The sequence below is a fragment of the Balaenoptera musculus genome, chromosome 6, assembly GCF_009873245.2.
Source record: "Balaenoptera musculus isolate JJ_BM4_2016_0621 chromosome 6, mBalMus1.pri.v3, whole genome shotgun sequence".
Classification (NCBI taxonomy): Eukaryota; Metazoa; Chordata; class Mammalia; order Artiodactyla; family Balaenopteridae; genus Balaenoptera; species Balaenoptera musculus.
In genome coordinates, this window is record NC_045790.1 from 36,203,403 (window position 1) to 36,265,771 (window position 62,369).

The 62,369-nt window shown below is 39.2% G+C and overlaps 3 protein-coding genes across 6 annotated transcripts; 2 read left to right on the forward strand and 1 right to left on the reverse strand.

The window, feature by feature from the left end:
* The first annotated feature begins 32,651 nt into the window (after positions 1-32,651).
* On the forward strand, positions 32,652-43,860 carry NDUFB6 (NADH:ubiquinone oxidoreductase subunit B6). 2 transcript variants are annotated; one of them, XM_036855017.1, is made up of 4 exons: positions 32,654-32,966; positions 34,907-34,999; positions 40,226-40,270; positions 43,682-43,860. In XM_036855017.1, exons 1-4 carry the CDS (start codon positions 32,787-32,789, stop codon positions 43,748-43,750), a joined length of 387 nt encoding a protein of 128 aa, XP_036710912.1. In that variant the 5' UTR covers positions 32,654-32,786; the 3' UTR covers positions 43,751-43,860. The 2 variants fall into 2 exon arrangements, with proteins under 2 accessions (XP_036710913.1, XP_036710912.1); XM_036855018.1 differs by lacking the exon at positions 34,907-34,999 and having other exon boundaries at positions 32,652-32,966.
* A 437-nt stretch (positions 43,861-44,297) lies between these two features.
* Positions 44,298-45,013, reverse strand: SMIM27 (small integral membrane protein 27). Its single transcript, XM_036855019.1, has 2 exons — positions 44,832-45,013; positions 44,298-44,517 (listed from the first exon to the last, which is right to left on the reverse strand). The coding sequence occupies exons 1-2, from the start codon at positions 44,874-44,876 to the stop codon at positions 44,413-44,415; spliced, it is 150 nt and encodes a 49-aa protein (XP_036710914.1). The 5' UTR covers positions 44,877-45,013; the 3' UTR covers positions 44,298-44,412.
* Positions 44,688-55,236, forward strand: TOPORS (TOP1 binding arginine/serine rich protein, E3 ubiquitin ligase). Of its 3 annotated transcripts, none has more exons than XM_036855014.1 (3): positions 44,688-44,877; positions 46,382-46,576; positions 51,617-55,236. In XM_036855014.1, exons 1-3 carry the CDS (start codon positions 44,875-44,877, stop codon positions 54,551-54,553), a joined length of 3,135 nt encoding a protein of 1,044 aa, XP_036710909.1. In that variant the 5' UTR covers positions 44,688-44,874; the 3' UTR covers positions 54,554-55,236. The 3 variants fall into 3 exon arrangements, with proteins under 3 accessions (XP_036710909.1, XP_036710911.1, XP_036710910.1); XM_036855016.1 differs by lacking the exon at positions 44,688-44,877 and adding an exon at positions 45,090-45,326 and having other exon boundaries at positions 51,617-55,235; XM_036855015.1 differs by lacking the exons at positions 44,688-44,877; positions 46,382-46,576 and adding an exon at positions 49,906-50,122 and having other exon boundaries at positions 51,617-55,235.
* The last annotated feature ends 7,133 nt before the right edge of the window (positions 55,237-62,369 follow it).

Genomic DNA, 62,369 nt, shown 5'->3' on the forward strand with positions numbered 1-62,369 from the left:
GAGGTGATATCTCATTGTGGTTTTGATTTGCATTTCCCTGATGATTAGCTATGTTGGGTGTCTTTTCATGTGCCTGTTGGCCATCTGCATGTCCTCTTTTTTTTTTTTTTTAATTTTTTAAAATTTATTATTTATTTATTATTTTTATTTTTGGCTGTGTTGGGTCTTCGTTTCTGTGTGAGGACTTTCTCCAGTTGTGGCGAGCAGGGGCCACTCCTCATCGCGGTGCGCGGGCCTCTCACTATCACAGCCTCTCTTGTTGCGGAACACAGGCTCCAGACGCTCAGGCTCAGCAGTTGTGGCTCACGGGCCCAGCTGCTCCGCAGCACGTGGGATCCTCCCAGACCAGGGCTCAAACCCGTGTCCCCTGCATCGGCAGGCAGACTCTCAACCACTGCGCCACCAGGGAAGCCCCTGCATGTCCTCTTTGAAAAAATGTCTATTCAGGTTTTCTGCCCATTTTTTAATCAAGTTGTTTGTTTGTTTGTTTGTTTACTTTTATTTATTTATTTATTTATTTATGGCTGTGTTGGATCTTCATTTCTGTGCGAGGGCTTTCTCTAGTTGTGGCAAGCAGGGGCCACTCTTCATCGCAGTGCACCGGCCTCTCACTATCACGGCCTCTCTTGTTGCGGAGCACAGGCTCCAGATGCGCAGGCTCAGTAATTGTGGCTCACGGGCCCATTTGCTCTGCGGCATGTGGGATCTTCCCAGACCAGGGCTCGAACCCGTGTCCCCTGCATTGGCAGGCAGATTCTCAACCACTGCGCCACCAGGGAAGCCCAAGTTGTTTGTTTTTTTGATGTTGAGTTTTATGAGCTGTTTATATATTTTGGATATTAATCCCTTATCAGTCATATCATTTGCAAATATTTTCTCCCATTAAGTAAATTGTCTTTTCATTTTGTTGATGGTTTCCTTTGCTGTGCAAAAGCTTTTAAGTTTAATTAGGTCCCATTTGTTTATTTTTGCTTTTATTTCTTTTGCTTTGGGAGACGTTTCCAAAAAATATTGCTATGATTTAGGTCAAAGAGTGTTCTGCCTATGTTTTCTTCTAGGAGTTTTATGGTTTCCAGTCTTACATTTAGGTCTTTAATCCATTTTGAGTTGATTTTTGTATATGGTGTTAGGTAATGTTCTAATTTCATTCCTTTATATAGCTGTCCAGTGTTACCAGCACCACCTATTGAAGAGACTGTCTTTTCTCCATTGTATATTCTTGACTCCTTTGTCATAGATTAATTGACTATAAGTGCATTGGTCTGTTTCTGGACTCTCCATTCTGTTCCATTGATCTGTGTGTGGCTGTTTTTTGTGCCATTACCATACTCTTTTGATGACTGTAGCTTTGTATTATAGTCTGAAGTCAGGGAGTGTGATTCCTCCAGCTCTGTTCCTCTTTCTCAAGATTGTTTTGGCTATCTGTGGTCTTTTGTGTTTCTGTACAAATTTTTAAATTATTTGCTCTAGTTTTGTGAAAAATGCCATTGATATTTTGACAGGGATTGCATTGTATCTATAGATTGCCTTGGGTAGTATGGTCCTTTTAACAATATTAATTCTTCCAATCCAAGAACACAGTATATCTTTCCATCTGTTTGTGCCATCTTCAATTTCTTTCACCAGAGTCTTATAGTTTTCCTAGTACAGGAAACAGTCTTATAGTTTTCCTAGTACAGGAAACAGTCTTATAGCTTTCCTAGTACAGGAAACAGGTCTGTTTAGGTAGGTTTATTCCTAGGTATTTTATTCTTTTTGATGCTATGGTAAATGGGATTGTTTCCTTAATCTCTCTTTCTGATAGTTTGTTGTAAGTGTTCAGAAATGCAACCAATTTCTGTATATTAATTTTATATCCTGCAAGTTTACTGAGTTCATTGATGAGCTCTAGTAGTTTTCTGGTGACATCTTTAGGATTTTTCATGTATATTATCATGTCATCTGCAAACAGTGACAGTTTTACTTCTTCCTTTCCAATTTGGATTCCTTTTATTTCTTTTTCTTGCCTGATTGCTGTGGCTAGGACTTGAATAAAAGTGGCAAGAGCAGCCATCCTTGTCTTGTCCCTGATCTTAGAGGAAATGCTTTCGGTTTTTCATCATTGAGTATGATGTTAGCTGTAGTTTTGTCATGAAAAGAAACCTACTTTAAATATAAATATAGATTAATGTAACCCTGCTCTGCCATCCTGCTCCCACACCCCCTCAACATTTAGACATTGCCAAATTTGTTTTGCTCATTGGTTCAACATCTCCAACAAAAAGTATTGGAATCCACTCTTTGAGTCCCCTGCCTACCAGTATTCTGGCTCAATTCTCCCAAGACAGGCACTGTTCTATTTTCCTAAACATCCATGTGTATGTTTCCTCCTCTGGTTGCTCCTGAAATCTTAATTACTCCCCATATCTCCTTTATTGGCAAAGTTCTTGTGCAGTGGCCACCAGCTCTTTGAGTTGCTAGCAGTCATATTCCCTGTTTCAGTTAATGGCTCCACCATCCACCTGATCATACAGGCTATAATCCAACATTGTTGCTTTCACCACCTGTGTTGTATCATCCAAGAACTTCAGGCAAAATGGACCTCACAGCACCACAGATTGTGACCTACTGATAGCCTAACTTCATAGGATGACCTCACCTAATTAGAGTTGATGGTTCTGCTATGATTCTCCTGGCAGCCTGTTAACAAATGATACTTATTGTTGGATGTATGCATTTCTTTTAACCTAACTTTCTAGGGGCCTGGATGCCCCTCTTAATGCCCCCCTCTCCTTCACACACAGTCCATTAGTAAGTCTTGTGGGTGCTACTTCCAAAACATCTCACACATATGTCACACATATGTCTCCTTACCTTAGAGGAACACTTACCTACTTGTTGGTGGATTGTTGTACTTGCCTCCTGACTGGTTCTTTTTGCTTCCAAGCTCTTCTTTCTCTTGGCTGGCCTCTGCATTTTTGGGTAAATTTTGTTTTTACAAACAAACCCTGTTACTCTGATCATAAAACTTCATGGATGGCTTACAGGAATGTCTAAACTCCTGGTATGCACAGTTACTCAGTGTCTACCATATCAGCCTCAGCACCCATCACTCTCTCATGTACGTTCCAGCCTCACTGAACATCTCTCCTTTTCCAGAATCCTCCATGTAGCTTTAGGCCTCTCTCCTCCTGTTCACACTTTGTCAAAATACCCTTTCCTTTCTTCTTCACCTAGATAATTGCTCATAATTTCAAACCTCATTAAGAAGTTTTCTACTCTGATAATGCCCAGGAAGTCTAATTCAGGAGTTCCACAATGCACAGTCCTGGGCCTTGCCCCTCATCTCTACTCTTTTCCTGGGTGATGTCATTCATAACAAGGCTTCAATTATTGGCATACATATGACCCACAAATTTATATCTCTCACACAGACTTTTCCTCTGAGTTCCAGGCTCATATATCCAACCACCTACCTGACATTGCCTTTTTTATATTCAAGAACACTTTTAATCTTCATAAAAATTATGACATAAGCATTATTATTATTCTCATTTTGAAAACTAGAAAACTGAGGCTCAGAAAAGTGAAATATATTGTGTAGGTTTGCATAACTGATTAATGTTTGATGGAACTGGAACCCAGAACTCTCTGCCCTCAAACTTTTCTTTTTTGGCCGTGCTGCATGGCATGCGGGATCTTAGTTCTCTGACCAGGGATGGAACCCATGCTCCCTGCAGTGGAAGTGTGGAGCCCTAACCACTGGGCTGCCAGGGAATTCCCTCTGCCCTCAAACTTTATGCTTTTATCTAACATATCATTATTGCCTCTTAAAATTTACATCAGGGAAATGGAGGTAGCTTGCTTGAAATAATAATAATTATAATAGTAATAGTAATAATAAAACTATTACTGTTAAAAAATGGAACCAACTTGTTTGAATAGGAATAAATCAACACTCTAGACAATTCAAAACTTAGACAATATAATAGAACCTTAGGGCTGGATGGCATTTTGAAGGTCATTCAGTCCATCCATCTTTCTTTCTTACTTGATTCTGGGACTTTTTTGAGGTCATAGTTTTTTTTTTTTAAGAAATATTTTTCGTTTGAATGGATTAATATTACTTTTTCTGAGCAATGAGGAGAGAAAATGAATCACCTTAATATTATTTCAACTTCTGACTCCAGTTGTGTCTGATGACCTACCTCTGTGATTTTTTTTTACCTTGCAATTTGTGCATTACTAACCCTCCATTATCCTTTCTTTTTTTTTTTTTTTTAACTCGTTTGGGTTGAGATTCTCTCATTTACTTGATATTGCCTTTTGGGTATCTGAAGCCATTTCATGGTAAACAGGTTGAATACTAAAACAAATTATTTCCTCTGCCAAACAGGTCCTCTCACTGTGTTCTCTTTCCCAATGGTTGGTACCACCATTAGTCCAGTTATGCCAGTCAGAAACCTAGGAGTCATCCTAGATCCACTTCTCTCTCTCTTCCCACATCTGGCTACCATCACAGCCTGTCCTATATACCTTCTACAGAGCTCTTGACTATGCTTGTCTCTCCACTTCTACTGCCACCACTTGAGTCAACCTCTAGCCTGGATCATTGGAGTAGCCAAGTAACTGATCACTCTACTTCCTTTTCTTGTTCCTTCCATTTTTTTCTCCAGAGTGCAAGTAATCTTTTAGACACACAAATTCAATTATCTCATTCCTTGCTTAACATCCCACAATGGTTTCTCATTGCACTTGGAAAAGTCAAAACCTTCAAACATGGCCCTCAAGGTGCTGAATGGTCCACCTTACTTTTAGTGCCTGATATACATCATGCTCCCTCCTACTGTGGGACCTCAGAACATGCAGTTTCCTCTGCTTGGAACACTGGTGAATGAAAAATGTTACCTGTCGCATCAGTAAACAAAGAATGTTGCAGCCATCAGCCACTACCGCTGCCCCCAATGGTGAACCTGAGGGAACTCAGGGTGGAAACAAACAGGATGCCCACCATCAAGCCCTCAGCCACTACAGCCACCCCCAACGGTGCATCCTGAAGGGATTCAGGATGGGAAAGAAAAGGATACTGGCCCTAGATAGCTAAGGTGCATATCAAAGGAATTATTTCAATGAGCCCAGTCTCTTGCATGTTCCCATACATAGAAAAGTGCTAAATTCATTAACTTGAGATGTCTGGTTTTCTTTAATTAACAGTAATCTTTTGATGTTCCCACTACCTGGTCTTTGTTGCAAAACTCCTATAAATCCTGGCTCCTCCCTCACCTCTTCAGGGCCGTCCCTCAGGGCAATCTGAGAGGCTGCCTCTCGGGCCTGAAGTCCTCTGAAAGTCTGCCAAATAAAACACAATTCTCAACTTTTAGGTTGTGCTTTTTTTTGTTGTTGTTGTTGACGCACTCTTTTCTATCCTTTGCACCCATTAACTAAGACTCTGCCCCTTACAAAAAACCAAAGGGGGAGAAGACCATTTCTTCTCCCCACATCCAGGCAGGCACATGATCTAAGCCTGGACAAGCAAATAAATCTTGAGGGAAAGTTGCAGAAAGCACAGGGCTGATTAGAGGCCGGGCAGAGGGCGAGTTCAGTGTTGTGGTGGCAAGTATCCATGGGTGGCAGTCATTAGAGGCAGATGCTAGTTCCTGTAGCAGAGTCTTGACTATGCCTAGCCTCTCTTGGTTCCTGCCTTAGTCTGCCTCTTTAACATTTCTATCAATTCTGTGAGTCATCTGATACTCTTGCAGGAGGTTATTTTTCTGCTTAACTTAACCAGAGTCAGTGTCATTTTTATTATCAAGAATCCCAATGAGTAGTGCAGTGTGATTCCTTTATTAATGGCCGACTCATCTGTGGGAGAGGGAGTTCTGTGGCTATTTTGCCCATCATTGTATTCAAAGCTCTTCATACAGTGCCTGGAATATAATTAGGACTCAATAAATGTTTTTTAGATGAGTAGATAGATCCTTCTCGATATTTCAGCAGCACTTTGCACTGATGACTTTGTATTGTAATCCTGGTTTTGCCTTTAAAGACACATGCCTTGTCTTATTTATCTTTATGTTTTGCCAAGGGACTGACACTGCCGGACTCATAGTAGGTGCTCTAGGTGTATATGTTGATTAAATGGGAACCACAAATTAACTTGCTTTGTAGAGCTGGCTGGGAGATGCTTATCTTAGCATCGCGTTCCAAATTCACTTCTCTTTCTTCCCCAGCCCACCCCATCTCAAGCATCTGAAGTAGGTCGCATACTCGGGTACCCTTTGTACCTTAGTTAGTTAGTTCACTCTACACTTTCCTTTCCTACCAGCATAGGTCTGATTAAAGATTCCAATTGTCTAGGGAACTCAGCACTGGAATTCCAAAGAATGTATGTATATTTTTGTCACCATCCTTATGCAGTGGACTTTGTGGATTTTTCCCCTCTCTATATATTAAAAAAAAAAAAAATCAAAAATAAAACCCTTCATTGAGGTATAATTTATACACAATAAAATCCAGCAATTTAAAGTATATACTTTACTGAGTACTAACAGATACATACTGTTATGCAGTCGCTACCACAATCACAATACAGAACATTTCATCACGCCAAGACATTCCCTGTGTCTCTTTGCAGTCAGTCCTCACCTCCCAGCCCTTAGCCCCTGACAATCATTGATTTGCTTTCTATCCCTATAATTACACCTCTTCTAAAATTTCAGATAAGTGGACTTATACAGTATGTAGTCTTTGTGTCTGGTTTCTTTCACTCTGCATAATGCTTCTGAGATTCGTCCAGGTTGCTGATTGTATCACTAGGTTGTTCCTTTTATTGCTGAGTGGTATTCTGTTACCTGGACATAGCACCATTTGTTTATCCATTTACCAGCTGATTCATTAGGGTTGTTTGCAAGGTTTGACTATTATGAATATAGCTGCTATCCATATTTGTATAGACACACATTTTAATTTCTTTTGGGTAAATCTAGGAGTGGGATTGCCAGTTCATAAAGTAAATGTATGTTTAACTTTCTAAAAAACTGCCAAACTGTTTTCCAAAGTGGCTATGCCATTAGGCATTCCCACCCCCAACATATGAGGTTGTGATTGCTACACATCCTTGTAACATTTGGCATTATCATTCTTTTTAAATTGCATTGTGTTGTGGGTTTTTTGCTGTTGTTGTTGTTTTCATTTCTCTAATGCCTAATGATGTTGAGCATTTTATTATTTATAACTCTTCTTTGGTGAAGTGTCTGTTTCAGATCTTATACCCATTTTTAAAATCAGATTTTTTGTGTTCTTATTATTGAGTTGTAAAAGTTGCCCTGCCTATTAAAAATCTGCTGGTATTTGGGCTGGGGTTGTGTTGGCTCTATAGATCAAATTGAGAATTGTCATCTTAGCAATATTTAGTTTTCTGATCCATAAACATGCTGTATCTTTGCATTTATATAGGTCTTTAATTTCTCTCAGTAAAGTTTTGTAGTTTCTCAGTATGTAGCTCTTGCATTTATTTCATTAGATGTATGCCTAAGTATTTAAGATTTTGGTGTTATTATAAATCATGCTTTTAATTTAAATTTCTAATTGTTCATTCTGGTATATAGAAAAACAAGTGATAGGACCTTGTATCCTGCAATCTTGCTAAATTATTATTTCTAGTAGCTTTATTAGTCTGCAAATAAAGAGGGTTTTAGTTCTTCCTTTCTGATTTGTTTACCTTTTATCTCTTTTCTTAGCCATGGCACTGGCTAGGGCCTTTAGTACAATATAGTGCAATATTGAATAAAAATGATATGAGTGGGCATCTTTGCCTTATTCCCCATCTTAAGGGAAACCACTAAGTCCTTCTCCATTAAGTATGATGTTAGTCATAGATTTTTCACAGATGCTGTTTATATGGTTTAGGAAGTTCCCTTCTTCTAGTTTCCAGAGAGTATGTGTGTGCTTGTGTGTGTGTGTGTGTGTGTGTATTTGTGTTTTAAATCATGAATGGGTATTAAATCTTGTCAAATGTTTCTTCCTCGTCCAGTGAAGTGATTATGGATTTTCCCTTTTTTTTTAATAAATTTATTTTATTTTATTTTTGGCTGCGTTAGGTCTTCATTGCTGCGTGTGGGCTTTCTCTAGTTGCAGTGAGTGGGGGCTACTCTTTGTTGCAGTGCGCAGGCTTCTCATTGCGGTGGCTTCTCTTGTTGCGGAGCATGGGCTCTAGGCACGCAGGCTTCAGTAGTTGCAGCTCGGGGGCTCTAGAGCACAGGCTCAGTAGTTGTGGCGCACGGGCTTAGCTGCTCCATGGCATGTGGGATCTTCCCGGACCAGGGATTGAACCCGTGTCCCCTGCATTGACAGGCGAATTCTTAACCACTGCGCCACCAGGGAAGTCCCTGGATTTTCTCTTCTAGTCTGTTAATATGATGAATTCCTCTGACCAATTTTTAGAGAATAAACCAAAATTGTATTCTTGAGATAAGCCCTATATGGTCATGATGTTTTTATCATTTTATTGGTTTGGCCAAAAGTTCGTTCGGGTTTGTCCATAAGATGTTACAAAATCCCGAACGAACTTTTTGGCCAACCCAGTATATACTAGAGGAGGTGATTTGCTAAAATTTTCATCAAAATTTTTGTATCTATATTATAAGGGATGGTGGTCTATAATGGTGTTTTTTCTTAATGTCTTTGGTTTTGTTATCCCTCACAGAATGACTTCGGAAGTGTTCCCTCCTCTTCTATTTTCTCAAAGAGTTTGCGTAGAACTGGTGTTAGTTCTTCCTTAAATGTTTTATAGAATTCACCAGTGAAGCCATGTGAAGCTGAAATTTTCTTTGTGGGCGGTTTTTAAACTACAAATTCAATTTTCTTAATAGATATAGGGCTATTCATGTTATTTATTTGTTACTGTGTGAGTTTTGGGAGTATGTGTCTTGCAAAGTATTTGTCTATTTCATCCAAGTTGTTGAATTTATTGGCATGGCGTTGTTCATTACACTCTGTTATCTTTATTTTCATGTATGCAGGATCTGTAGTGACATCCTCGCTTTCATTCCTAATGTTGGTGAATTGTAACCTCTCTATAGTTTTTCTCATCAGTCTGGCTAGAAATTTATAATTTGCTTTTTATCTTCTCAAAGAACCAACTGTTAGTTTCATTTATTTTTCTCTACTATCTTTCTGTTTCCTCTTTCATTAATTTCTGCTCTTTTTTCACCTTTTGCTTACGTTAGTTTATTTGCTCTTTTTAAAAAATTTCTTAAAGTGGAAAATTAGATAATTGATTTAAGGCCTTTCTTCTTAAATATTATTGTTTAATGTTATAACTTTCCCTCTGAGCACTGCTTTAACTGTATCCCACAAATTTTGATGTGTTTTTTTTTTAACATCTTTATTGGAGTATAATTGTTTACAATGGTGTGTTGGTTTCTGCTTTATAACAAAGTGAATCAGCTATGCATATACATATATCCCCATATTTCCTCCCTCTTGCGTCTCCCTCCCATCCTCCCTATCCCACCCCTTTAGGTGGTCACAAAGCACCGAGCTGATCTCCCTGTGCTATGCGGCTGCTTCCCACTAGCTATCTGTTTTACATTTGGTAGTGTATGTATGTCCATGTCACTGTCTCACTTCATCCCAGCTTACCCTTCCCCCTCCCCGTGTCCTCAAGTCCATTCTCTACATCTGGTCTTTATTCCTGTCCTGCCACTAGGTTCTTCAGAACCTTTTTTTTTTTTAGATTCCATATATATCTGTTAGCATACGGTATTTGTTTTTCTCTTTCTGACTTACTTCACTCTGTATGACAGACTCTAGGTCGATCCACCTCACTACAAATAATTCAATTTCATTTCTTTTTATGGCTGAGTAATATTCCATTGTATATATGTGCCACATCTTTATCCATTCATCTGTCGATGGACACTTAGTTTGCTTCTATGTCCTGGCTATTGTAAATAGAGCTGCAATGAACATTGTGGTACATGACTCTTTTTGAATTATGGTTTTCTCAGAGTATATACCCAGTAGTGGGATTGCTGGGTCTATGTGTTTTGTTTTTTACTTTCAGTGAAAAGTGTTCCTAATTTTTTAATTTTTCAAAAAATAAATTTCTGATTTTTATTGTGATTTCTTTCTTGATCCATGGAATATTTAGAAATGTGCTGCTTAGTATCCAACTAGTCGAGTATTTTCCAGTATTTTTTTTTCTGTTATTGATATCTAATTTAACTCCACTGCAGTTACAGAATATATTTTGTATGATTTCGATTCTCTTAAATTTGAGACTTACTTTGTCATCCTGAATATGGTTTATCTTGGTAAATATTCCACATGCATTTGAAAAGAATGTGTCTTCTGCTACTGTTGTATGGTATGTCTTATAAATATCAATTAGATCAAGTTGTTTGGTACTTGATTACTCACTGTGTACTCACTGATTATCTTGGTATTTGTTCTATAAACTACTGACAAAGGAGTGCTGAAGTCTCCAGCTATAATTATATATTTATCTGTTTTTTCTTCCATTTCTTTTTTTTTTTTTTGGCTGCATTTGGTTTTTTTTGGTTTGCAGCACATGGGATCTTCGTTGAGGCAATGTGGGATCTTTCGTTGCGGCGTGCGGGCACTTCATTGTGGTGTGCAGGCTTCTCTCGAGTTGTGGTGTGCGGGTTTTCTCTTCTCTAGTTGTGGCACGCAGACTCCAGGGCATGTGAGCTCTGTAGTTTCCAGCACGCAGGCTCTAGTTGAGACGCGTGAGCTCAGTAGTTGTGGCACACGGGCTTAGTTGCCCTGCGGCATGTGGGATCTTAGTTCCCTGACCAGGGGTTGAACCTACGTCCCCTGCATTGGAAGGCAGATTCTTTACCACTGGACCACCAGGGAAGTCCCTCTTCCATTTCTATGAATATTTTCTTGTGTATTTGAAACTCTGTTATTAGGTACATACACATTTGTCATTATTAAATGTCTCTCTTTGTTCCAGATATTATTCCTTGTTCTGAAATGTACTTTGTCTGAAAATACTGGTGTCTTCATGGTTTATCTTTTCTATCCTTTTACTTTTAATCTATCTGTGTCTTTGTGTTTATACTGTTACAGTTTATGTGGGACTCCAGTTTCACATATTGATATTGTCTCCCAGTACACTGATGCTCTGTTTATTTCTTTCAGTATTTTTCTCTCTGTGTTATTCATTTTAAGATAGTTTCTATTACTGTGTTTCAAGTTCACTGATCTTTTATTCTACAGTGTTTAAGTTGTTGCTAATGTCTTCCATTGTATTTTTCATTTCACCGATTGTTGTCTTATTTTCTAGAAATTCTATGGTTCTTTATTTATATCTTTCAGTCTCCTCCTGTTCATTCTTAACTTTCTTCTACCTTCTTTAATATATGGAGCATTTTTATAATGGCTTTTTAAAACATCCTTCTCTGCTAATTCCACTATTTCTGTCATTTTTGGCTCTGGTGATGAAACTTATTTTTCCCCCCATTATAGATCTTAGTTTTTCTGCTCCTTTGCATGCCCAGTAATTTTTTTAAAAAATTGAATTCTGTACATCATGTTGTTTACTTTGTTGGATGATGCATTTTGTTGTATGCCTTACATAGTGTTGGACTTTTTTCCTGATATATAATTATGTTACTTGGAATTAGTTGGATTGTTTCAAGGCTTGCTTTAAAGCTTTGTTAGGATGAATCCAGAGTAGCCCTACTACCAAGAAGGCAATACGCTCCTCAGGTCATTACCTGATGTCTCTTGTATTCTGAGATGTTTTCACTATTGCTGGTAGGGAACATGAACTGTGTGAGCTGCAGGCACTGTTTGGTGTATGGCTTCCTTGGGTTTCTTTCTCTGGACTCAGGTGGTTTTCCCTCACACATGCATAGATCATTACCCAGCTGAAGACTTCAGAGCTCTCTCTCCACTAGCCCCCTCCTCTTGGAAGGAAAGTCTAGCTGCCTTGGCCTCCGCAGACTTCAGTCTCTATCTCCTCAACTCAGTGAGACTGCTGCACTCTGGATTATCACTTTGTGTTGTACAATGTAGAAACTTCTTCAGGCAGAAAACTGGGGCAATTGTAGTGCTCGCCTCATTCATTTCCCTTCTCTTGGGGATTATAGTCCTATGTTGCCTAGTGTCCAATGTCTGAACACCATTACTTTTGTTGCCTGATTTTCTAACTGTTTAAGGCAGAAAGGTAAATCCAATACCTGTTACTTCATTGTGGCCAGAGGTGGAATTGCATACAACTTAGCTTGGCCAAACTTAATCCTTCAACTCTCTGGACACACAAATGTGGAAATTTTGTGGTCTAGAATTTAATGGTTAAGGATATATATGACTGCCATAAGTTTGGAAGAACCAGGATGGGAAATGTTTTCAATATAATGTCTAAAATAACTCAGATGACCGCAGTACTAGTGGGAAATTATTCTAACCTGAATGTACTGCTCTGATTTCTTGTCTACAATTGTGGATATATATTAGAATGGTTTAGTAATGTTGAGTGTAGTGTGACAGCTCCATTTAAGTATAGGAAGCATTTTGAAGGATGGTAAGAGGGGAGGAAGAAGGCTCTGGTCTTGGCTTCCTTTGTTTCTGGGAACAAACCAATGTTGCTCTTATCAGATTTGCTAGAGGGGTTATGAGAGCTGAAGTGGTAGGAGACCCCACCATTGGTCCCTTTGAGCAAGGCTGAAGGTTGGGGAAGGGCAGGAAGGAGAGAGTCAAAGACCACTATCCATTTCCTTGACTTTCTTTGTTTTTAATCAGATGAACTCCTTTCTTGCACTGAGAGCTAGCTCCTGATACAAAGGATGCCAGTTTTAATGGATACTTAGATAGAAAAAAGAGATACTAGTTCTCTCTCGTCAGCCAATTCTGGAGATGCCTTATAATGGCAACTACCAGGCTCTGGTTGCTAAATACTGGGTTTGCAGCTTTTTATTATAATCATCCCATTTTAGTTTCAGAGCATATTTTAATTGGATGGTTTTGACTTATTTGGAGTTGTCAGAATCCATATAACATAGCAGAATAACCTTAGGGATTTTGAAATGTGTTTCTCAAAATAGAACTGGAAAAAAAGGAGTAGAATCTGTGTTGGTTTTAAAATCCACTTGGAGCAGAGGAAATTTACAGCTCGGGCTGCTTTGTGGACTCTCCCGACATCACTGCTGATTCTGCACTTTGGGGAACAGTTTGTCATTTCAGTTTTGCCAGGTTGTTCATTTTAAATCATCTGTTCAGAACAAAATACGCTCTGTTAAGAAAACTTTGGGCTAAATTCTTTTACCAAAACAGTTTCCATGTCATACGAAAAGATGAGATTTGCCACATCAATAGTATTTTAGGAAAACCGGCTACAATTGATAATGAAGTGCCCTAAATACTTGAAAAGGTATGAGAGTTACAGTTCATCAGGAAGCTGTTCATCTCCAGCTTTGTAATATTTTGAAACAGGGCCATCTAGTGGAATTCCCTAACTATGAAAAAATGGGTGCATCCTCTAAGATCTTACATTCAAGTTTTTAAAATAAAATAAAAAATTTTTTATCTCAAAATAAAAATTTAAAAATTCTTTGTAACACCTCTACATCCAAATTAACTGTTCCTTATATAAATAGTCTGCTCAGAAATAAATATCTTTCCACTCAGATTCCTGTGTTGATTAATTTGATATCATAATCTGTGGGTACACATTCAATTAAGTTTCTAAAAGTTCTAAATTGTTTACTTTTTTCTCTTTCTATGAAAAACAGCCCCTTCTAGCCAGCCTCCTCTCATGCCTCCCCACCCCTCCACCTCCTCCACCCCTTCCACCAGGAAATCTCATTGAAGAATTAAGGAATGTAAATGTGAGACAGTCTGAGAATTTTACAAGACAGTGTATGACATAGGATAAAGATGTTTGTTACAAATGTAACTGCAGATGAACGATCAAACACATTGTTGGAATTGTATGAGGTGTCAAAGGGTGTTTCCTTGGACTGACTGGAGAGAACAGGCCCCTAAGGAGAGGTATATACAAATTTCTCCCTAACCAAATGGGATGGAGGGTTTGTTCACCATACACATTTTGTTCTCTTCCTGGAAACTTAGCTAAATTACATTTCGCAGCATCCCCTGCAATTCAGTGGGGTTCTGTGATTGAGTTCTGGCAAATGGAATGTGGATGAATAAGATATACAGCCCTTCCAGTCCTGACTCCTAAGATACCCTGCACCAACCTCCATGTTTCTTTAGTCTCCCTATCAATCGCCATCTGGTGGGTGTCATTGCCCCCGTGGACAACAGGAGCCTTTATCAACTTGAGTACTTCAGTGTCTGTGTGGATCCTACCCCTGCCCTCTGATCAACCTATAACAACTGTGATGTGGACATGAAATATGCTTTTATCATTTTAAGCCAATGAGACTTGAGGATTTTTTGTTAATTACCCTGATAAATACAGGAGAGAAGAAACAATGGAGGAAAGAAAGAAGATGATGTGAGAGAAGGGCAATAAGGTCCAAATTTCCTTCAGAGACACTGGGGAGCATTCTGACTCTTCTCCAGGTTTCAGAGTAAGCACATGGTTGAGGAGTTCTGAAAACATCTGACAGAACAGCTGGAAGGAGAAGCACAGAGTGCCTCCAGATAGGGTTTGAGGTGATGGGGTCAGAAAGGCGGGCTGTGGATAGAGATGATGAAACTTGGACAGAGATGCTTCCCACAGCTTGAGACATGGTGACTGCAGTGTGAAGTGTTTACAGTATGAGAAATGGGGGAACAGGGCTTGTCAGCTTTAGCCACCAGGCACTTACTTATGTTATCACACATTGTTTCAGGCTAATTAAACTTCTCAGTTAACTCTTTTCCAAGACGTCCTACAAGATGTGGTTACGTGCCTGACTCCATATAGTAATTGGTGTTCCAGGTATATTCAGGCTGGGCAGAGTGGGATATAGGAAAACCCTTCACCTGAGCCACTTGTGGAAGCAGTACCTGGCACACGTTTAGCACACAAGAAGTCCTTTATTTATTTTTTAACATCTTTATTGGAGTATAATTGCTTTACAATGTTGTGTTAGTTTCTGCTGTATAACAAAGTGAATCAACTATACATATACATATATCCCCATATCTCCTCCCTCTTGCGTCTCCCTCCCACCCTCCATATCCCACCCCCTAGGTGGACACAAAGCACCGAGCTGATCTCCCTGTGCTATGCAGCTGCTTCCCACTAGCTATCTATTTTACATTTGGTAGTGTTTGATGTCCATGCCACTCTCTCACTTCGTCCCAGCTTACCCTTCCCCCTCCCCGTGTCCTCAAGTCCATTCTCTCCGTCTGGTCTTTATTCCTGTCCTGCCACTAGGTTCTTTGGAACCTTTTTTTTTTTTTAGATTCCATATATATCTGTTAGCATACGGTATTTGTTTTCCTCTTTCTGACTTACTTCACTCTGTATGACATACTCTAGGTCCATCCACCTCATTACAAATAACTAAATTTTATTTCTTTTTATGGCTGAGTAATAGTCCATTGTATATATGTGCCACATCTTCTTTATCGATTCATCTGTCGATGGACACGTAGGTTGCTTCCATGTCCTGGATATTGTAAATAGTGCTGCAATGAACATTATAGTACATGTCTCTTTTTGAATTATGGTTTTCTCAGGGTATTTGCCCAGTAGTGGCATTGCTGGGTCATATGGTAGTTCTACTTTTAGTTTCTAAGGGAACCTCCATACTGTTCTCCATAGTAGCTATATTAATTTACATTCCCACCAACAGTGCAAGAGGGTTCCCTTTTCTCCACACACACTCCAGCATTTATTGTTTGTAGATTTTTTGATGATGGCCATTCTGACTGGTGTGAGGTGATACCTCATTGTGGATTTGATTTGCATTTCTCTAATAATTAGTGATGTTAAGCAGCTTTTCATGTGTTTGTTGGCAATCTGTATGTCTTCTTTGGAGAAATGTCTATTTAGGTCTTCCGCCCATTTTTGGATTGGGTTGTTTGTTTTTTTGATATTGAGCTGCATGAGCTGCTTGTATAGTTTGGAGATTAATCCTTTGTCAGTTGCTTCATTTGCAAATATTTTCTCACATTCTCAGGATTGTCCTTTCCTCTTGTTTATGGTTTCCTTTGCTGTGAAAAAGCTTTTAAGTTTCATTAGGGCCCATTCATTTATTTTTGTTTTTATTTCCATTTCTCTAGGAGGTGGGTCAAAAAGGATCTTGCTGTGATTTATGTCATAGGGTGTTCTGCCTGTGTTTTCCTATAAGAGTTTTATAGCGTCTGGTCTTACATTTAGGTCTTTAATCCATTTTGAGTTTAGGTTTTAGGAAGTGTTCTAATTTCATTCTTTTACATGTAGCTGTCCAGTTTTCCCAGCACCACTTATTGAAGAGACTCTCTTTTCTCCATTGTATATTCTTGCTTCCTTTGTCAAAGATAAGGTGACCATATGTGTGTGGGTTTATCTCTGGGCTTTCTATCCTGTTCCATTGATCTATATTTCTGTTTTTGTGTCAGTACCATACTGTCTTGATTATTGTAGCTTTGTAGTATAGTCTGAAGTCAGGGAGCCTGATTCCTCCAGCTCCGTTTTTCTTTCTCAAGATTGCTTTGGCAATTTGGGGTCTTTTGTGTTTCCATACACATTGTGAAATTTTTTGTTCTAGTTTTGTAAAAAATGCCATTGGTAGTTTGACAGGGATTGCATTGAATCTGTAGATTGTTTTGGGTAGTACAGTCATTTTCACAATGTTGATTCTTCCAATCCAAGAACATGGTATATCTCTCCATCTGTTTGTATCATCTGTAATTTCTTTCATCAGTATCTTATAGTTTTCTGCATACAGGTCTTTTGTCTCCTTAGGTTGGTTTATTCCTAGGTATTTTATTCCTTTTGTTGCAATGTTAAATGGGAGTGTTTCCTTAATTTCTCTTTTAGATTGTTTGTCGTTAGTGTGTAGGAATACAAGAGATTTCTGTGCATTAATTTTGTATCCTACTACTTTACCAAATTCATTGATTAGCTCTAGTAGTTTTCTGGTAGCATCTTTAGGATTCTCTGTGTATAGTATCATCTCATCTGCAAACAGTGACAGTTTTACTTCTTCTTTTTTGATTTGGATTCCTTTTATTTCTTTTTCTTCTCTGATTGCTGTGGCTAAAACTTCCAAAACTATGTTGAATAACAGTGATGAGAGTGGACACCTTGTCTTGTTCCTGATCTTAGAGGAAATGCTTTCAGTTTTTCACCATTGAGAACGATGTTGGCTGTGGATTTGTCATATATGGCCTTTATTATGTTGAGGTAGGTTCCCTCTATGCCCACTTTCTGGAGAGTTTTTATCATAAATCGGTGTTGAATTTTGTCAAAAGCTTTCTCTGCATCTATTGAGATGATCATATGGTTTTTATCCTTCAACTTGTTAATATGGTGCATCACAGTGATTTCCGTATATTGAAGAATCCTTGCATTTCCGGGATAAACCCCACTTGATCATGGTGTATGATCCTTTTAATGTGCTGTTGGGTTCTGTTTGCTAGTATTTTGTTGAGGATTTTTGCATCCATGTTCATCAGTGATATTGGCCTGTAGTTTTCTTTTTTTGTGTGACATCTTTGTCTGGTTTTGGTATCACGGTGATGGTGGCCTTATAGAATGGGTTTGGGAGTGTTCCTCCCTCTGCTATATTTTGAAAGAGTTTGAGAAGGATAGGTGTTAGCTCTTCTCTAAATGTTTGATAGAATTCGCCTGTGAAGCCATGTGGTCCTGGGCTTTTGTTTGTTGGAAGATTTTTAATCACAGTTTCAATTTCAGTGCTTGTGATTGGTCTGTTCATATTTTCTATTTCTTCCTGGTTCAGTCTCAGAAGGTTGTGCTTTTCTAAGAATTTGTCCATTTCTTCCAGGTTGTCCATTTTATTGCCATATAGTTGCTTGTAGTAATTTCTCATGATCTTTTGTATTTCTGCAGTGTCAGTTGTTACTTCTCCTTTTTCATTTTTAATTCTGTTGATTTGAGTCTTCTCCCTTATTTTCTTGATGAGTCTGGCTAATGGTTTATCAATTTCGTTTATCTTCTCAAAGAACCAGCTTTTAGTTTTATTGATCTTTGCTATTATTTCTTTCATTTCTTTTTCATTTATTGCTGATCTGATCTTTATGACTTCTTTCCTTCTGCTAACATTGGATTTTTTTGTTCTTCTTTCTCTAATTGCTTTATGTGTAAGATTAGGTTGTTTATTTGAGAGTTTCCTTGTTTCTTGAGGTGGGATTGTATAGCTATAAGCTTCCCTCTTAGAACTGCTTTTGCTGCATCCCATAGGCTTTGGGTCGTTGTGTTTTCATTGTCATTTGTTTCTAGGTATTTTTTTATTTCCTCTTTGATTTCTTCAGTGATCTCTTGGTTATTTAGTAGTGTACTGTTTAGCCTCCATGTGTTCGTATTTTTTACAGCGTTTTTTCCTGTAATTGATACCTAGTCTCATAGCGTTGTGGTCAGAAAAGATACTTAATATGATTTCAATTTTCTTAAATTTACCAAGGCTTGATTTGTGACCGAAGATATGATCTATCCTGGGGAATGGTCCATGAGCACTTGAGAAGAAAGTGTATTCTGTTGTTTTTGGATGGAATGTCCTATAAATATCAATTAAGTCAATCTTTTCTAATGTGTCATTTAAAGCTTGTGTTTCCTTATTTATTTTCATTTTGGATGATCTGTCCATTGGTGAAAGTGGGGTATTAAAGTTCTCTACTCTTATTTTGTTACTGTCAGTTTCCCCTTTTATAGTTGTTAGCATTTGCCTTTTGTATTGAGGTGCTCCTATGTTGGGTGCATAAATATTTACAATTGTTATATCTTCTTCTTGGATTGATCCCTTGATCATTATGCAGTGTCCTTCTTTGTCTCTTGTAACAGTCTTTATTTTAAAGTCTATTTTGTCTGATATGAGAATTGTTACTCCAGCTTTATTTTGATTTCCATTTGCATGGAATATCTTTTTCCATCCCCTCACTTTCAGTCTGTATGTGTCCCTAGGTCTGAAGTGGGTCTCTTGTAGACAGCATATATATGGGTCTTGTTTTTGTATCCATTCAGCCAGTCTATGTCTTTTGGTTGGAACATTTAATCCATTTACATTTAAGGCAATTATCGATATGTATGTTCCTATTACCATTTTCTTAAATGTTTTGTGTTTGTTTTTGTAGGTCTTTTCCTTCTCTTGTGTTTCCTGCCTAAAGAAGTTCCTTTAGCATTTGTTGTAAAGCTGGTTTGGTGGTGCTGAATTCTCTTAACTTTTGCTTGTCTGTAAAGGTTTTAATTTCTCCATCAAGTCTGAATGAGATCCTTGCCGTGTAGAGTAATCTTGGTTGTAGGTTTTCCCCTTTCATCACTTTAAATATGTCCTGCCACTCCCTTCTGGCTTGCAGAGTTTCTGCTGAAAGATCAGCTGTTAACCTTATGGGGATTCCCTTGTATGTTATTTGTTGTTTTTCCCTTGCTGCTTTTAATATTTTTTCTTTGTATTTAATTTTTGATAGTTTAATATGTGTCTTGCCATGTTTCTCCTTGGATTTATCCTGTATGGGATTCTCTGAGCTTCCCGGACTTGATTGACTATTCCTTCCCCATGTTAGGGAAGTTTTCAACTGCAATCTCTTCAAATATTTTTCAGACCGTTTCTTTTTCTCTTCTTCTTCTGGGACCCCTATAATTCGAATGTTGGTGCATTTAATGTTGTCCCAGAGGTCTCTGAGCCTGTCCTCATTTCTTTTCATTCTCTTTTCTTTATTCTGCTCTGTGGCAGTTATTTCCACTATTTTATCTTCCAGGTCACTTATCCGTTCTTCTACATCAGTTATTCTGCTATTGATTCCTTCTAGAGCATTTTTAATTTCATTTATTGTGTCGCTCATCATTGTTTGTTTGCTGTTTAGTTCTTCTGGGTCCTTGTTAAACGTTTCTTGTATTTTCTCCATTCTATTTCCAAGATTTTGGATCATCTTTACTATCATTAGTCTGAATGGTTTTTCAGGTAGACTGCCTATTTCCTCTTCATTTGTTTGGTCTGGTAAAAACCTGGTTTTTACCTTGCTCCTTCATCTGCTGCATATTTCTCTGTCTTCTCATTTTGCTAACTTACTGTGTTTGGGGTGTCCTTTTCGCAGGCTGCAGGTTCGTAGTTCCCATTGTTTTTGGTGTCTGCCCCCAGTGGGTGAGGTTGGTTTAGTGGCTTGTGTAGGCTTTCTGGTGGAGGGGACTGGTGCCTGTTTTCTGGTGGGTGGGACTGGATCTTGTCTTTCTGGTGGGCAGGGCCATGTCCAGTGGTGTGTTTTGGGGTGTCTGTGAACTTAGTATGATTTTAGGCAGCCTCTCTGCTAATGGGTGGGGTTGTGTTCCTGTCTTGCTAGTTGTTTGGCATGGGGCATCCAGCACTGGAGCTTGCTGGCCATTGGGTGGAGCTGGGTCTTAGTGTTGAGATGGAGATCTCTGGGAGAGCTCTTATTGATTGATATTACATGGGGCTGGGAGGTCTCTGGTTGTCCAGTGTTCTGGACTCAGCTCTCCCACCTCGGAGGCTCAGGCCTGACAGCTGGCCGAAGCACCAAGACCCTGCCAGCCACACAGCACTCTTGTTTCCAACAGACCCTGCAGGCAGAGATCCAGGAGACTGACTGATGTGCTAGGAATTCTCACCTTCTGCTGGCTTCTGTCAGGTATCCCAGAATCTCTTTTTGCAACAGCTTTGGGGCAAGTAGTATCCAGCCAGTAAAGCTGCATCCCAATCTCATCCCAGCTGTTGGGTAGGAAGAAATTGCCCTCTACCCTTCTAGGTTCTTCTGGCTGGTCAAAATGGTTGAAACCCTCACCTTAAATACCATCTTCTACTCAAGGAGTCCTTTAAATTGGCAAAAGAAATAGAAATCACTGGGCCAACAGAGGTCAAAGGTTTGCAGAGGAACTGGGACCTGAGCTTAACTAGGGACTGGCAGAGGAGAAGGAGGGAAGCATGACTAGTGGCAGAAGGCGAAGAGAGAGGAGTGAATAAGGAGATATTTTTGAGGGATAGAAAGGCAGTTGGTCTTATAGGATTGAGGTAGAGGAAGAGGGTGAAATTAAGCAGCAAAAACAAAATGAAGGAAGGTTACTAAGAGATTTGAAAACCGTCACTGGGATTTGGATTTGAAGCCAGATTGGATCAGCCAGAGCTTCCTGGCCAATCAAATGTTGTCTAATAATATTAATTAATAGGGACTTCCTTGGTGGTCCAGTGGTTAAGACTCTGTGCTCCCAATGCAAGGGGCCCTGGTTCAATCCCTGGTCAGCAAAGTAGATCCCACATGCTGCAACTAAGAGCCCGCATGCCACAACTAAAAGATCCTGCATGCCACAACTAAAGATCCTGCATACCTCAACTAAGACCTGGTGCAGCCAAATATATAACTAAATAAACAAAACTATGGTTTTTTAAAATAAATTTATTTTTTTTTTGGCTGCGTTGGTCTTCATTGCTGTGTGCAGACTTTCTCTAGTTGTGGCGAGCAGGGACTACTCTTCGTTGCAGTGCGCAGGCTTCTTTCTCATTGCGGTGGTTTTTCTTGTCGTGGAGCACGGGCTCTAGGCATGTGGGCTTCAGTAGTTGTGGCACGTGAGCTCAGTAGTTGTGGCTTACGGGCTCTAGAGCACAGGCTCAGTAGTTGTGGCGCATGGGCTTAGTTGCTCCACGGGATGTGGAATCTTCCTGGACCAGGGCTCGAACCTGTGTCCCCTGCATTGGCAGGTGGATTCTTAACCACTGCAATGCCAGGGAAGTCCCCAAAACTATGTTTAAAAAAAATTTAATTAATAGATAAACTGGTCTTACCCAATCATTTGTTCTGGTACCTGCCATCATTCACTTTTCCCCCATGGCACACTCATGGGCATTTCAAGCTGAGAGAGGGTCTGACTAAACACCCTGCTCCTAAATCTGAACACTCACAGATAATGAAAAGTACTAGTCTGTGCTTCTTCCTTGAGTACCCTCTCTCCTCCTCTGCCCAATGATGCTGTCTAGATCCTTTTCTGTCACCTTCTGTACTGTAAAACCTGCCCTGAAGCCTCACCAAGATAGCTGATCACTCCTTCCCTTGTGCAGCCACAGTACCAGGTATATGTCATTTCTATCTCTTGCTTATTGCAAGTATTTATTACTTATTATTTATTACTATCTGGCTCCCACACTAATTGTGGATTCCTTGAAGGCAGGGGCCATGTCTCATTTAACTCTCTATCCCTGACACTAAAGGCAAGGCCTGCCATCTCATGGGTGCTCAAGATTAATATATGATATACAGAGTGAAGTAAGTCAGAAAGAGAAAAACAAATATCATATGTTAACGCATATATGTGGAACCTAGAAAAATGGTGCAGATGAACTGGTGTGCGGGGCAGAAATAGAGACACAGATGTAGAGAACAAACATATGAACACCAAGGGGGGAAAGTGGTGGCGGGGTGGTGGTGGTGGGATGAACTGGGAGATTGGGATTGACATGTATACACTGATATGTATAAAATCGATAACTAATAAGAACCTGCTGTATAAATAAATTAATTTAATTTAATTTAAAAAAAAGATTAATATATGACAAATGCACAGATGGATGGATGAATGAAAAATAGGTAGGTTTATTTTCCCAAGGCTGGAGACTTCACTCACATCCAGCCATTACATACACTTATTTGCCTGCACTTCTGTCTTTCTTTATTAGATTGTAAGGCTCCTTGAGTCTTGTTCACAAATTTATTCTCAGCACAGTTCAGTGTCTGGCATATGTTGGGGAGGAAGAAATTTTTCTCTACCTTTCCAGGTTCTTCTGGCTGGTCTAAGTATTAAATTGACATGAGACTAACAGGAGATAATCAAACAAAAGTTTAATAACACATATACATGGGAGAGACCCAGGAGAACAGAGTAACTCCCACAACGAGTGAAGCCCTCATCTTAAATATCATCCTCAGCTAAAGACAGAAGAGGATGTTGGGGACAGTGGTGTGGGGCTTCAAAGGGGAAGAAGGCAATTCACATGGAAATGGAAAAACAAAAGTTTGGTAAACAAATGCTTGCTGGGCCAAGTAGAGACAATGGGACATAGAGGGGAATTTTAACAAATGGGCTTTGCTAAGTTCTTCCCTGTTTACACACCTGGTTCATACTGTAGTTATCTATAGTGATAGCTCCCTTCCTGGAACAGGTCCTCTATTTACATTTTTCAGGCAATTAGGGGGAAGGTTAAAGGTTCTTCCTGAGTCTTTTGGGCCTTAAAAATAATCAACTTAAATCAATCCTATGCCAAAGAGACATTTTGGGGCAGCAAATTTTGCTCCCCTTACATGTATATAAAACATTAAGTAAAATGTTTACTGAATAAGTGGATGGATGGATGGTTCTTACAAGCACTCACAAATTTCCAAGATTTGGTGGTGTGGTATGGGGTCTCGGAGGGAATTTGGTAACTGAAAATTGTATATTATTATAAGTAAACAGTTGCTGGAAGAGTGCTTATATATTCACACATGGTAAGACACAAATTTGAAAGTAGAAGACACAAACTTGAGAATGGAGCATATTTGAAATAGTATTATGATATATTGTTTGAAGTAAACAAATTGCAGAAAACTTTGCACTTAGACACAGAAATTTTTTTTTTTTTTGGTTGCGCTGGGTCTTAGTTGTGGCAGGTGGGCTCCTCAGTTGCAGCATGCAAACTCTTAGTTGTGGCATGCATGTGGGATCTAGTTCCCTGACCAGGGATTGAACCTGGGCCCCCTGCATTGGGAGCACAGAGTCTTAACCACTGCGCCACCAGGGAAGTCCCCATTTTGAGTTTTGGCATTGAAACCTTTTCTCCCTGCATAAGATAAACTAAATTGAGCCCATTGCAATTAATCTCTTGCTTTTCTGAGGAGGTCTTGTGAGTAAATAGGCCAATAAAAAGTAAGCTATAGTTTCTGATGTAGCAGCCTTGGGGGATGTAGACCAGTGAGGAGCTGACCTCCATCTGACAGAAGTAAGTGTGCTGGGCCCAGCCATGGGAGGTCTGTTGAAGGGTACATCCTACTAGTTCAGATGATACATTGAGACCTAACTCGACTGTGACTTCCACCTTCCACCCAAGAGGAGCCACTGATCTTGCATTTATACCCATCCAAATCCAAGAGCAGTAGAAAATGTCTGGGCATGTGGTTTCTTTTTGTTCTTGATTCACTAAAACAAACAAACAGGCTTCTTTCCTCCCTTTTTAAGAGGAGGGGTTAAAAGTGCTTCATTTAATCTTGAGTGGCTTGGGAAGAAATGAAATAGACCATTTCCTCTGACCCTAATTTCTCTAAACAGCTCAGAGTTTACAGAAAACACAGACTCAAAAAGTTGCTGTTAGCATTAAACGCGACATATACATGAAAGTGCTTTACAAACTGGGGAGTACTGTGTCAATAATAGGTCCGATAATTAAGGTTTACCCACAAAATGCACATTGTTTTCACTGAAAAAATATTGGTATAATCAGTGCGTGAAATATTCCTTCCCTAAAGATGCAGATAAATAGTTCAAGTAACATTCAATGAATTGAGCAATGCTAACAAGCACTGGTATAATTCTGGCTAAAATAAATATTAAGAAAGGATTTTATCCTGTTTTATGTCTCAACTCTCCACTTTATTGGGCCCAGCCTAGACATACTGCTTCTTCATTTAAATTTACCAGAGAAATAAATCGATGACAGTGGTTGTGGCGTTATTTGAAGTAGGCAGAATCTATCCGTGTGTGTGTGTGTGTGTGTGTGTGTGTGTGTGTGTGTGTGTAACAAGGAAGTGAGGAGAATAACAATAACTCTTCCAGACTATGACCATGGCATCTTCATGCTCATGAAATGCAGAAGTACAGAACAGAGAACAAAGAAGCTATTCAAATATTCCCATCACTCATCTCATTACAGAAACCCATGAATACACCAAGGCAGGTGTGTGGTGACCAGAGATAACTTATGAGCAGCAAAGAAATAAAATGTTATTTCAAAAAACTCAAATAGAAGACAGCTGCATTTTCATAATGATGAAGGGTTTTAATGTTAATTAAAAATTTTAAACAATACTTTTCCTTTTTAATAATAATAAGGACCTAAAGAATCTTATGTCAGATCTAGTAAGTAAAAAGTGAAGACAAAGTTTATCAATTATTATGTAAATTTGTGTTATAATCCATTGGGATGATTCACATTCCACCTCCCTCCCTTTCTCCAAGCCATCTCTTTCATCCAAGAAAACCAACTAAAATTATGGAGGAAAAAAGACAAAATTAGTTGGGGAAAAAAGAAAAAGAAAGGAAGAAAGAAAAGAAAAATTGTCCTTCTGGCAGACCTCAGAAAATCTTGGGCTTAAACACTTTGCCCTGATATTCTGTAAGATATATCATTTATGAAATGTAATTTACTAGGTTGAAATTAAGGAATGATCTCTTATATAAGAATACTAGATCTTACAAAAAGCTAGCTGTCACTCTAGTCCCCAAAAAGCACAACTGTTCTTATGACTACATGCTTACTGTTTTTTTCCTTAGTTTATTCCCTGTTGGTCATTATTAACTTTATACTTTATATATATATTAATAATATATTGTTATATATTTTATAATTTATATATGTTAATAATATATAGTTATGTAATATTTTTAAGAAATAAACCCGTGGGACTTCCCTGGTGGTCCAGTGGTTGAGAGTCTGCACTTCCACTGCAGGGGACACGGCTTCCATCCCTGGTTGGGGAACTAAGAAAAAAAGCGGCGTGGGGGGGAGAAATAAACCCGCATGATGTTACAACGGTGTTCGTCAGGTTTTTTTTTTCACATTTTTTTGGACCTGCTGTGCGGCTTGCGGGATCTTAGTTCCCCAACCAGGGATTGAACCCAGGCCCTCAGCACAGACGCCTAACCACTGGACCGCCAGGGAATTCCTGTTTTTCAAATTTGAGTAAGTAATAATCCCTTTTAAAGGAGAAAAAACAAATTCTTGCATATCCCTAGAGTAAAATAATTTTCATTATAACTTTACTTAAATATTCACAAACACGAATTACATATAACCTCACTGTCTATATTCAGCTTCAACTATGAAACAGAAATTAACTTACAAGTTAAATGAGAACAAAAATATAACATGAATAAGATTCAAATAATGGATTTGTTTTAATAAAACAAAAACAATGATGTTGGGTTGAAAAATGGAAAGATGTGTTTTGGGGTTTTCTGCTTCATTGTATAGTGCCTTGATTTTGAACATGCTGGAACACTGAGTTATTGAGTGTTGCTTTTTATTTTTCCTTTCAAACAGTGATATTAATTTTAACCAATTTGTTGTTTTGTTGGGCTGATCTGCTTAATAGCACCCTTCAAATTGCAATAGTAACATAATATTCCAACAATAAGAAGGCATAATGAAAACTTTATCATTTCGTCTATTTATTACCTTATTTACTGAATGAACTGTTGCTAGTCAATATATACAAAGATGGGATCTTTGCTGTGAGGTGTTGTGTGCTGTGAGGTGGCTCCGTTTACTACTTCCCTACCCATGGTTGACTGTGAAGCCTTTGTTTACATAGTGTGTCATAATATCACATGGCCTCCACTTGGCAATTGTAAACACACATGCAAATTTAGGTATTTGGTTATAAGGTGGTTATTGAAACGATCTAGAGTATGCTCACACTACACGTTAAAAATTATCATTAAAATGAAAACAAAATTTAGAAACTCTTGTAGAGAACTGGAGGATACCTTCTTTGTTACAGAGATAATGATTTTCATTAATCACTCTTTCTAGGGTGATTTCTGATTGGCATCACTTGCCACTGAAAGTGCAGGCATCCAAATAGAAGTAAAAACTTCAGCAATGGACATTGTTGTGGACTACTAAATGCTTAAGATGTCCAACAACTTAGTCTGCTCTACCAGTCTCAGAAGGAAATTAAGATGCTGTAGTCATGCCAACCATGCTCCATAGATGGAAACTATAATGTTAAACTAAGGTTTCAGCTCAAAGCTTTATCTGTGGCACACGGTGTGTGATCTTCTGCCTCTGTTAGTAATGAACTTCACCATGAAGTTGCTCATTATATTAGTTTCTGTACACCCCTAAAACATTGGTTTAAAAAAAAAAAAGCTTCAGAATAGGGATTTGTAGGAGAATGCCCCCTCTTAAGCAGCTTCACAGATTTTTCTGATCAACATAAGCGAGCATCCTTTTCCCCTTTGCCCTTTTGGAAATAATGATGCCTTGTATGGTAGGAAGATACAGTGTTTTTCTTTAAAGCAGAAGTACAAGATGAAAGAATCTTACTGGGAGATAAAGGAATTTGTAGGGAAATTAAATATTTTTTCAACAGTAGCCTTAAGCAGTACTTAAAATGAAGACAGCACAAGGGTTTTTAAATTTTGACTGAAGGAAGGAAAGGGAACTTTGATGTGGAATGCTCATCTCAATTCCTGCTGGCAGACTCAGACTCGTGTGTGTGTGTGTGTGTGTGTGTGTGTGTGTGTGTGCACGCGTGTGTGTGTGTTGGGAGGGAGGGGAGGTCCTGCACACAGTTCAGCCTTCTGTCCCACACCACCTGAAATCCATGGCCTTAATCTTGTGTCTACCCCAACTAGTGCACTCTTGCAGGGGTCAAACTGAACTGGCTTATAAAAACAGAGCTGGAAGTATAGACCCTTATTAGACAGATCCAAAGTTGAAGAGGTAAGTTTACTGACAGAAGACAACTTCTCGCTTTATCCCCTTTTCCCTGTCCACCATGCCTTAGCTCTTACCAAGTTTTATGGGCTGGTTAATTAGACCTTATATAAAACCCAATTTAATTGATTTTATGATTTTTCAGAAAGTTAGAGTGCCCTCTTGTGGGAATATCAAGTAGTTAATCCAGGTGCTGCCAACCGTCTGATTCTGTGAGTCCATTTCCCAGGTGTGCTGAGCTGGACATGCTCCCCAGTTGTGCTTTATTTTTCTTCAGCTCATCTTGATGGATTTCACAGCCACAGGTAAATGGGAAGGGGTGGAAATATGGTAGGCAGTAGCCAGTGGTATAAGAATATATTTTCCAAAACAATGTTGATTTCATTTCTTTGTTTTCCTTTTTAAATGTGGTGATGGTGGGAAATGGGGGAAAATGTGCTAGGGCTCCAGAGCAAGTCAGCATGAAGGCCCCAAATTCAAGAAACTGCTAGGCGTCTTTAACTCTACTCACAAAGGAAACGCTTATTTGGGCTCTCAAATGCCTCACTGCGGACCTAAACACAGCCCTTCTGGGGATAATTAGCACTCAGGGACTTACACTTGTATTTTGCTGTTGTTGTTTGTGGTTTTAATTATTTTCTCTTAAATTTTTATTGGGGTACAGTTGATTTACAATGTTGTGTTAGTTTCAGGTGTACAGCAAAGTGGATCTGTTATACATGTACATATATCCACTCTTTTTTAGATTCTTTTCCCATATAGGTCATTACAGTGTATTCAGTAGGGATCTCATCATGACAGAGTTGAGAGCCTAAGTATGCTGCATAAAGGCATAAATCTTTAAAATTCTTTTATTTGGAAGAATTTCAAACATATACAAAATAGTATATGAGAGGAGAATAATCAACCCCTACTTACCTATCAGTCAGCTTCAAGAATTACCACTCATTACTAATTTTATTTCCGCCATACTTCTTTCCTCCCTCTTCCATTATTTAGAAGTAAATCGCAGGCATCATAATGCCTCTCATTCATAAGTATTTTAGAAGGTATCTCTAACAGATAAGAACTCCCCTTTAAAAATATAACCACAATATCACCACCCATAAAAATGAACAGAAATTTCTTAATATCATAAAAGATGGAGGTATTGTTCAAATTTCTCTCATTGTCTCCCTTTTTTTAAAAAAAATTTTTTTTACAGCAGTTTTAGGTTTACAATAAAATTGAGAGAAATGTATAGAGATTTCCCATATATCCCCTGTTCTCACACATGCATAGCCTCCCACATTACCAACACCACTCACCAGAATAGTACTTTTTTTTTAAACAAGGATGAACCTACGTCGACACATCATAATCACCCAAAGTCCATAGTGTTCACTCTTGGTGTTGTGAATTCAGTGGGTTTGGACAAATGCATAATAACATATCCATCGTTATAATAGTATCATACAGAATATTTTCACTGCCCTAAAAATCCTCTGTGCTCTGCCTGTTCATGTCCCCACCACCCACTTGGCAACCACTAATCTTTTATTGTCTCCATAGTTTTGTTTTTTAGAGAATGTCATAGAGTTGGAATCATACGGTATGCAGCCTTCTCAGCTTTGCTTCTTTCACTTAGCTATCTGAAATTAAGAGTCCTCCGTGTATTTTCAAGGCTTGAGAGCTCAGTTCTTTTTGACACTGAATAATATGCCATTGTCTGGATGTACCACAGTTTATTTAACCATTCACCTACTGGAGGACATCTTCGTTGCTTTCAAGTTTGGCAATTATGAATAAAGTTACTGTAAATATTTGTGTGCAGGTTTTTGTGTTGACGTAAGTTTTCAACTCCTTTGAGTAAATACCAAAGCACAAAATTGTTGGCTTTTATGATAAGGGAATGTTTCGTTTTGTAAGAAGCCTCCAAACAGTCTTCCAAAGTAGCTGTGCCATTTTGCATTCCCACCAGCAGTGAATGAGAGCTCCTGTTCCTTCACATCCCTCTCCCACAGCATTTGATGTTGTCAGTGTTCCAAATTTTGGCCATTCTAATAGGTGTGTAGTGGTATTTCATTGTTTTAATTTACATTTCCCTGATGACATATGACGTGGAGCATCTTTTCATATGCTTACTTGCCATCTGTATATCTCCTTTGGTGAGGTGTCTGTTAAGGTCTTTGGCCAATTTTTAAATTGGGTTGTTTGTTTTCTTATTAAGTTGTTTCTCGTAATCTATAGGTTCTCTCTCTCTCTCTTTCCCCTCCATATATTTTTGTTTAAGAAACTGAGTTGCGTGTCTGAAGTTTCTACAGTCTAGATTTGTCTGAATGTATCATTTTGGTGTCATATAAGGAGTTCTTCTCTCCCTTATATTTCCTTTAAATGAGTGGTTAGATTGAGAAACTTGATCAGATTCAAGTTCAATTTTTTGTTTGGCAAGGCTACTTCACAGTCAGTGAGGCAGTCTTCCACCTCACCTCAGGAGGTGCAGTTGCTCTCTTTTTGGAATGTCAACTTCTTGACAATCAGGGGCATTGATTCATTAATAAACCAACGGTTGCAAAACAGTGATATTCTAACTGCATCCATTCTTCTTTTATTAGGTTTTTATGTTCCTTTGAATAAATTTCCCCTCGTCAACTATTTTGTTACTTTAAAATGTTACTTTAAGATATAAAGAGGACAGAAAAATGCTTGATTTTTCCTGGACTTATCAGTTTTCAAAATAATGAGTTGGTTCCCTAACACTATCAAGAAGTGACCAATAAGTTTTTAAAAAATCATGAACTTATGTATGTGAATGTATTTGATATTTTTCATTCCACTGAAGTCACTATACTTATTGACCAAAGTAAATCTACTGAAGTTCTCTCCTGAATCTTTTTGACATGACCCTACTAGTCTTTAAAAACTTCCCTGCTTTCTGCTAAGACAAGATGTTCCAGGCTTATTTTATATTTCTTAACTCGAACCTGAAATTAGCTATTTCTCCAAGGTGATGGTTCTCACAGTGTGATCTGGGAGCCCCTGGGAGTCCCTGTGATCCTTTCATGGGGTTTGTGAGGTCAAACTTATTTTCATATTAATACTAAGGGCTATTTGCCCTTTTTAACTTTCATTCTCTCACAAATATATACAGAGTTTCCCAAAGGTTACATGATGTGCAATATTATGATTGAATGCAGAAGCAGTTCTAAGAATTCTGCTGTCATTTATTAAGCCAGACATTAGATTTACAAAAATGTAAAACAATGGTACTCTTCTCACTAAGTAATTTTTGTTAATAGATACTTTGTTATTTTTAAATGTTTTAATTTCTAATTCAGTCAACATCAATAGATATAACCCACATAAATAAAAACGCTTTGGGGCCCTCAACAATTTTAAGAATTTAAAGAGATTTGGGGAGCAAAATGTTTTGAGAACTGCTGCTCCAAGGAGTCTTGGTTCCTTTTAATGGAAAATGGTATTTAGAGATCACAATCTAGGAGCTAAAGATGTTCATGGTTACTGGGTTGGCCATAGTTTTTAGGCCATTTCATAGGCATTGTTAAGATACAATTATATATTTATTTAAAGATAAAATACATCATGAGTTAATACTGTTTATTCCTGTCCAAATTTAGGACTACAGAGTTTTTACTTAAACTCATACAATTTACATTTGTATCTCCTTTCTCCCATAACAAAAATCCCAGCATAAATGTTTATTTTCAGTGTCAGATTAACAATACCACCACTACCATCACTACCAACAATATGATCACTTAAAACAGTTTGACTTCTTTCTTTTCTTTACTTTTTTTTTTAGTTCTTTTTTCTTTGAGGTATATCTCTCCATGGATGTACAGTAATTTGATGGTTTAAAGTTACCTGAAATGGTGTATGTTTTTGAAATTATGCCAACAAGCAGATCAGTTAGACCCATGTATTTTTTCTTTTGATTTTTAAAGGCTGCTTTTTATAAATTCAGAGAAGTTTAGGTTCTATCTCTGTCTGTTGTAGCCTACTGCCTTCCTCTCCCTACAAGTAACATTAAAAAAAAAATCAGTAATTTTCCTTTCCGTTATTTTTAAACTTTAAGCAAATATATATATATATATATAGTATTACTAGATATACTATAGTATATGTATATATATACTTATTTAGTATTACTACCACCCTCCCCTTTTTGGATGAAAGGTAGTATACTATACACACTTCTTTCCACAGCTTTTTTCAATTAACAATATATGTATTCAGGAGCTCACTCCAGTTGTATATAGAGCACTTCATTGCATTATTTTACCATAATTTATTCAAGTAGCCATTTACTGAGGAACTTTGGGGGCAATTTACAGTATTTTATTACATATGGTGCTGCAGTGAATAGTCTTTCACACACTTTTACCACGATATCTTTAGGATAGAGTTCTAGAAGTGGGATTGCTGGCTCAAAGTGTGAATGTGTATAATTCTGCTAGATATTGAGACTATTTTTACTTCTGCAGTACAGATGAAGGAACAGACTGAGACAGCTGCTCAAGGTCGCCTAACCAGTCACTGACAAGTCTGGGGTTTAAACTTAGATGTAACGGGTCTCCACAGACTCTGTAGGTCACGGGAAGAGGATTTGCAAGGTGGGAGAGGCAAATGAAGAATTTTGCATTTGGACGTCACATTCATTGAATCACATATTCTCACTCTCCCAACTCCCAGCACACCAGTTCTTCCTTATCAGAACCTCTAGTCCTCTGACCTCTCATACTTTCTCTCATTCATCACTTCCCTCCTCATCCGGTAACTAAGGCGGTACTGCCGCCACTGGTAATCTGGGCCAGTAAACCCGGAAGGTGTGCGGAGGGCTTTGCGCATGCCCAGCCACTACGCGCAGATTGGAGCCGCTCGGAGGCAGGACCAGAGTGACGTCATAACGGTGCGCCGCTCCGTGGCGTCCTAGCAAGGTCGCTTTGCAGAGCGGGAGCGCGCGTAAGTGACAAGACCCTGGTTCGGGGGCGCGCCGTATCCTGCTGCCTTGGTATCAGCGGCGACATGTCAGGGTATACGTCCGACGAGAAACTGCGGCTGCAGCAGCTGCGAGAGCTGAGAAGGCGATGGCTGAAGGATCAGGAGCTGAGCCCCCGGGAACCGGTGCTGCCCCCGCGGAGGGTGTGGCCTATGGAGCAATTCTGGAATAAGTTTTTGCAGGACGGGGCCTCCTGGAAGAACGTGGTGAGTGACGGCCCTCCCACACACCCACCCTGACTCCCGCCCCGTCGCGGTCCCCGGCCTGGCTGCTGGGACGCCTGCTCACTGTAGCCACATTAGGGACTGAGTCGCTCTACCCCCGAAAGTTCCGGTAGTTCCCCAAGGGAGAATCAGGTTCTACCGAGACTTAGGTTTAGCTGGGACGCTCTCTGGTCCCAGGAATCATGGGCTGGGAGTCAGGAGTAAGGAGTCCGGAGCTTGTATGGCTTTGGGATGGTCTTGCCCTTTGGCTGTCAAGTGTGATGAGAAGGAGGCGAATCTTCGCCTGGGTTTTACAGGACACTGCAGGCTTGGTTCTCTTTTGACTGTGGAGACCTTCCCTCAGAATGATGGCCAAGGATTCACTAGAGTTAAAATTCAATGATTTTAGTATTTGAAGACACTTGTCTGATTTTTGAGGTTGAGATTATAGAGACCAACTAACACTGCACTCGACTACCAGAAGGCACAATGAGCCTCTAGCTGGTAATACAGCTCTATGTAATGACCATAAAAGAAGGGGTCCTATTGGTATGCTGAGTGAGTCATATTCAAGAGCCCCCTTTCTTAACTGGTACTACGTACGTTGAACACACGCTTTCATTTAAGAATGCCATTCCTGGACTTTGCAGAAAATCACTCACTCAAGTGCTATCTTTATTTTCAGGGTCTCCTGACATTTTCTTGAGGTCGTTAATTAAATCACATCAATTATGAATGATGAATGCTGTATCTCAGAATTCCTTGCGAGTTTGGCTAATAATAATGGTAATAATATAAGTAACACTTCGGTGCTTACTTTGTGCCTGGCACTTTGCTGAGGGTTTTACATGTGTTAACTTTATTTAATTTTTTACTTCTATAAGGTAGAAACCATTCCTAATCCTCATTTTAAATATGTGGAAACCGAGACTTGCAAAAATTCAGTTATTTACCTGTGGTCCCAGGGCTAGGAATTGAAGAAGTTCACTTTGAAATCCATGTGTATGTTATTGTGCTACAAAGTCTGGTGCAAATTTTTTTAAGAAAGTGGTATTAGATACTTATTTATGATGGTAAAATTAAACTCTGATTCAACTCTCCTCTCTTCTCACCCTTTGTATCTCTGGCATTACTTAACTGATTTGGCAGCCACTGGTTGAAAGTTGACATCCCACCCGTCAGCCAGTGATGTAAGGAAGTAAATAATCATTTGTTGAAATCTGTCTTACCTTACTTTGAATTAACTTTTTCTTTCATAATCATATCTATTACAACACTTAGAATCTAGATTGTCTTTTCCCTGACAGGATAGGTTTGTTTCAGTCAAATTGGTTGCCATGGAAAAGTTCCATTTTTAGCTGTCTTTTGCCTTTCTTTTTAAAAATACTGTGTCTGAAGGCACCTCAAAGTGAGCTCGGAACACCCTTATCCCAGTATGTAAAACATTCTTTTTCCAGCATTAGTGCACTCAAGGTTGTCTGCCCTACACCTAGAATGATACAAGTGGTGTTGATTATGGGTATCTGAAATTGATAAATTAGGGAAATGACTTTACCTGAAAATTCTGTAGTTCTGATTACTCTGGTTAAATTGATTAGAATTATTCTTTCATTATTTATGCCATGTTTTATCTTAAACAAACTTATAATAAGGATATTTTTAGAAGTCTTTTTAAAAACATATTTGTAAATACAGTACTATAGTTTTGCAGAATGCTGCTTGTCTTAAGCCTCCTTTGCTTTGAACTCTGTAGGTGTCACCTAGCAGGCACTATGTTTAGTAAGAATGTTCGGTGTGTGAGGTTAGCTACAGACTATATGGAAATATATAGCATTTAGAGATTTTACAATAATCGTGATATTGTTATATCACTGATGCTTTTTTTTCTGCCACAAATGTATAAAAAATAAGATATCTATTTCGTTTATGTTTTTTCCCCCCAGATCTATAAGACGTACCGACACAGTATCTTTGCTTTTACTCATATACTGATCCCTGTCTGGATTATTCATTATTATCTCAAATATCATGTGAATGTAAGTGTGTTTTAAGTATGTATTTTTCAGAATTTATTTTTAATATTGTACAAAATTATTTCCTATGTGGCTATGCCTTACCCAGCTCTACTTAGTGGACATAATCTGCCACTTATAACTGATTTTGAATTACTTTGAATCCTTTTAGGTAAAAGGTTTAATGAAACTTAGGTAATGTATGGTTTTTCAAAAAGTTGATCTTTATATTAGTTGTTTACAACTTGAATTGCATTTCCTCATGAAACAATGTTTAAGTGATCAGAAATGTAGTTGACCTAATAATACTGGTGCAAACTCGGGGTCCTGAGTTGGAAGGGAGAAAATAATTTCTGCTCCTTTTTTTTGAGCACAGATCTGGTATAAGATAAAATTCACAATAGATAAAGGTTTTCTTTGTCATCATTTCCTTTTCCTTTGCTCTGTCTGGTTTTTCACGACTTACTTTCTTTAGAATTCAGCATGTCCAAAAGCTTGAATTTTTTTCACTGAAAGATCTTGCATTGAACTGAGTCTGTTGCCATATTTTAAAGGCTAGGGATACCCTGGTGTAGGGTGTTAAATCCCAGGCAGGGTGAGGAAGGAGCGCATTTTGGGGAGTGGCATGGAAGGGAGAGTGATGGTAGTTGCCCAGCATGGAGTTTTGTAACCCAAAGAGTGAGGAGGGCATTCTTGTGCCCAGTGAGGAGGGTTAGATCCTGAGTGGGTTGCTGAGGGGGTAAGGGGACAGGGAATTGGTGAGTATACCTGTTTGGAGAGCAGCAGTGTCAGCAACCTGGTGTAGGATATTGGAACCTGAGCAAGGGGAGGAAGACATCAGGAAGGAGTGTGGTTTGGGGCAATGATGGAGTTGGCAACCCAAAGTAAAGTGTCAGAATCTGAATGAGGTGAGGAGGTTATTTATACTGGAGTGTGATGGTGGAGATGACAGGAGATTGGTTATATACAGGAAGGTTGATCAAATGAGAACATATGTTGATGATACTGGAACCCTGAATTCTCATTGTCAGAAAAGAGAGTTATGCATATGGAATACAGGGAGAAAACCTTGTGGTACTGGAATGGAATTGGAAGTATTGGTGTGACTCATGATTTTTAGTATGTATTGATAAATATAGAAATAAATATAGCTGTAAATGCAGATATTACCTAGCTCTGTCCATTGATAGGGCCTGTGAGCATTGCTACCCCATGCTATCAATAACTAGCACATCTAGCAGCTGGGCTTATTTTCTAAATATAGTTTTCCACTGAAAGGATCCAGAGCTCCTTGGAGAAATGGCTGATTCCAGGGCTGGGGCAGGGAAAGTACAAGATGAGCTTGTGCCAGAAAGTAAAGAAGTGTGTTCAAAGAATGATGGAGATGAATCAAAAGGACAGAGTCAGCTTGAAAAGACTCCCACTGGAACAAATTTGAGCAGCAGAATAAATGATAGTAATAAATGATAGCCAGCTGTATAAATAAAATGCAAATCCATGAGTCCATACTCATATAAATTAATTAATTAATAAATAGAAGCGAAAGCTTTTTTTTTTGTACAGTAGAGTAAATAAGAAATGGACAAGAAAAGTCACCATTTGAGAATCATCATAGAAATATTTTATTCAGCCAGGGAACGTCAAAAGTTGCTAAAATTAATCCCCAAATTCCTACCTTCAACATACTTATTTGTTACAAAGGGAAAAAGAGTAACTTTGTAGTGGAGGAAACCTGGCAGACATCATCTTAATCAAGAAATCTAAATTACATTACCAATAATGGGACAGACTGAAATTGTGTACTGCTTGATAGGATGCAATAAGAAGAAAACAATATGTTTTGCGATGTTCCTGCCAAAAATGTATAAGCTGAATCTAATTGATGGACTTTTCTGCATAATAATTGGCTTGTGACCTTCAAAACTGTCAAGATCATGAAAGTTAAAGAACCATGGAAGATTTGTTCCAGATTGAAGAAGACTAAAGGGACTTGTGAACTAAATGTGAACTTGATTCATGGGCACAATCTGCTTCGTCAAAAAAACAAAGAGGGGGCTTCCCTGGTGGTGCAGTGGTTGAGAATCTGCCTGCCAATGCAGGGGACACGGGTTCGAGCCCTGGTCTGGGAAGATCCCACATGCCGCGGAGCAACTAAGCCCGTGCGCCACAACTACTGAGCCTGCGCGTCTGGAGCCTGTGCTCCGCAACAAGAGAGGTGGCGATAGTGAGAGGCCCGCGCACCGCGATGAAGAGTGGCCCCCACTTGCCACAACTAGAGAAAGCCCTCGCACAGAAACGAAGACCCAACACAGCCAAAAATAAATATAAAAAATAAATAAATAAATAAATAAAAATGCAATAAAATTAAAAAAAAATTGACCAATGATGAATTTTTTAAAAAAACAAAAAACAAAGAGATGGCATTGGCAGTCAGAACTTTAAACAGCCTACACGATGGATGGAGAACTGGTTATATAAGAGGGGAGTTTTTGATAACTCCAAACAGTTATGGAGACAAGTGATAAAATTTGAATGGGTTCTTCAGACTAGATAGAAGGTATTAATAAATCAATGTTAATTTCCTGATCCTGATGGCTGTATTGTGATTATTTTAAGAATATTGTCCTTATTTGTAGGAAGTACATACTAAAGTAATAAACCAGTCAGCAATTCACTATGAAGCGATTCAGTAAAAAAAAGTTTGGGACTGCCTAACAAATTGTAGCTAATCCAGTTGAGGTTTGCTTTCCTGTAGCCTGATGAAAGGAGAGTGAAACAAATAACTGGGGTTCTCAGAAAATTCACTCTTATGTCCCTTGTTCTCTGTTGACTGTGTGGGTTCTTTAAATTTCTGATTGCTGACAACACCTTTGCTTTCTTTACTAAGATTATGTCTGTTGATCATCAACTATGGAATGCCTAGTATGTCTTCCTTTATTGCTGTGGAAAGAATATATAAGACGAAATTCCTGACCTCAAGGAGTTTATAATAAAGTTGGAAGATAGGTATGATTTGGGTAAAAGTATGGAGGAGAAAATCTGTTCCACTTAGAAAAACAAGGAGTTAGTAGTTAGCATGGTCTTGTTTACCGAAGATAGGATTGCCTAGAACTGCGAGTCTCTTGGCTTAGTAGGGTGGGACCAATAAATGGAAGGTCCTGAAAGCTAGGCAGAGGAGGTTGAACTTTACATGGTAGGCAGTGGGAAGCTTTCCATTTTTAAATAGGAGAGTGAGTTGATAAAGTGATATATTTAAACATAAAAAACATTGATATGTAGGGTGAACTGGAGGGAGGAAAGTATTGACATCAGGCAAATCAGCTGGAGGCTGTTGCGGTTTAGTAGATATTAGTTGATGAGAATCTGGTTAGGGCAGAGATAACAGGAATGAAAAAGTAAAGTGAAGCCAGAAGATACTTTTTCAGGAAGAAATAAATTAAGTCGAGTTTTATTTTTAAGTATTTATAGGACATATTAATGACCCTAAAAAGGAAAATCTTTTTAAACTTAAAAATCATACATCTAAATCAATTATGCATTTTAACTAGAATCCTAAAACTAATCTTTTAGAATCTCTAATAGCCTGATTATCTTAAACATTACAAATACTCTATATCAGAATATATGGATTGTCCCAGTGTTTTCAGAACTTATTAAATTTGACATTCATCTGTTTATACCCTGGGTTAATTTACCTTGTCATATCTGTATTTAACTAAATATTTCTAGGATTGAAAAAACACTTATCTCCTAAGAGAAGAAAATTTAACAAGCTGCAGTTACTGGGTTGACAATTCAAGACATTAATATGGCTGCTTATCTGAGGGATTCATACTTCCAGGTGATTTTTCCTGAGCCACAGATGGACGTAATTAAAGGTTTTATGTCAGTAGATGTCCCAAAGCCTCTCTTTTACCTTATTCTTTGTCTTGGTTTGGGTAGGCCTGCATCCTCTATGTTGCACCCAGTTTACTTCAGCTAATACCTTTATGCTTAATTGAATTTAACATTCTCTCTGAAGACATTTCAGTATCTTCTTGCCTCTGGCCAGTTTTTAGAGACATTTGAATGTTCTCACATTGTATTCTGAGTTTCTCTCCTGCTTTTGGCTCCAATTTGCCCGAGTCTTACATCATGCCAATAATCTTTTAAATTTTTTGGTGTGGTATCTTGTACAGATGTGTATGCTTAATAAGTACATTTATTTAGCACCTCCTATGTGCAAGGCACTGTTCTTAACACAGGGATATAGCACTGAACAAGGCAGATTGAGTTCCTGTCTTCATGAAATGTTTAGCGAGACAGGTAATAGGTAGATAAGCAAAGAGGTATATAATGTTATAGGAGGTGATAAGGCTATAGAAGAAAAACTAAGGGTAAAAGACTAGAGAATGACAGGGGCTGCTATTTTCATTAAGCTTCTTTGAGGAAGTGCTATTTGAAAAACACAAATGAAATGAGGATCTGGACCAAGCAGGTATTTAGGAGAGGAGCATTTCAGGTAGAGGAATCATTAAGCATAAGGGCTCTGAGGCACAAGCAGGCCTAACTGATTGTATTAATACAAAGGAGCCACTGCAGCTACAGTTCAGAGAGAGAGAGAGAGAGAGAGAGAGAGAGAATCAGAGAGGTAGCCAAGGTCCAGATCGTGTTCTTAGAGATCACAGCAAGGACTTTGGTGTTTTTTTTTTTTTTTTTTGTAAGAATTATGAAACTTTGAGCAGAGGAGTAACAGGAGTGATGCATCTTAAAAGAATCACTCTACTCTGCCTGCAGTGTGGAGAACAGACTGTAGGGAGGGCATGAGCGGAAGCTGGCAGACCAGTAGGTGAAGAAATGATAAAGGCTTGGACAAGGGTAGTAGTACTAGAGGTGGTGAGAAGCAACTAGATTCAGGATAAAATCTCCTCCTGCTGAGGAGTCAGGGTTTTGGGCCTTTGTAACGAGGAGAGTGAAAGTGCCATTTACAGAGATAGGGAACAGTTTGGCACTGAGGGACGTTAAGTGTTGGACCTGATTAAGTTTGCAATGCCTGTTTGATCAAGTAGAGATCTTGAGTAAATAATCAGATGTATGAGTCTGGAGCTTAGTGAAAGTTTGTGGCTTAAGTTAAAAATTTGGGATATGAGAAAAAAAAAAGGGAAAAAATTGGTGCCAGCGTTTCTACTGAAAAAAAAATTGGGTTATGATCTATTTTATTTTAGAAGAAACTCTAAAACTATAATTAACAGAGCATTACTTTTATTGCAGACAAAACCATATGCCATTGTTGAAAGGAAGCCCAGAATATTCCCAGTAAGTCTTAAAACATCTCTGGTTTTTCTCTTTTGTTTATTATATTTCTCTTTCCTTTCCCAAGTGATCATTAGACTAAAATTTTCCTTCTCACTGAAAATTTAAGTGCCTGTTTTGTATATTCTTAAAAAAAAATAGGAGGAAATAATGTGAGGTAGCAATTACAGTTGAACTTGGGATGTGGGCACATTTCTTTTCACCCTGGCTGTAAAGCTTGTGTGACCTTTGTAGTCCTAAAGTGAATTGAAGGTACCAACAGGTTTTCACTGGTTCCGTTTCACGTAGGGTTAAGGACTTAGGGCACTAGCCTGAGCAGACACCTGAGCATTGTAACAGCAACTAAATTCCTCTGTTATTATTTCCAAACTATCATTTCCTATGGCAGTTTGACCATAAGCTCTCCATCTGTGAATTTATAATTGTTAATGTGTGCTTTAAATTTTATGTTATGAATATGTAGGCTATTATCCTAATTTAAAATAAGTCTTCATCATTAAAAGATTACTTATTAGTCCATTGGTATTTTACTAGCTGTTTGTGAGGTTATTGTTTAGCAGAGTCAAATACATGTTATGTTCTTGTTCCATTTCCTAGTCACAGATAATGAACTACCATCAATCTCTAAGTTACGTAATTTTAGAAAACAAAACTCGATGTAGATTCTTGCTTCTATCAAATGACATGGTCACAATAATCCATTGACGACTACAACTGAAGGGAATTTTAGGGAGAACTACCAAAATTGGCTAACTCTTCCAGTTGGAATTCTGCTTTAGGAAATAGTAGGGGGTTTCTTCTGTATTTCATTGTGTATAATTGATGTGTGTCAGGGCCTAGGTAGGCTCAATTATCTTGTTGGTTTCAACAAGTTAGGTAATTTATTTATTCTTCCATTTATACATTTGTTTATCATTTATTTTGCCATTACTGTTCAAAGGAAAAGAAGGAGGACTCTCTTTAGAAGACCATATAGTGATTCCATAGCATCTCTCCTACTTCCGTATTTTTTGCCACTGTGGTTCTTTCCTGTTTCTGTACCATTGACGCCTTTGAGAAGCTGCCCCTTTGAAGACCTGAAGAATGCTCATCTGTACATACCTTAGAATAGGATAGACAGTAACAAACAACAAAAGTTTATTTTCTATTGACATCACAGACTAGCATAGGTCAGACAATTACAGTGAGGCCATTGGGACTATGAGGCTCCAAGATCATAGGGAAAGAGAGGGCTGGATGTCTCAGGGGATGATTTCAAGGTCTAAGCTTGGAAGTAGCTTACATCACTTCTCTTCATGTCCTGTCGGCCAGAACTCATTCTCATGATCCCACATGTCTTTGTGCTTTTTTATGTTTCTCAGCCTCCCGTACCTGGAGTCTCTGCCACAGTGTATCCTTCTAGTCAACAAATAGCTCTTTGCTTCCTTCTTCCCACACACGTAACACAAGTCCCTTTCCTAGGGAGAAACCCCAAGGTCCCATTACATCACTGCAACCTAAGATCTTCAGATGATGTATAGTAATATCCGTCAGGGTTATTCTTGGAGACTCTTCTCTTGGAGATTTGAGGATCAATGGCAAGTGAGCTGTATCCCTTGCCTCCCAACCACGCCCATTATTCAACGATGGAATTTGGACAGCATAGCAGTCACTTGGCTCTGAAACCCCAGTGGTCAAACACTGTAAAGACTCCTAACCCCTGTGTGTGGGAAGTTACTTGAACAGGACTGATTTTGCTTCTGGAAGGAACACCTTTGTTCATTGTTCTTCCTGGCCCCTGGCTCAGTCTAGGGGGATTCTTTCTTTTCCATTATCAAGCTAGACCACATCTAAAATGAGTACTGGGAAGTATGCCCTCCTTAGGGTTGTACAGCCTTTAAAGTCTCCCTCCTGCTCACAGAAGGTTGAGGGCCAGAGGTTGTTTTAATCAGAAACAGTCATAGGCTTTTATTGTCTGTATGTTTGGTTTCTTTGACCATCTAGTTCTCACATTTGGCAGGCATGGAAAGAAAAATACTTGGTAGGAGTCTAATCTTTTTGCTCCTAGTCAGTCCCACATGCTAGTATCGGTGGTTTCTACACATAGTTATCAAGTTGTCTCATTTCTTTGTCCTTATTCTCCTGCCTCTCTCAACTCAGTTGAGAGGCAGCTATGTGGAGGCCACCAGAAACACACTCTAGTTCAAGGGCTACCTTTGTTTCAGTCTGATCTTTGCCACGGTGCTGGGTCCCTCTGTTTACTGAGTTTTATTGGGCTTCTGTTTCTCAGAATCTTTTCAGTGTTGTTACTGTTTAGAGATTCAGAAACAATCGATCTGATTTTCTAATATTGCAAGGTCCTGAATTTTTAGATTCTTATTTTTATTTCTCCTTTCAAATCAGCCACTTCTTACCTGAGCTTATGTTTCTTAAAATACATTACTAAGGCAGCCACTAGTAGTTAAACACATACTGTAACGTTTTTTCAGGTACTTTTCCTAGAACCTCAAGTTCATTAGACAGTCTGCTTCTAAGTTATTAGTGCCTTTTGTTTCCAACTTATAGCCTCCAATGCCAGTGTCCTTGTAGCCCCACTGGTAAGCCAGTGCCATGTGGTTCAATTTTTATTACAGCAGCATTAGTACCACTTCAAGTTACTAATTTCTGTGTTAGGGTAATGCTAGCCGTGGTAACAAGTTTTCCCCCAGGTATATAATGGCTTAAACATAATACAAGTTTATACAGTCCTGAGCCGTACCAGGTCAGGGAATGGTAGGTGGTGATGGGGATAATTCTACTCTACTAAGTCAATTCATGGACTATCAGGCTGATGGAACCTGCTGTCTTAAACAGAGAGCTGAAATTAAAGCTAAGTACTTTGCCTAAAATTATACAGCTTGTCAGTGGAGGGTTCCAGGATTCACACTACTTGGTTCTGGCTTTAAAGTCCATGCCCATTCTGCCATACACACTGTATCTAGGTTTGGAAAGACACCTGAACCAGCTGCCCAAGGAAAGTTTGCATTGTGTCTCTAATATCCATTCTGAGCCAAACGGTAAACTGGTGACTGCCTAACACATTCCGTTGCTGGGAGTACATTACCGCCTTATACTGAAGTGAAGATGTTTACCTGCAGCTTTCTAGGGCTTCTGTTTCTTGGGGCCAAGCAAATAAAGATTATCCTTTTATCACTTTGTAAAGACAATTTTCATGTCCTTTCTAGTCATTTTTGAGTGAAACTTCCCCTATTCTTTCCCTTATACCTTAAGATTTTGAATACTGGTTGCTCATCTTTAGACAGCTTCTGTTTTGCCTGTGTCCCTTTTAAAGTGTGAATGCCAGAAGTGAACTAGATTTTCCAGATGAGGTCTGACCAAATGGAACTATCACCTCTGCAGACAAGATTTTTCACTAATGCATCTTTGTTTTTCTAGGGTGATACAATTCTGGAAACTGGAGAAGTAATCCCACCAATGAAAGAATTTCCTGATCAACATCACTGAAGATTACTTTTAAAATTTCGAAGGTGTTTGAGCCCAAGTTTGTTGCTACATTACCACACTTACTGAATATATTTTCTGGAAAAGTAACTTTAATAAAGTTTACTCAGATATGTGTTGTCTGTTTCTTCCCAAACTGTACGATTCTCTCTGTACAATTTGAGACTCTTTGACTTATCTAACAATAAGTAAAAACTGGACATGCTAAAAAAATGGTATGGGCAATCACCTACTTTTTCTGGCCATTTTTAATTTGGAAAACAGCATGTAGAAAATTATTTAGTCACATGATAGTTTTTTCTTAAACAGTACTTAATCTACTGTGATGTGAAGGTATACAATGTAATGAAATGTTGCAGTAAACAAAAGAACAGAAGTTCCACACACTTTTAAAGGCGGCTTTCTGAAGCATTTCAAAAGTATTTTAGAAGCTCTAGATTAAAAGGCCTAGATGTAGGTTGCTTTGTTATGTGAGAACGTAAAAGACAAATCTCTAAGTATATAAAAAAGTAGCATATTAGTGGTTATTATAAAGGACGGTATACAAAAATGAATTTCAAAGCATTTTAAAGATTTTACATTAAATCGAGACACGTGTCAGATGAGCATGAGGTAAAGAATTGTATATGCATGGAATCAAATCCAGAGGAATTACAAATTTTCATTCATCCCGAAGATTTTGGGTATTTCTTCCTTAGCTGTCGTCGTGCAGCTACAGTTGATGCATAGATGACGTATCCCCAGGAGAGCAATACGACCGCGAGGAGCAACTAAGAAATGCAAGAGGAGGAGTAAAAGCAAAAACATGTGAGTGGCACTTCCTCCTCCCCACCCCCCATCAGGTTGGTGGGAATTTTAGTGACAAACTCGTATAAATGTGGTTCCGGAAGCGAGTACACCAAGCCGCTCTTACGTAAGAAGCGGAAGAGCGTGTCCTCCCGGAAGAGGCGGAGTCGAGGTGAGGGAGTGAAAGGCTTAATTCAGCAATGGATTTTGGAGTTTCTGGGCGCTGAAGAAATAGCGGGCTTTCACCCGTGTGCCTCAGGAGTCGACCCCGTGGAGCCCCTCCAGGCCCGGGACCTACCGCTGAATAAATCCGGTCCAGGGTGCGGCGACTCACTGGCTTCATGGTAAGGAGACGGCGGTGGTCCGCGGGCACGGGCGGAAGCCGCAGGCCCTAGAGTAACCTCCGGGGCGGTGGCTGCCGGGCGGCGGCGGCCATCTTTCAGCCGGGCGCGAGCGCCCGCCCACTCGCCTTCCGGCGCGTTTCCCCTCGGCTGGGCCGGCCTCTTCCGCCCGGAGCTGTGGGCGGTGTCACGTGACCCGGGGCCAAGCCCGCCTTTCGGGAAGGAGGTGAGAGAAACGAGAAAGTATGTTGGAAGTGTTTTTTGCCACTGAAGAGGGATAGGCTTGACTCGTCAGCCGGTCTTCCTTCAGTTCCAGAGCAGTATTAATACGAAATAAGGTACCGTCGTGTGCATTTAAAAGTTTATTTGGAAAAATAATCCACGATTTAAATACTACGCCGACGTCTCGCGCTCAAAGAATTAATGTTTCCTTCCGGATCTGTTCCCACAATGTAGGTAGTTCGTGTATTCATCTTTGATGTAAACAAGAATACCACCCGCTTTTATATAACTGACGAATCGCTGTGGGAATCCCTGTTAATTGAGCTTTTCTTCGAGAAACAAGTCTTTGAGAACGCAATGGCTTGTTGATGTCAGTGATACTTTTAAGAAGAAATAACGTGGCATGAATTACCCGGCAGAATGTAGCTGCCAATCAACAAGTGTTTATTGAACGTTTCTATGCTTAGGACGGTAGCACGATCAAATATTAAACCGAAGGACAGAGTTTGGCACGCGGAGCCAAGTTCAGCCCTAGAATGTTCGGTACACTCACATTTGAGGCGAAGAATGGGGCAGAGGGCAGCTTTAGGCTCCAGACGTTATGTCTCTGTAATCTCAGCTGTCGCCTAAACAGAATTTTAATGCAGATTTTGGAGAGTGGGGAAGGGTAAAAACGTTATCTGTTTTGGGAAGATTTCAAGGCCCTATTCTCTTAGGTTAAATCCCTGTTTATCCCTATACTGGAGTTGATCTCTCTCTGAAAACTGTAGGCCTCTGATTTGGGTATTCCATTCGAATCCCGGTGTTGTTTCCTAACTCTGCAGCCGGAGGTAGTCCCTTAGCCTCCGGGTAACTCAGTTCCTTTATCTATACACCAGATACAGTTTTAGTAAGTTTTCACAGAGTTTGGTGAGTTTTAAATGAGACTAAGCTAGTTATCGTGTCTTCCGGGTAAATTAGAAGCGAACTTTAAACTAGTGCCCCTGTAATCCCCAGAGATTAGTAGCAACCAGAGTGACGGTACGATAGCGATTTCTGCCTCGGAGGGTCAGGTCGCTCTCTTTCCAGGAGCTCTCATTCCAGGAGGGGGTTGGGGGAAGGGCCGGGCTCGGGCCGAGCGCGCTAAGCCCCGCCTTCAGTGCCGGCGTCCTCTACCGCGCATGCGTTACGCAGGCGGGTGCTGTGTTTTGACTTGCTGGGGGTCGCGGAGTGGGTTTCGCTTTCTGCCACCGCTTTCTGCCACCGCCCCCAAGCAGCCATTGGTGATGAGCGCTTTACGTCGCAGGGGTCGCAGCAGCCGCCGGGGTCTCCGCTGTCTCGCGAGGAGGGTGAAGCGCCCCTGCCTACTCCCGCTCCTGAGGGCCGGCGGAGAAGTCGCCGGGTTCGCCTTCGCGGGTCCTGCCGTCACCGACCCAGCTTTCTGGGCCGTCGGGAGCTTGCCACGAGCTCCCCAGCCGGGCCTGCGCCTGTATCCTCCGAGGTGAGTGAGATCGGGAACAATGGGGCGCCGGGGTCGGAAGGGCTGGGCGATCTGAAGCTCCCGCCTGCAGCTAGGCCCAGGGTCGAGGGAGCTGCGGTCCGGGCCTGAGGCGCCGTGGCTGCCCGGCGGGCCGGCGTCCCGGCGGCTCCCGTCGCGCACCTGTGGATCCGTGCCGGTGGGCGGGGGAGGGCTGCTTTCCGAGAAGCGCTCCCGAGGGCGCGAGCCCAGCCGTGTACTGGAAGGAGCTTGGTCTCCGGGGGGAAAAGCCGACACAAAACACAAAACGTTCGAGTCTGAGTCGTGGCATCGCCGCTGTCAGAGATGTGACCTTGGGCGGGCCCCTAATCTCTCTGAGTATGTCTGTAAAACGGGAGTAACGGTATTTTAGTTCGTTGTGATTATGTAATGCACGCGGTGTTTATCTTAGATCCTGGCAGTTGGCAGTTCTCAGCCAAAGGAAGTGACTGTCGCCGTGACTGTTGGAGTTTGTACACTGTTTACACCCCGTGAGCCTGTGACTTCTTCATCCATCAAGTCAGCGCAGCTTTCCTCACGGGCTGCTGATTGGTAGACTGGAAGGGGGCAGTACTGAGATGAGGCAAATAGTGATTTGAGAGGAAAAGTGAATAGAATTTTTGGTAGGTAATTTTCAAGATTGTTTAAGATAAATTCAGAGTTACCGAAGATTTAAGTTAATAGCTGTGAGGGTTGGGCTTTTTAGTTTGTTTTTAGTCAGTGACTTTGAAAGCTACAGAGTCAGCCAAAGCAGTCATGCTTATCTGGAATGAGTGGCTTTAGAGGGGAATGGTTCCCAAGCAATTCTTTTTATTGCTGAAACTGGAATTAAATTTCGTAGGGTCTGGTCAGTATTTAAGTTTTCTAGGGTCTCGTTAGTAGATCCTATAACTTCTGTTTGATTTCTTGGAATTGGTGATTAGATTGCAGTTCAGAGACGTACATGATTTCTTTAAGGTCACAAGAGATTGGGCCCAGATTGTTTTTAATACTTGGTATATTTCTAGTTCATCCACTTGTGAACCCTTTTTAGCCACATTGCTTAGATATATTAAGTACAATATTGATATTAATATGAAAATCATTTAGTTATAGACTGTCATCTTTCTGGGCATTTTATAATCAGTTATGGATGATGGAAATGATCAAAATTAACTTTATTTTCACATAACATAGGAAAACAGTATTAAGTTCTTACTGCCCACCAAGCACTATGCTACGGGTTTACGTGGAATATATCCCTTCACACAGCCACCTTTTCAGGTGGGTACTGTTACTCAGCCTGTTTTAGAATTGAGAAAATGTAAGATTTTGTGAAATAAAATAACTTCCTCAAGATCACGCCACTAGTAAGTGGTTTTGATTCTCAGCCCTGGCTGTACATTAGAATTAACATCACTCCGTCAATGTAATCAGCTAGTGATTAAATTGTATATACAGTGATAATTTAAGGAATGCCGTAGAAGATACTTTTATAGGAAGTCTGGTTTTATTAAATATTTAATTCTGCAGAGCATTCCTAGTTTGTATCCCTGTGCAGTTTTTTAAATGTCTGGTTTGTGGTCTAATTTAGATTCTAGCCTCCCAACTCTTTATCACCCTCCACCTGTCCACCCCCACCCCCATCCATTTTCCCTAGATATGTATGCTCGTTGATTATCTGAAATTTCCCCCAACATGTGATATGGAGGGTTTTTATCCCTGTTAAAGCCAACACATTTGAAGATCTGGGGAAGGGAAGGTTTTGCTTAATCAATTTATTCTAAAGATGGTAAACTTTATTTAGAATTTGGGAGGGAGTTAAGGAAAAGGGTTCAGAACAACTGATTAACTTATCCCCTATGGGGAAATTAATTTGAAGTCCTAATTCCTAGAGTGCTCGGATAGAGAAACTTTTATCACAGGCTTCTTCTAGAACCTGAAGCACTAAATCTATCATCAGGTCCACCTTTGCTACCTGACCCGGAACTCGCCCGCAGACCTACAAATCTTAAATCTGTCTCCTAGCCATCCCTGTTCTATGCCTTAATTTGTATTTTTGAAACAGTTTTGTTGAGATATAATTTATATTTCATCCATAAAGTTCATTTCTTTAAAATATAAAATACAGTGGGGTTTAGTGTATTTATGGAGTATATTTGTGCAACTCTAATTGAACATTTTCATCATCCTAGAAAGAAACCTCATAACCCCCCCCCCACCCCGCAACCACCAGTCTGCTTTCTATCCATTTGCCTATTCTGTAAATTTCCTATAAAATAGCATACAACATGTGATCTTTTGTGATTGATATTTTTTCACTTAGCATAATGAAAAAACTCAGCCATGTTGTAGCATGTGTCAGTACTTTATTCCTTTTTATTATCAAATATTCCATTGTGTGGAGATTCTATATTCATCAGTTGATGGGCATTTGGGTTATCTCCGCTTTTAAGCTCTTAGGACAAACACTGCTATGACTATTCACTTACAAGTTTTTGTGTGGGCATGTTTTTGTTTCTCTTGCATGGATAGGTGTGGAATTGCTGGGTCATGTGGTAGTTCTGTTTCATTTGAATTAGCACATATTTTAATTTTAGTATTTAGTGATGATTTTGAAAGAGTAAATTCTTTATATGATGATTTATATTCATTGCCATTATTTGGTGTTTCCGATGAATGCCATTCTTTGTACCGAAAGATATTCCTGTATAGAAATACAAGACAGGACTAATAATTTGTTCTTTTTTACCTACTATGGATGATGTTACTCGTCATTCTTTAGACTGGTGCTGTCAAATTGGTTAACAGACTTATACAACTAGGGAAGGGAGGACTAAAATTCCATTAAAAAAATTATAATTAGTTGAGATTTTGTTTTATTTGAACTTCAAGTTATTACCAAATAATTTTTTTTAATGAATGCATTCTGGGTTGTAATTTTTATGTGAACTGGAAATGTTTAGTAAACACTAAAATTCCGTATTCCAAAGAAACAAATTAAGATAAAATGTATTAACTTGAATTTCACCAGTCTTTTTAAAATTCTAATTATCCCCTTCTTATATAAAGCAGCAAACTAAAGTCCAGAGTTAATGTGAATTTCTCCAGTTGACGGAGTTAGTTTTAGGTGAAACCTGGTCTTCAATCCAGATCTGATAATCTCTCCAGTGCCCTGTTCACTCTTCACTCCTTCCCCTAATGCACATGCACAGTCTCTTATCCTAATAGTTTTTATTTTTAAGATTTTTTTTTTCCTGAGTAGGAGAATTTAAAAATATTAGCAGTAGGGGGAAATGCTGAGAAATTTATGTAATATTAAGGTTTCAGACTTTAAATATATTAGCAAAAAGGCAATTAGTATTAATATATTTATAATTCTCTTCTATTTAAGAACAATGGTAATTTTTACATTTCCACTCTAGAAACAGAGGACTGGAAGTATTTGGAACCCCCTGAAGAAACTTGTTCAGCGTTAATTGGTTTCCTATTAAGTTATAGCTCTGAGAAAGCTAAGACGCCCCAGATGAGCAGTTTAATTTGAAGTCTATGGTGAAGTACTTATATTTTACAATAATATTGATAGGTTTTTATCGTGGGCTTTGTTTTTGTTAGACCTAGGTATGGCCAGTGAGTTTCTTGTTTAGAAAATTGCAGTTCTATTATTTGACTAGATAGCAGTTGACTCATGATGGGTCTTTCTGTGATGGTGGAGAAAGATCAATAATAGGCCCAGGAAAACATAAAGGAAGAAACTAATATTTAACGTCTATAAAATGATTAGTATAGAAAGCAGCTAAAGAGGGATTTTATAAGATAACAAGGCCAAAATGTAATGCAACTAGATTTCAGCTCTGGAAAATTCATTTTGTAAGTTATGGGTCTATATAAACTGACAGATTTAAAGCAAACAGAACTAATCTTTAAGATTCTAGTGATCCTTGTGAGAAAAGATAAGGAAGGAGGCTGAAAACATGATTTCAAGGTACTTAGTGACTGACTGGATTAAATAAAAAGGCGAAGAAAAGCTTCTTAGGGATGCTGAAAGGAGTCAGTGATGAACTGAATGTAATAGTGTAGTAAGAATAGTGTAGTATAACAGTAGTGTAGTAATAATAACAGCAACTAACATTTACTCAGCAGTTGCTATAAGCCAGACACTGCCCATGAGTGCTTTTATATTTTGTTATTTCATTTAATCTTCACTAACAGATCCTTTTTTGTGTGTGAAAGAATCTTCCACTAAAAACCACAGAATTGGTTCAAATAGGTGAACTTTCTGGTATGCAAATTTTCTCCCTAAAGCTGTTTTTAAAGATACATGCATAATACTTACTACAAACAAAACAATTGAGTAGTCCGTAGTGTTTGGGGCATATGTATGCAAGATATAAAACCACGTGTAGAAATAACTCCACCTGAGTGGAGTTATTCTCATAACCTGAGAATTATGATATTTTTGGTTTTTGTTTTCTAGAGAAGGATGGCGGGGGCGGCGGGGAAGCACATAAACTGACATTTTAAAAAATCGGGAAAAACCATGAGAAAATGTTAGCTGCTAACTCTGAGTGGAGGATACATGGGTACTTGGTATATTTTCTTTTGCACTTTTTTGTATACATCAAATCTTCCTCAAATTATTTTTTAAAAAAGAATAATAGAATATTATATAATATTTGAGAGCTTACTATGGACCAGGCACTTTTTCTAAGGGCTTTTTTTTTTTTTTAAACATCTTCACAAATCCTGTGAGGCAGGTTCTAGTATCAGTGAGCTACAGATGAAATTGAAGCATAAGGATGGTAACTAGTAACTAATTCATAGTCACACTGGTAATGTGCAGGAGGATTCAAACCCAGGAAATCTGACTTTAGAGCTTTTGCTTTAAGTACTGTATTACTATGCTACACTGCCCCTTTATGTTACAAAGACAATAAACTACTTAACTATTTTTACCAAAGTATGTTTCACAGTCATTTGCATTTTTTTCAGATTTAGTCATTTCTTTTTTATCAGGTTACTGATGTATTTTTTTCCCTTTTACAGATAATGGCATCAGCTGCTAAGGAATTTAAAATGGACAACTTTTCACCTAAAGCTGGCACTAGCAAATTGCAACAGACAGTACCAGCTGATGCATCTCCTGATTCTAAGTGTCCTATATGCTTGGATAGGTTTGATAATGTGTCTTACTTAGATCGCTGTTTACATAAGTTCTGTTTTCGCTGTGTACAGGAGTGGTCAAAAAACAAAGCTGAATGTCCACTATGTAAACAGCCCTTTGATTCTATTTTCCATTCTGTGAGGGCAGAAGACGACTTCAAGGAGTATGTACTAAGGCCTTCGTACAATGGTTCTTTTGTTACCCCTGATGTTCGACGATTCCGCTATCGTACAACTATGACAAGGGAACGAAGTGCTTCTATTTATTCACCTAACAGTGCCATGAATAGAAGAACAACAACTCCACCAGATAGTGGAGTAATATTTGAAGGGTTAGGCATTTCAGCAAGAGCTAGAGATGGTGAAATTCCTCCATTTATGAGACAGATTGCAATAAGGAGGCCAGCTACTGCAGATGAAAGATCTTTGCGGAAAATTCAAGAACAGGATATTATTAATTTTAGGCGAACTCTCTATCGTGCTGGTGCTCGAGTTAGAAATATTGAAGATGGTGGCCGCTATAGGGATATTTCAGCTGAATTTTTCCGTAGAAATCCGGCTTGCCTTCACAGATTAGTCCCCTGGTTAAAACGTGAACTCACAGTTCTCTTTGGAGCTCATGGATCATTAGTGAATATTGTCCAGCATATCATCATGAGTAATGTTACTCGCTATGACTTGGAGAGTCAGGCATTTGTGTCTGATTTAAGGCCATTTTTACTTAATCGGACTGAGCATTTTATACACGAATTTATCAGTTTTGCCCGATCTCCATTTAACATGGCAGCCTTTGACCAGCATGCAAATTATGATTGTCCTGCTCCTTCATATGAAGAAGGTAGCCATTCTGATTCTTCGGTCATAACAATATCTCCCGATGAAGCAGAGACCCAAGAGCTGGATGTTAATGTAGCTACTGTTAGTCAGGCACCATGGGATGATGAAACTCCAGGGCCATCTTATTCAAGCTCAGAGCAGGTACATGCTGCCATGTCTTCCCTTTTAAATACTTCCGACAGTTCAGATGAAGAACTTGTAACAGGAAGAGCCACATCTCAGATGCAAGCAGTACAAACCAATGACAACATAAATAACGACAGTGATTCTTCTTCAGATAATTGTGTCATTGTTGGGTTTGTTAAACCACTAGCTGAGAGGACCCCAGAACTTGTTGAACTGTCCTCTGATTCTGAGGAGTTAGGTTCCTACGAGAAAATGGAGACCGTGAAGGCACAAGAACAAGAGCAGTCTTACAGTTCTGGTGATAGTGATGTTAGTAGATGTTCATCTCCACACTCTATCCTTGGAAAGGATGAACAAATAAATAAAGGTCATTGTGATTCTGGTACAAGAATCAAATCAAAGAAGGAAGAGAAACGGTCTGTATCATTGTCCTCTCCCAGAGACCTGAGCTCATCCATCAGAGGAGACAGGGTATATTCCCCATATACCCGCAGACACAGAAGGAGGGGAAGATCCAGAAGTTCAGATTCATGTTCCCAGGGTAGGAGTGGGCATGATCAGAAGAATCGTAGGAAGCATCATGGGAAGAAAAGAATGAAAAGCAAACGATCCAGAAGCAGGGAGAGTAGCAGACCTAGAGGCAGAAGAGACAAAAAGAGATCAAGAACTAGAGATAGCAGTTGGTCAAGAAGAAGCCAAACTCTGTCTCTAAGTAGTGAAAGCACAAGCAGATCAAGATCTCGTAGCAGTGATCGTGGTAAAAGAAGATCACGGAGCAGAAATCGAGATCGTTACTATTTAAGAAATAATTATGGAAGCAGATATAAGTGGGAGTATACTTACTATAGTAGAAACAAGGACAGGGATGGCTACGAATCATCTTACAGGAGGAGGACTCTGTCCAGAGCTCACTATTCCAGACAATCTTCAAGTCCAGAATTTAGAATTCAGTCTTTTTCTGAAAGAACAAATGCTAGGAAAAAAAATAATCACGGTGAAAGGAAATATTACTACTATGAAAGGCATAGATCAAGGAGCCTATCTAGTACTAGATCAAAGACTACATCTACAGGGCCTGACCGGGTGAGAAATGAAAAGCCTGGCGGGAAACGAAAATACAAAACACGGCATTTGGAGGGTTCTAACGACGTGGCCCAACCATCTCGGGAATTTGCTTCTAAAGTAAAGGAAGGTCATTACTCAAAATCTTCATCAAAATTGGATGGAAGCTACAAAAATGAGAGTGACAGCTTTTCAGATAGCCGATCGTCAGACAGAGAGACAAAGCACAAGAGAAGAAAAAGGACCCGGAGCTTAAGTGTAGAGATAGTTTATGAAGGGAAAGCTACCGATACAACTAGGCACCATAAAAAGAAAAAGAAAAAACATAAGAGGAAGCATAAGAAACACCATGGCGATAATGCTTCACATTCCCCAGTTGTGATTACCATTGACAGTGACAGTGATAAGGATTCTGAAGTAAAGGAGGATACAGAACGTGACCTTAGTGGTCCTCAAGACCCTCTACAAAACGAATTTTTGGTTCCTTCCTTGGAACCATTTGAAACTAAAGATGTAGTTACAATAGAAGATGAATTTGGTGTCCTGGGCAAGGAGTGTGATATTACCACACTTAATAACAACTTGAATAATGCCAACAAAACTGTAGATAATATTTCACCCCAGGCAGCTTCAATTGAACAGACTCTTGATGTAAGAGAAGAGAACACCTTTGCCTCTGATTTGGAGAGCCAGACCAGTAATGTCTCTTACCAGATTGAGTCATCAAGGCGATTGCCATCTCCACGGATATCATTAATGTCAGTGTCTCTTGGTAGAGACCATGATATGTCTTAAAACTGCCAAAGCGTCTCATTGAGAATTCTGAAGGTATAAAAAGGAAAAAAGAAAAAAGAACAATGTCATCTACTGCAGTCTGTTTAAAGATGACACTTGGTGAAAATTTTTCCCCTTAAAAGTATTTTGTGATTTTTTTTGTGTGTGTGTTAAAAATTTGTAAAAATCATTATTTGTTCAAAAAATATGTATGTCCCACCCTCAGAGATATGCACTTTTAAGTGAAGAAAATGATATTGCTAGCAGTTTATTTAAAACTTGGGATCCTTTTTAAATAAAAAATATAAATTTTAGAAGTTATTTCATAAAGCCATATGGTATTGACATATTTTTAAAGTAGTCAATGAGTATTTTTGAATTTTTTTTTGAGAGTTATTCTGGAAATGTGTTATAAGCTAGGAGAATCCCTTTGGACAGTCTTTATTTTTCTTCTTAAAAATTTGTATGATTCAAAACCATTTCTTCAGGTTAAATTGAGGCATTTTATCTGCACAGTTTATCTTGACTTCTGCCAAAAGAAAACTTTAAATATTTCCTTTATATACTTGTTTATCTGGACTGCCAGTAAAGCAAATGTGTATTCAACAAAAGAAAAAATAAAACAGTAACACTTTAAAACAATCCAAAAATTTTCCTGTGCAGTATTGATTGTTTTTTAAATCAAATTATTTTAGTGGAGCTAAACTCTTGTAAATAGTTAAGGATATCCTTGTGTTATAAATACTGAATTTCACAGTTTTAATGTGAACTACATTTAACCTCACAGTTTTAATGATTATTTTGGTTCTTTAATATGATTATGAAGAGTATCTTAATTTGCTGTCTTCAGCAAAATGCAGTTATGTAGTATGTAGCTTACTAAAAACAAAAAAACCCTTGCCTGACTTCTTTTATATTGGTAGTTCTTTTACACAAAGTGGCTGTGTTTGTTTATGTTTTATTCTGGTTTAGAGATGATAAAAACTGCTGTACATCTATAGCCTGACGTAGGATTGCCAGTGAACAGCAGAACTTGGATGAGATCTAAATTTAGCCGTCACTTTGCCTTGCTCCCATGTTTATTCATTGTTCAACAGAAATTGGAATGTCTGCTGTGTGTGGCAGGTTTTTAGGGATTCAGTGATAGAACAAAGCAGGTATATTCCCTTTCCTCATGGGATATATATATATATATATATATATATATATATATATAAACATCACAAACTATAAGCTCTCTGGAGACAAAGTATAATTTCCTGTAAGAGCATACAGTGGGGGCCTAATCTCAGGTGGAAGTAGTGGTTGAACTGAAATCCAGAGAACAAGTAGATATTAACTAGGAGTAGAGTTGTCAGCAAAGGGGATGTGCAGAGATCCAAAAGGCAGAAAGGGAGTCTGGCATATTCTAAGGACTAAAAGAAGCAGGCTTAGCTGAAGGACAGAGAGTGCGGGACCAAGCTTTGTAGGCCCCGCTAAGAGTTTGTGTTTATCCTAAGGGCAGTAGGAAACTGGTTTGTAAAGTAATGAGAATCCAAAGTTGACACAGACAATTTTAGTAAGCCCAGACGTTGAGAAATTGTGGGATGATTATAGCTGATCAAAGAATATACTTTGAAATTATGAAATGACTGTAGTTTTTCTTAAGTATTGAAAATGTAAGAATGCTGTTTTATTCCACATTCTGCTTTTGCATGATATTTTAGTGAACACCCATCTTAATGTTTTGAGTTAAACACTTAGTGAAAACCCATCTTAATACATGGCACCATCACATCATCCTCTTAGGTGTCCAAGCCAAAAATTTCCAAGTCTTTGATTCTTCGTTCTCCTTCAGCCCTCTCATCCAGTCACTGAATCTTGGTCACTAGATATTTTTCTAATATTTCTAATGTGTCTGTACCATCATCCAGTCTAGGCAGCCGTGATCTCTCACCTGTACTACCATAATGGGTCTGCCTGCATCCACTGTTTACCTCCATCCATTCTTGATGTAGCTTTCAAAAGACCTTTAAAAACATTTTTTTCCCCCTTTCATTCTACTTAAAATCCTTCAGTAGCTTCCTATTATTCTTAGGATATTTATTAAAAGGAAACAAAAGTCCAACAAAATATGGATTACAAATCTCTGCTTAATTAGACTCTAGTCCATCTTTAGCTTTTCTCTCACCATTTGTGCTCTGGCCACACTAGCCAGCTTCAGGTCTGTGGAGGTGCTGCTCCCTACTAATTCAGAGCCTTCATGCATAGCGTTTTTCTTCTGCTGGGAACTGAATTCTCTGGCTAAACTAGGTTAATGTTAAAGTGTGCCCCTCCACTCCATTATTTCCTCTCAATTACTTCCTCTAAACAACCCTGGACTCCTTTAGGGTATGCATCACAAGTTGCACTTGATTACTAATGTCTTCTCTCTCACCAGTCTGAAAGTTCTTTGGCAACTGTGTGTGTTCTGCTATATCCCTTCTCTATTTTCTTTCACATAGGATATGCTTAAAGCGCTTATTGGGTGGATGTATAGGTGCTAGAGATTTTAAAAATTGGCTAAGACCTGCATTCTGCTTTCACAGAGCTATACTTTCTATAAACTTTCAACCTAACGCTGCATTCATTCAGCCTATTCATCCAAATTTGTTGTCCATGAGACATTTTATTTTACCTCAGGTTTTCAGTGTTTTTGCAACTTATTTCTGTAAAGGAAATGCAACTAGGCATTTGCACTTGCTCATTCATTGGGCAAGCACTTGCTCAATCTCATCCTCGGATTCACAACAGGAAAACTTGTTATTATTACTTCCTTGTCTAAATAGTCAAATTTGGCCTTAGCTCTTGGGGGAGGCAACCCAAGGGCTTCCCTAACCCATCTAGTCTGTACTAACAATGGGTGGTGTGTACAGAGGAGCACAATTTATGCAAGGTCAGCTGATGGCCTATACTTACTGGGAATTATTTTTACATCACGGGGAATAATTGCAGTCCCCTCTGCTGTAGGTTGTGGACACCTGACCCAGCCGGTAATGCGTCGCTGGACTTGGAAAATTTTTTCAGAAGGTGCTTTGGGGTACTGGAAACCACCAGCACCCATTGTCCCCACGAATGGGGGCAGGGGATGAGAAATGGAAAAGGGTTCCTCCACACAAACCAGATTTCATCAGGATTCAGAGCATGGATCCATTTCTGTTTTTTTTTTTTTTTTAATTTATTCATGTATTTATTTTTGGCCACACTGTGTGGCATGTGGGATCTTAGTTTCCCGACAGGAATCAAACCCGGACCACGACGGTGGAATAGTGGAGCCCTAATCATTGGACCACCAGGGAATTCCTGAGCATGGATCCATTTCTAACATTAAGCTCATTAGACCTGTGTACTATCGAAATGGTGACATTTTAAATTACTATGATAATGTAGAGACCAGAACTTGTATAGACACATCTGGTGATTGGTGCCTTTAGGAAAACCCACATGGGCATGTAAATCATAATCATTATGTAACCTACTCTCAAATGGTTCAGAAGATGCGTGTATAGTTGGAGAGGAGTAATGATAAGTTGTGGTACACTTTAAAAATTGGTGAACGAGGGTAAAACATACAGAAATCCTTTGTACTCCTTGTAATTTTCATGTAAGTTTGAAATAGTTTCAAAACAAAAGTGCTTCTCTAGGCCTGCAAGGTTGCCTGCATGTGAGAATGTGTCAGTGAGTTAGCCTTGTATACCCTGCAAAAAGAAAAAATCACAAAGGCAAACGTGTGACTGTTAAAGCCACTTTCTCTATGAGAAAGAACAGAAGTCACTAGACAATCTACTCTTGATTCCATGCTCAGAAGCAAGCTTGTGAGGGTACAAAACCAAAGAAAGGAGAGTTTGCTTTATTTTTAAAACGTCAAATGGGAGGGAGAGAAGATTTTGGGGAAGGAGGCCCTAGAATAGGAGAAGTTAAAAATAAAGGAGAGCGGTAAGTGCTGTAGCAAAGGGGATCCGGAACACTGGTAGGTGAATTAGTAATGGCTATAGAAGCAGAGGCGAGTCTTACTCCAAAGAAGTGGCAGAAGGAAGTAAAAATGCAGAGAGACACTGGTGGGTAGATGATTAAGGTGAGGTTGTTCATTCTCTGAAGCCTGTCTTTTCTCCATGCAGTAGGAAGCAATACCATCTTCTGAGAAAGATGCATCCTGAGTAGGATTGGGCTTGAGGAGAGGAGTGGAAAAATGTTCCTTGAGGGTCGTGGAGAGAGGCTTAGTTAATTGCTGATGAGTGTTGAGGTCTCACCTGAGATAATGGGATGTTTAAATTTATGGGACCCTGAAATTTGTGATTTTGCCCTGGTAGCATTCAACAATATGGAAATAGAAGCAGAAACTAATGTTGGACATCTAGTATGCATTCAGTATTTCTACAGTGAATGAACAAATGGATGGATTTATCTATGGTTGACGTATTGCTGAATGTAAGTAGTAAAAAAAGGGGCAAGGGAGTTGAGGGAGATAACTGGTGAGTGTAGTTGAATTGGTGCATTCTGGTGTCTGGGCTGTGCAGGGAAGGAAGTGAAGCTATGAGGTGACCATTATACTTAGAGAACAGTGAGATACCAGGGGATTTATTTTCCAGTGAGGTTCAAGTAGACATAGTGGGGATAGGAGTAAGAAGACTGAAAAAATATTTTAGAGAGCACCTGATTCTAGCCATGACTGGAAGTAACGAAAATGGGTGGAGGTAAAGGTGATTAGAATTGAGGATAATGATCTATGAGGCTGTCAAGTATTCTCTACGTGGAAGAACACTCTGGGTGATGGTGGGAGATACAGGGTGGACAAGAAAATGGTAGTTGTGTCACGGGTATTATATCTTGTCCTTTACACTCATGTTCTGCTGCAGCAGCTGACTCATGCACAGAAGATAACCAAAGCTTGGCAAATAATTGATTAATTTCTCATTTTGAGTTTTCAGTCAATACCTGAATCTCTTAGGTATTGGAAAACAGTAAGTGTTTTATGGCCACTTAAAAAAGTACAGTTGCTTGTTACAATGTCATGGAAATTAGTAAATTCTTTCCTACTTTACTTGCAAGGATATTGGGGGATGGTAAATACCATTGGATCTGTGCCTGAGAAAAGCAAGTAAATTCTTTCCTACTTTACTTTGCAAGGATATTGGGGAATGGTAAATACCATTGGATCTGTGCATGAGAAAAGCAAGAGGTAAGGGAAATAGAATTCACCTTAGGCCAAGGTCTGAGTCTAAATTCATCCCAGTAGGAGCCGCAACTGCGATGTTTGCCAGAACATTAGGTGGTGTGCTTTCTATAGACACGGGGCAAAATTAAAGCATCTAGTATTTGCCTGGCGTAGGCTGGCTTCTGTTTCTCTGAAAGATCATCTGCACTTCATATAGGTGAACAGTTCTCTCCTAGGCAAGAGGCTATCTCTTTGCTTTTCTATCTGTAAAATTCATTTATTCATCAGATGCTGTGTACCTGTGGTCCAAGATTATGCTAAATGCTAGGGTTACAAGGATGAGTAGGAGGGCACCAACAAGAATTTTAAAGATGGTGGGGATGGAACAATTAGTCTTGCTCTTAAGAAACAAGTAGAGATAATGTAGAAGGTTTGGAGTTGGGAAAGTCTCAGTAAAAAAAACTGTCTGAGAAGCCCTTTGCAGTAGTTCAAACCAGAAATCAAAAGGGCCTGTGGAACAGTGACAGTAGGGATCCAGAAGAGATGCTAGATTCAGTAGATTTCTGGGGTAGATGAGATGAGATTTGGGCACCATTTTGATGAGGATGGGCTGTGAGAGATACATGGTGACAATATTCAAGGTAGGAAATACAGAAATAGGGATAGTTGGGGGAGGAAAAAGAGTTCAGTTTGAGACTGTTTGAGTTGCCTAAAGCTGTGCTGTCCAATATAGTAGCCACTGGCCACATGTGGGTATTGACCACTTGAAATATGGCTAGTGAAACTGAGGAACTTCGGAATTTTGAATTTTATTATACATTTAATAGCCACATGAGGCTTGTGGCTACCATATTGGCTAGTACAGGTAGAAAGCATTTCCATCACCTCAGAAAATTCTTTGTACAGCATGGAATAGAGCATACCATGCAGATGAAGATTTCCACTGGGTAGCTGGAAATAGGAGTGTGCATCTTGGAGGAGAAATTGGGGCTAGAGAGATGATATAAGAGTCACTGGGAATAGAGTAGTAATGAAGCTGTGGGAATGGATGAGATCTCCCAGAGAGGGGAGGTAGAGCAAGAAGAAAAGCAGACATAGGTGAGAATTCTAGGGAACACAACCTTAAGGAGGCTGATGAAGAGATGCTTTCGAAAGAGACTGAGAAGTGTTTCTTCTAGTGCCATATACTTTTTTTTTTTTTGCCTCCAATTTTGTCTTGTATCTCCTGTGCTAAATGCAGTGTCCTGCACACAGTAGGGCGTAAGCAGATTTTCCAAGAACTTACTCAAGTTCTTGAGAGTACCTCACTGTTAAGTTCATGTGATCATTGTATCAGGAAACGTTGCTCTGGGTAGAGCAGGTGAGGCTGCCTCCGAGGATATCTAATGTGATCTAGACAGAGTACAGGACTAGGAATGACAGTCTTTTGACCTCACTCAATCACCCTCTTTTGTTAACACTTTCCTTCACGCCCAGCTATGATTTTCTAGGTTAGGTTTAAATCACTTCCTTGCAATACCCTCCAACTCTCTTGCCTTTCTGTCCTCATTCACCTAGTTTAGGGGTTGGCAATCTTTTCCTGTAAAGGGCCAAATAGTAAGTATTTTCAACTTTTATGGGCCATATGCAATCTCTGTTGTATATAGTCTTTGTTTTTTTCTATAACACTTCAAAAATGTTAAAGCATTTTTTAGCTTGCAGCCTGTAAAAAACAAGCCACATACTAGATTTGTCCTGCAAGCAATGGTTTGCTAACCCATTACCTAGCAAGACCTCAATCTGGATGAACCCAGCTCTTAACTTGTCCCTACATGCATCCTGCAAAAGCGTTCCTCAAGGAAATCAGTAACTGTATAGATTGGTGTCACCGTGCAAACACAATCACCAGCCTCAGCTTCATATGATACAGATTACTGCAGAAGTTTATTCTTCTTCCCCATTGATATTAATGGATATTTCACACCTTTTCCTCTTCAAATCTCCCATTTCTCTCTACCACACACTTTCCATATTGGCTGGGCAGTTCTGGTCAGTGTCAAGGTCAGGCAAACACAAACTCAGCCTGTTTATCAAAAACAATACCTCTAGCACATTATTAGGGACACTGCCTGCTTACTTGGTCTTGACTGGCTTTCTCATGTGTTCAGTAAACTGGTGGGTCTGCTGATCTAGGATGGCCTCAGCTGGGATTACGGGGCTCTTTCCACGTGGTCATTTGTCTTCTAGCACATTAGCCTGAGCTTGTTTCTATCATGGTCACAGGGGTCCAAGAGAGAGCAGAAGTGTGCAAAGTCTTTTGAAACCTGGGCTCAGTATCAACACACTGTCATTCCCTCATTGTGTTGCCTACGGCAAAGTCATAATTCCAAGGCAGATGCGAGCGGAGGGAAAAGAGACTCCACTGTTGATGAGAGGAACTGCAGAGTTACACTGTAAAAGGTGTAAATATTGGGAAAAGTGAATTGTAATTTTCGCTCTCGACCTACCATGACGTTCATCCCGCCACTCAGTGGATGAAGCCCTCTTTCTCTAGGCCTCTGTTCTCAAACTTTCACACGCATCAGAAGCATCTGGAGAGTTTGTTAAAACATGGATTGCTGGGCGCCACCCCCACAGTTTCTGATTCAGAAGGTATGGGATGCCAAGAATGTGTTTTTCTAACAA

Excerpts from the sequence above, each read along its gene's own strand:
- NDUFB6 (XM_036855017.1), top strand. The coding sequence starts at position 32,787 with ATGTCAGGGTATACGTCCGACGAGAAACTGCGGCTGCAGCAGCTGCGA. Across the intron at positions 32,967-34,906 it reads GGGCCTCCTGGAAGAACGTG|ATCTATAAGACGTACCGACA; the intron begins GTGAGTGACGGC and ends TTTTCCCCCCAG. Across the intron at positions 35,000-40,225 it reads ATCTCAAATATCATGTGAAT|ACAAAACCATATGCCATTGT; the intron begins GTAAGTGTGTTT and ends CTTTTATTGCAG.
- TOPORS (XM_036855014.1), top strand. Across the intron at positions 46,577-51,616 it reads CTGCGCCTGTATCCTCCGAG|ATAATGGCATCAGCTGCTAA; the intron begins GTGAGTGAGATC and ends TCCCTTTTACAG.
- SMIM27 (XM_036855019.1), bottom strand. The coding sequence starts at position 44,876 with ATGAAGCCAGTGAGTCGCCGCACCCTGGACCGGATTTATTCAGCG. Across the intron at positions 44,518-44,831 it reads TGGACCGGATTTATTCAGCG|TTGCTCCTCGCGGTCGTATT; the intron begins GTAGGTCCCGGG and ends TGCATTTCTTAG.